At 44.6% G+C, this 71589-nt stretch overlaps 3 protein-coding genes and 5 pseudogenes across 9 annotated transcripts; 7 read left to right on the forward strand and 1 right to left on the reverse strand.

Moving 5' to 3' along the window:
• The first annotated feature begins 19934 nt into the window (after positions 1-19934).
• LOC125529874 (uncharacterized) lies at positions 19935-23991 on the forward strand. 4 transcript variants are annotated; one of them, XM_087526880.1, is made up of 4 exons: positions 19935-20600; positions 20802-21705; positions 21783-21941; positions 22072-23991. In XM_087526880.1, the coding sequence occupies exons 2-4, from the start codon at positions 20830-20832 to the stop codon at positions 22465-22467; spliced, it is 1431 nt and encodes a 476-aa protein (XP_087383006.1). In that variant the 5' UTR covers positions 19935-20600; positions 20802-20829; the 3' UTR covers positions 22468-23991. The 4 variants fall into 4 exon arrangements, 3 of the variants coding, with proteins under 3 accessions (XP_087383006.1, XP_087383005.1, XP_087383004.1); XR_015607533.1 differs by lacking the exon at positions 19935-20600 and having other exon boundaries at positions 20796-21705; positions 21786-21941; positions 22072-22987; positions 23106-23991; XM_087526879.1 differs by lacking the exon at positions 19935-20600 and having other exon boundaries at positions 20796-21705; positions 21786-21941; positions 22072-22476; positions 22541-23991.
• On the forward strand, positions 22848-31919 carry LOC125529871 (uncharacterized). The gene is made up of 2 exons (XM_048694296.2): positions 22848-22987; positions 28990-31919. Exon 2 carries the CDS (start codon positions 29031-29033, stop codon positions 31647-31649), a length of 2619 nt encoding a protein of 872 aa, XP_048550253.2. The 5' UTR covers positions 22848-22987; positions 28990-29030; the 3' UTR covers positions 31650-31919.
• Positions 22869-28084, forward strand: LOC125529873 (uncharacterized; annotated as a pseudogene). The gene is made up of 2 exons (XR_015607532.1): positions 22869-22987; positions 25060-28084. The product of XR_015607532.1 is annotated as an uncharacterized LOC125529873 (transcript).
• Positions 31920-32621: 702 nt separating the features above from the next.
• LOC125516635 (uncharacterized) lies at positions 32622-36598 on the reverse strand (annotated as a pseudogene). Its single transcript, XR_015607531.1, has 3 exons — positions 36278-36598; positions 33033-35588; positions 32622-32881 (listed from the first exon to the last, which is right to left on the reverse strand). The product of XR_015607531.1 is annotated as an uncharacterized LOC125516635 (transcript).
• Positions 36599-48657: 12059 nt separating this feature from the next.
• LOC147964362 (uncharacterized) lies at positions 48658-52291 on the forward strand. Its single transcript, XM_087529942.1, has 9 exons — positions 48658-49136; positions 49557-49700; positions 49782-49936; positions 50032-50307; positions 51316-51445; positions 51720-51835; positions 51912-52004; positions 52106-52183; positions 52271-52291. The coding sequence occupies exons 1-9, from the start codon at positions 48758-48760 to the stop codon at positions 52289-52291; spliced, it is 1392 nt and encodes a 463-aa protein (XP_087386068.1). The 5' UTR covers positions 48658-48757.
• Positions 52292-57988: 5697 nt separating this feature from the next.
• On the forward strand, positions 57989-67950 carry LOC147964363 (uncharacterized; annotated as a pseudogene). The gene is made up of 2 exons (XR_015607534.1): positions 57989-58613; positions 63465-67950. The product of XR_015607534.1 is annotated as an uncharacterized LOC147964363 (transcript).
• Positions 59130-63471, forward strand: LOC125515980 (uncharacterized; annotated as a pseudogene).
• A 2143-nt stretch (positions 67951-70093) lies between the features above and the next one.
• On the forward strand, positions 70094-70232 carry LOC125517763 (small nucleolar RNA Z247; annotated as a pseudogene).
• Positions 70233-71589: the final 1357 nt, after the last annotated feature.

Here is a 71589-nt window from a genome sequence, read left to right on the forward strand (position 1 = left end):
TAATAATGTGATCCCGTTAATCAAATGACAACACATGTCTATGGTTAGGAAACATAACCATCTTTGATTAACGAGCTAGTCAAGTAGAGGCATACTAGTGACATTTAGTTTGTCTATGTATTCACACAAGTATTATGTTTCCGGATAATACAATTCTAGCATGAATAATAAACATTTATCATGATGTAAGGAAATAAAATAATAACATTATTATTGCCTCTAGGGCATATTTCCTTCAGTCTCCCACTCGCACTAGAGTCAATAATCTAGATTACACTGTAATGATTCTAACACCCATGGAGCTTTGGTGCTTATCATGTTTTGCTCGTGGAAGAGGCTTAGTCAACGGGTCTGCAACATTCAGATCCGTATGTATCTTGCAAATCTCTATGTCTCCCACCTGGACTAGATCCCGGATGGAATTGAAGTGTCTCTTGATGTGCTTGGTTCTCTTGTGAAATCTGGATTCCTTTGCCAAGGCAATTGCACCAGTATTGTCACAAAAGATTTTCATTGGACCCGATGCACTAGGTATGACACCTAGATCGGATATGAACTCCTTCATCCAGACTCCTTCTTTTGCTGCTTCCGAAGCAGCTATGTACTCCGCTTCACATGTAGATCCCGCCACAACGCTTTGTTTAGAACTGCACCAACTAACAGCTCCACCGTTTAATGTAAACACGTATCCGGTTTGCGATTTAGAATCGTCCGGATCAGTGTCAAAGCTTGCATCAACGTAACCATTTACGATGAGCTTTTTGTCACCTCCATATATGAGAAACATATCCTTAGTCCTTTTTAGGCATTTCAGGATGTTCTTGATCGCTGTCCAGTGATCCACTCCTGGATTACTTTGGTACCTCCCTGCTAGACTTATAGCAAGACACACATCAGGTCTGGTACACAGCATTGCATACATGATAGAGCCTATGGCTGAAGCATAGGGAACACCTTTCATTTTCTCTCTATCTTCTGCATTGGTCGGGCATTGAGTCTTACTCAATTTCACACCTTGTAACACAGACAAGAATCCTTTCTTTGCTTGATCCATTTTGAACTTTTTCAAAACTTTGTCAAGGTATGTGCTTTGTGAAAGTCCAATTAAGCGTCTTGATCTGTCTCTATAGATCTTAATGCCCAATATGTAAGCAGCTTCACCGAGGTCTTTCATTGAAAAACTCTTATTCAAGTATACCTTTATGCTATCCAGAAATTCTATATCATTTCCGATTAGTAATATGTCATCTACATATAATATCAGAAATGCTACAGAGCTCCCACTCACTTTCTTGTAAATACAGGCTTCTCCAAAAGTCTGTACAAAACCAAATGCTTTGATCACACTATCAAAGCGTTTATTCCAACTCTGAGAGGCTTGCACCAGTCCATAAATGGATTGCTGGAGCTTGCACACTTTGTTAGCTCCCTTTGGATCGACAAAACCTTCTGGTTGCATCATATACAACTCTTCTTCCAGAAATCCATTCAGGAATGCAGTTTTGACAGCCATCTGCCAAATTTCATAATCATAAAATGCGGCAATTGCTAACATGATTCGGACAGACTTAAGCATCGCTACGGGTGAGAAGGTCTCATCGTAGTCAATCCCTTGAACTTGTCGAAAACCTTTTGCGACAAGTTAAGCTTTGTAGACAGTAATATTATCGTCAGCGTCAGTCTTCTTCTTGAAGATCCATTTATTCTCAATTGCTTGCCGATCATTGGGCAAGTCAACCAAAGTCCATACTTTGTTCTCATACATTGATCCCATCTCAGATTTCATGGCTTCAAGCCATTTTGCGGAATCTGGGCTCACCATCGCTTCCTCATAGTTCATAGGTTCATCATGATCTAGTAGCATGACTTCCAGAACAGGATTACCGTACCACTCTGGTGCGGATCTTACTCTGGTTGATCTATGAGGTTCAGTAGTATCTTGTTCTAAAGTTTCATGATCATCATCATTAGCTTCCTCACTAATTGGTGTAGGTGTCACAGAAACTGGTTTCTGTGATGTACTACTTTCCAATAAGGGAGCAGGTACAGTTACCTTGTCAAGTTCTACTTTCCTCCCACTCACTTCTTTCGAGAGAAACTCCTTCTCTAGAAAGTTTCCGAATTTAGCAACAAAAGTCTTGCCTTCGGATCTGTGATAGAAGGTGTATCCAATAGTTTCCTTTGGATATCCTATGAAGACACATTTCTCCGATTTGGGTTCGAGCTTATCAGGTTGAAGCTTTTTCACATAAGCATCGCAACCCCAAACTTTCAGAAACGACAACTTTGGTTTCTTGCCAAACCACAGTTCATAAGGCGTCATCTCAACGGATTTTGATGGTGCCCTATTTAACGTAAATGCGGCCGTCTCTAGAGCATAACCCCAAAACGATAGCGGTAAATCAGTAAGAGACATCATAGATCGCACTATATCTAGTAAAGTACGATTACGACGTTCGGACACACCATTACGCTGTGGTGTTCCGGGTGGCGTGAGTTGCGAAACTATTTCGCATTGTTTCAAATGTACACCAAACTCGTAACTCAAATATTCTCCTTCACGATCAGATCGTAGGAATTTTATTTTCTTGTTACGATGATTTTCAACTTCACTCTCAAATTCTTTGAACTTTTCAAACATTTCAGACTTATGTTTCATTAAGTAGATATACCCATATCTGCTTAAGTCATCTGTGAAGGTGAGAAAATAACGATATCCGCCACGAGCCTCAACATTCATTGGACCACATACATCTGTATGTATGATTTCCAACAAATCTGTTGCTCTCTCCATAGTACCGGAGAACGGTGTTTTTGTCATCTTACCCATAAGGCACGGTTCGCAAGTACCAAGCGATTCATAATCAAGTGGTTCCAAAAGTCCATCAGTATGGAGTTTCTTCATGCGCTTTACACTGATATGACCCAAACGGCAGTGCCACAAATAAGTTGCACTATCATTATCAACTCTGCATCTTTTGGCTTCAACATTATGAATATGTGTGTCACTACTATCGAGATTTAATAAGAATAGACCACTCTTTAAGGGTGCATGACCATAAAAGATATTACTCATATAAATATAACAACCATTGTTGTCTGATCTAAATAAATAACCGTCTTGCATCAAACAAGATCCAGATATAATGTTCATGCTTAACGCTGGCACCAAATAACAATTATTTTGGTCTAATACTAATCCCGAAGGTAGATTTAGAGGTAGCGTGATGACCGCGATCACATCGACTTTGGAGCCATTTCCCACGCGCATCGTCACCTCGTCCTTAGCCAATCTTCGCTTAATCCGTAGTCCCTGTTTCGAGTTGCAAATGTTAGCAACAGAACCAGTATCAAATACCCAGGTGCTACTGCGAGGATTAGTAAGGTACACATCAATAACATGTATATCACATATACCTTTGTTCACCTTGCCATCCTTCTTATCCGGCAAATACTTGGGGCAGTTCCGCTTCCAGTGACCAGTCTGCTTGCAGTAGAAGCACTCAGTTTCAGGCTTAGGTCCAGGTTTGGGTTTTTCTCTTGAGTAGCAACTTGCTTGTTGTTCTTTTTGAAGTTCCCCTTCTTCTTCCCTTTGCCCTTTTTCTTGAAACTAGTGGTCTTGTTGACCATCAACACTTGATACTCCTTCTTGATTTCTACCTCCGCAGCTTTCAGCATTGCGAAGAGCTCGGGAATAGTCTTATTCATCCCTTGCATATTATAGTTCATCACGAAGCTCTTGTAGCTTGGTGGCAGTGATTGGAGAATTCTGTCAATGACGCAATCATCTGGAAGATTAACTCCCAATTGAATCAAGTGATTATTATACTCAGACATTTTGAGTATATGCTCACTGACAGAACTGTTCTCCTCCATCTTGCAGCTATAGAACTTATTGGAGACTTCATATCTCTCAATCCGGGCATTTGCTTGAAATATTAACTTCAACTCCTGGAACATCTCATATGCTCCATGATGTTCAAAACGTCGTTGAAGTCCCGATTCTAAGCCGTAAAGCATGGCCCACTGAACTATCGAGTAGTCATCAGCTTTGCTCTGCCAGACGTTCATAACATCTGGTGTTGCTCCAGCAGCAGACTTGGCACCCAGCGGTGCTTCCAGGACGTAATTATTCTATGTAGCAATGAGGATAATCCTCAATTTACGGACCCAGTCCGTGTAATTGCTACCATCATCTTTCAACTTTGCTTTCTCAAGGAACGCATTAAAATTCAACGGAACAACAACACGGGCATCTATCTACAATCAAACATAAGCAAGCAAGATACTATCAGGTACTAAGTTCATGATAAATTTAGGTTCAATTAATCATATTACTAAAGAACTCCCACTTAGATAGACATCCTTCTAATCCTCTAAGTGATTACGTGATCCAAATCAACTAAACCATGTCCGATCATCACGTGAGATGGAGTAGTTTCATTGGTGAACATCACTATGTTGATCATATCTACTATATGATTCACGCTCGACCTTTCGGTCTTCGTGTTCCGAGGCCATATCTGTATATGCTTGGCTCGTCAAGTATAACCTGAGTATTTCGCGTGTGCAACTGTTTTGCACCCGTTGTATTTGAACGTAGAGCCTATCACACCCGATCATCACGTGGTGTCTCAGCACGAAGAACTTTCGCAACGGTGCATACTCAGGGAGAACACTTCTTGATAATTAGTGAGAGATCATCTTAAAATGCTACCGTCAATCAAAGCAAGATAAGATGCATAAAAGATAAACATCACATGCAATCAATATAAGTGATATGATATGGCCATCATCATCTTGTGCTTGTGATCTTCATCTTCGAAGCACCGTCGTGATCACCATCGTCATCGGCGCGACACCTTGATCACCATCGTAGCATCGTTGTCGTCTCGCCAATCTTATGCTTCCACGACTATCGCTACCGCTTAGTGATAAAGTAAAGCATTACAGCGCAATTGCATTGCATACAATAAAGCGACAACCATATGGCTCCTGCCAGTTGCCGATAACTTGGTTACAAAACATGATCATCTCATACAATAAAATTTAGCATCATGTCTTGACCATATCACATCACAACATGCCCTGCAAAAACAAGTTAGACGTCCTCTACTTTGTTGTTGCAAGTTTTATGTGGCTGCTACGGGCTTAAACAAGAACCAATCTTACCTACGCATCAAAACCACAACGATAGTTTGTCAAGTTGGTGCTATTTTAACCTTCGCAAGGACCGGGCGTAGCCACACTCGGTTCAACTAAAGTTGGAGAAACTGACACCCGCTAGCCACCTTTGTGCAAAGCACGCCGGGAGAACCGGTCTCGCGTAAGCGTACGCGTAATGTCGGTCCGGGCCGCTTCGTCCAACAATACCGCCGAACCAAAGTATGACATGCTGGTAAGCAGTATGACTTATATCGCCCACAACTCACTTGTGTTCTACTCGTGCATATAACATCAACACATAAAACCTAGGTTCTGATGCCACTGTTGGGGAACGTAGTAATTTCAAAAAAATTCCTACGCACACGCAAGATCATGGTGATGCATAGCAACGAGAGGGGAGAGTGTGATCTACGTACCCTCGTAGACCGACAGCGGAAGCGTTAGCACAACACGGTTGATGTAGTCGTACGTCTTCACGGCCCGACCGATCAAGCACCGAAACTACGGCACCTCCGAGTTTTAGCACACGTTCAGCTCGATGACGATCCCCGGACTCCGATCCAGCAAAGTGTCGGGGAAGAGTTCTGTCAGCACGACGGCGTGGTGACGATCTTGATGTTCTACCGTCGCAGGGCTTCGCCTAAGCACCGCTACAATATTATCAAGGATTATGGTGGAAGGGAGCACCGCACATGGCTAAGAAAACGATCACGTGGATCAACTTGTGTGTCTAGGGGTGCCCCCTGCCCCCATATATAAAGGAGCAAGGGGAGGAGGCCTGCCGGCCCTATAGGCGCGCCAAGGAGGAGTCCTCCTCCTAGTAGGAGTAGTACTCCTACTAGGAGGGGGAAAGGAAGTGGGGAGGGAGAAGGAAAAGGGGGCGCCGCCCCCCCTCTCCTAGTCCAATTCGGACCAAGGGGGGAGGAGGCGCGCGGCCCACCCTGGCTGCCCTTCTCTCTCTCTCCACGAAGGCCCATATGGCCCATTACTTCTCCCGGGGGGGGGGGGGTTCGGTAACCCTCCGGTACTCCGGTTTTCTCCGAAATCACCCGGAACACTTCCGGTGTTCGAATATAGCCGTCCAATATATCAATCTTTATGTCTCGACCATTTCAAGACTCCTAGTTATGTCCGTGATCACATCCGGGACTCCGAACTAACTTCGGTACATCAAAACTCATAAACTCATAATATAACTGTCATCGAAACCTTAAGCGTGTGGACCCTACGGGTTCGAGAACAATGTAGACATGACCGAGACATGTCTCCGGTCAATAACCAATAGCGGAACCTGGATGCTCATATTGGCTCCCACATATTCTACGAAGATCTTTATCGGTCAGACCGCATAACAACATACGTTGTTCCCTTTGTCATCGGTATGTTACTTGCCCGAGATTCGATCGTCGGTATCTCAATACCTAGTTCAATCTCGCTACCGGCAAGTCCCTTTACTCGTTTATGTAATACACCATCTCGCAACTAACTCATTACTTGCAATGCTTGCAAGGCTTGTGTGATGTGCATTATCGAGAGGGCCCAGAGATACCTCTCCGACAATCGGAGTGACAAATCCTAATCTCGAAATACGCCAACCCAACATTTACCTTTGGAGACACCTGTAGAGCTCCTTTATAATCACCCAGTTACGTTGTGACGTTTGGTAGCACACAAAGTGCTCCTCCAGCAAACGGGAGTTGCACAATCTCATAGTCATAGGAACATGTATAAGTCATGAAGAAAGCAATAGCAACATACTAAACGATCGGGTGCTAAGCTAATGGAATGGGTCATGTCAATCACATCATTCTCCTAATAATGTGATCCCATTAATCAAATGACAACACATGTCTATGGTTAGGAAACATAACCATCTTTGATTAACGAGCTAGTCAAGTAGAGGCATACTAGTGACATTTAGTTTGTCTATGTATTCACACAAGTATTATGTTTCCGGATAATACAATTCTGGCATGAATAATAAACATTTATCATGATGTAAGGAAATAAAATAATAACATTATTATTGCCTCTAGGGCATATTTCCTTCAGCCTGAGCCCCACATCGCCGTTCCGCACCCGCCGCGGCTCGCGGGGCCCGTCACCGGCCCTCCCGGCCCGCCGCCCGCGCCCGCCGCCAGGGAGGCCGCGCCGCCCGCGCCTCTCGTCTCCTCCGCCGGCCACCACCCCCGACGCCGACCGCATATGCATCACATATCACATCCCGCATATCATACCACATCCCATATGCATCACATATCACATCCCGCATATCATACCATGTTTGCATCATATTGCTTGAGCATTGCACGTGGTTGATTGTGTTCCGTTTGCTTGTTGTTCTTGTTTGGGTAGAGCCGGGAGACGAGTTCATGAGCGAGGAGCCCGTTGAGTTCGCTTACGAGGATCAAGTCAACTCTGACAACTTTGCAGGCAAGACGACCATACCCTCGAAATCACTTCTATCTTTGCTTGCTAGATGCTCACTCTTTTGCTATGCCTATGCTACGATACCTACCACTTGCTTATCATGCCTCCCAAATTGCCATGTCAAACCTCTAACCCACCATGTCCTAGCTAACCGTCTAGTTGCAGGTGAAGATTGGAGAGCGTTCCTTGTTGGAACATTGTTTATTGTTGGGATATCACTATATTATCTTGTTATCTTAATGCACCTATATACTTGGTAAAGGGTGGAAGGCTCGGCCTTATGCCTAGTGTTTTGTTCCACTCTTGCCGCCCTAGATTCCGTCATATCGGTGTTATGTTCTCGGATTTTGCGTTCCTTACGCGGTTGGGTTATAATGGGAACCCCTTGACAGTTCGCCTTGAATAAAACTCTTCTAGCAATGCCCAACATTGGTTTTACCATTCGCCACCTAGCCTTTTTCCCTTGGGTTTCGCGGACTCAAGGGTCATCTTTATTTTAACCCCCCCGGGCCAGTGCTTCTCTAAGTGTTGGTCCAACTGAGCGATGTCCGGGGCTACCAGGGGCAACTCTGGGCTGGCCTACCCGACGTCTTGCTCATCCGGTGTGCCCTGAGAACGAGATATGTGCAGCTCCTATCGAGATTTGTCGGCACATCTGGGTGGTGTTGCTGGTTTAGTTTTACCATTGTCGAGGATGTCTTGTAACCGGGATGCCGAGTCTGATCGGAATGTCTCGGGAGAAGGAATATCCTTCGTTGACCGTGAGAGCTTGTGATGGGCTAAGTTGGGACTCCCCTGCAGGGATTTGAACTTTCGAAAGCCGTGCCCGCGGTTATGGGCAGATGGGAATTTGTTAATGTCCGGTTGTAGATAACTTGAAACTTAACTTAATTAAAATGAATCAACCGCGTGTGTAACCGTGATGGTCTCTTCTCGGCGGAGTCCGGGAAGTGAACACGGTGTTGGAGTAATGTTTGGCGTAGGTTGTTCTAGGATCACTTCTTGATCATAGTTGTTCGTCCGTGCTTTTGCCTTCTCTTCTCGCTCTCTTTTGCGGATGTTAGCCACCATATATGCTAGTCGCTTGCTGCAGCTCCACATCATACCTTTGCCTTATCTATAAGCTGAAATAGTCTTGATCGCGAGGGTGCGAGATTGCTGAGTCCCCGTGACTCACAGATTACTTCCAAACCAGATGCAGGGACCGATGATACCGTTCCAGATGACATGACCGAGCTCAAGTGGGAATTCGATGAAGACTCTCGCCGTTACTATGTGTCTTTCCCAGATGATCAGTAGTGGTGCCCAGTTGGGGCGATTGGGGACTTTGTCGCATGTGGGGGTTGATCTTTATTTTGGTACCGTAGTCGGACCATGAGTGTATTGGATGATTGTAATGTTATTCATGTATTTGTGTGACGTGGCGAGTGTAAGCCAACTATGTATCTTTTTCCCTTTTATCTATTTACATGGGTTGTTGTGAAGATTACCTTACTTGCGACACTGCTTTCAATGCGGCTATGCCTCTAAGTCGTGCTTCGACACGTAGGAGATATAGCCGCATTGAGGGCGTTACAAGTTGGTATCAGAGCCTTCCCCGACCTTCGGAACCCCCTGCTTGATCGAATCGTTGGCGTTGTTGAGTCTAGAAAAATGTTGAGTCATTTAGTATATATATATCAGAGAGTTTAGGAATTCTTTTTACTCCCCAGTCCCTTCATCGCTCTGGTAAGGCATCCTGACATAGAGTTTTGACTCTTCTCTTCTCAAATTTCACTAAATTTTTTTAGGATCACGCGGGTATCTTGGAATCGTTCCGATCGATTTGTGACGAGAACATTGTTCTTGGTGCCTCCTGACATTTAGGGGTTGTGGCAGTGTCCCGGGGAGTTGAGCTCCGAGGTGTTGTCGTCACAATTTTATCGTTGAGATTCTGGAATACCTGAGTTTCGCCGACATCGAAAATCTCTTTTATGCAGTTATTGGTGAGATAACCTCGACGCCACCCAGTACTGGGGCAGGAGTTCAGGAGTATTGCCATAACTTGTATAATGGATGCTTTTCGAAGGTTGAGGTAAATGATTTCCGAAGGTTTCTCGGTTATGTGTTGAAGGATGGATACATCTGGATGTAGGATTTGCTAGATTTGGGTGAGATATTATGCTTCCCCTGTATCCCCAACACCTGATTGCATAACCGGAAAGGTTCGGGAGTTTCATAGGTGGGAATTCTTGTAGCTCTAGTTCTTCTTCTGTGGATATTTGGTTTGGGATTGGGTAATCCTCACCAAGTATTTGCTCTTGTCCGTACCTTGTTGTTTTTCTTCTACCTCATTTCTAAGTGGCTTCTCAATTTATGGATATGTGACCATTTCAATTGGAATGCATTCGTTCATTTTGTTCGGATGTGAAGACTTTATGTTGCAATTTCAACCCGTTTGATTCAGCTTCAATATATGTCTGTCATGATGCTAACGGATGTCAACCTCTTCAGGATGGCTCCTCCAACGCGCACGACTCAGAATCCTGATCCGCCACCACCACCTCCACCTCCGGAGGCATGGCAAGCTGTGATGGCCGCTACCAATGCAAACACGCATCTGATCATGCAACTTCTTCAAGAGCACAACCAAGGGAACCAGGGCCATGGCAACAATCCGAATCAGTTTGCTACACTCAACCAGTTCCTTGCTAATCAGCCAAAGACCTTCAGCAATTGTGTTGAGGCAACAGACGCTGATGATTGGCTCGTGGACATATGCAAGCATTTCGAGTGCAGTAACGTGAGGCCTGAGGACTTTGTCAAGTTTGCCTCCTTCCAACTCAAAGACCAAGCTGCAGAATGGTTTCAGCAGTACAAAGATTCCATAGGAGGCCGTGTGATTACCTGGGATGAATTCCGTCAAGACTTCAAAGCTCATCATATTCCTCAGAGTGTGGCTGAGAGCAAGCGTGAGGAATTCCGCAACCTGAAGCAAGGCACTATGTCTGTTTACCAGTACAACATCATGTTTCAGAAGCTCGCCCGTTTTGCTAAGCAGGACGTCCCTGACGAGAAGAGCATGATATACCAGTTCAGGGGTGGTCTCAGAGAAGAAATCCAGCTAGCTCTCGTCCTCTTTGAGCCTAAGAAGTACGATGAGTTTTACAACATGGCAATGAAGCAAGAGACTGCTCAACTGAAGTGCGATGCTTCCAAGAAGCGAGTCAGAGATGCAACTCCTTCTTCCTCAACTCAAGTGGCTAGGCAGCAAAAGTATTGGCTTCCTCCTCCTTCGTTCCGTCAGCCTTATCAGCAAAAGAGCAAAGGTGGCAGTGGATCTTCCCACCCACCCAACCCTGGCTTTCAGAACAAGACTTCGTCTCAAGCTCCAAGATCGAGTGCTTCGTATCACCGTCTGCTCTCGGAGGTCACATGCAACAAGTGCCAACAGAAGGGTCACTATGCCAACAAATGCTTCAACAGAGGCGTCTCCCTCCTCCTCCTCCTGTGAGATCGGCAAGTACAGCTGTGGTCAAGCATAACCCCAAGTCTGCTAAGGTTAACTTGTTGAACACAACTCAGGCAGAGGACTCGCCAGATGTGATTATGGGTAACCTTCCTGTTAATGACATTCCCGCAAGAGTTCTTTTTGATACTGGTGCATCTTTGTCATTTTTATCGAAGCCTTTTGCATCCATGCATGATGTGCATACTGTTGATTTGCCTAAGCCGATAGCGGTTTCTTCTCCGGGTTTGTTCATGAACACCAAAATGATGGCTCCGGATTTTACTATCACGTTGGGTGACTACAAGTTTCTTTCTTCTCCAATGGTCCTTGGTAACTCGGATATTGATCTTATTCTTGGTATGGATTGGCTTTCTAAGCACAAGGCTCAGCTTGATTGTGCTGCCAGGCAGATTCAATTAACTCATTCATCTGAGGATGTAATTGTCTTTGCCGCTAATGACGATACCATCCGTCTGTTTTCTCTCAATGAGAAGGGTGAACTGGATGCCATCTCACAAATTCCAGTCGTTTGCGAATATCAAGAAGTCTTTCCAGAAGAGCTTCCAAGAATGCCTCCGCACCGGCCAATTGAATTCATCATCGATCTTGAGCCGGCACGGAACCTATTTGCAAACGTCCTACAAGCTGGGACCTAAAGAGTTGAAGGAGCTGAAGAAACAACTCGATGAACAAGAGAATATGGGTCTCATCCGACCTAGTTCTTCTCCGTGGGGTTGTGGAGTTATTTTTGTGAAGAAGAAGGATGGAATGGACCGACTTTGTGTTGACTACCGTCCATTGAACAAGAAGACTATAAAGAACAAGTACCCACTTCCCAACATCAACGAGCTGTTTGAACAACTCAAAGGTGCTCAAGTATTCTCCAAGCTTGATCTCCGTATGGGCTATCACCAGATTCGAAATCGTGAGCAAGATATCCCCAAGACGGCATTCAGAACAAGCTATGGTTCATATGAATACACTGTCATGTCTTTTGGCCTCGTCAACGCTCCGCCAACTTTCTCTCGCATGATGAACTTCATCTTCAACCCGTACACAAATGACTTCGTCTTGGTCTACCTCGATGACATTTTGGTCTTTTCCAAGAACAAGGAAGATCATGCCAAGCACTTGCGTTTGGTGCTGGATAAGCTCAGAGAACATCAGTTCTATGCCAAGTTTTCAAAGTGCGAGTTTTGGCTCAATGAGGTTCTTTATCTTGGGCATATCATCTCTGCCAAGGGCATAGCGGTGAATCCTGAGAAGGTGTCTGCAATTGTGAATTGGGAACCACCTCAGAACGTGAAGCAACTCGGCAGCTTCCTTGGTCTCGCAAGCTACTCTCGAAGGTTCGTTGAGAACTTTTCAAAGATCGCGAAGCCTCTTTCCAACCTTCTCCAGAAGCACGTCAAGTACGTTTGGTCTCCAGAATGTGACATCGCTTTCAACACCCTGAAAGAGAAATTAGTCACTGCTCCAGTTCTGACTCCTCCTGATGAATCCAAACCGTTCGAGGTCTTCTGTGATGCCTCTCTTCAAGGTCTTGGTGCAGTGTTGATGCAAGAGAAGAAAGTTGTGGCCTATACTTCTCGCTAGTTGAAGCCCAATGAAAAGAACTACCCCACTCATGACCTCGAGTTGGCGGCAGTTGTGCATGCTCTTTTGACTTGGAGACATCTCTTACTGGGAAGAAAAGTGGACATCTTCACTGACCACAAGAGTCTCAAGTACATCTTCACTCAGCCTAATCTCAACCTCAGGCAGACTCGTTGGGTCGAAATGATTCAAGAGTATAATCCGAGTATCGAATATACTTCAGGCAAGGACAATGTAATCGCTGACGCATTGAGCAGGAAGGCTTACTACAACAGTTTGATTCTCAAGCCTTACCAACTCGAGCTTTGTGAAGCTTTCCGCAAACTCAATCTGCAAGTTGTTCCTCAAGGTTTCCTCGCCAACCTCCAAGTCTCTCCTACTTTGGAAGATCAGATTCACGAGGCTCAACTTCTTGATGCTATGGTGAAGAAGGTGAAGATTGGGATTGCCAAGAGTCAATCCAAGTACAAGTGCTATCGCCTTGATGACAAGGATACTCTATTCTTCGAGGATCGCATTATTGTGCCTAAAGGTGACCTTCGTAAAGTCATTATGAATGAGGCTCACAATTCACTCCTCTCCATCCACCCTGGGAGTACGAAGATGTACCATGACCTCAAGCAGGCGTATTGGTGGACTCGAATGAAGCGTGAGATTACTCAGTTCGTGAATGAATGTGATGTCTGCAGAAGAGTGAAGGCAGAACACCAACGACCAGCTGGTCTCCTCCAACCTCTTGCCATTCCAGAATGGAAGTTTGACCACATTGAGATGGACTTCATGACGGGGTTTCCAAAGTCCAAGCGTGGCAATGATGCTATATTCGTTGTCATCGACAAACTCACTAAAGTGGCTCACTTTCTACCTATCGAAGAGTCTATCACAGCAGCTCAATTGGAGGAGCTTTATACCTCTCAGATTGTCTCTCTGCATGGCATTCCACAGTTGATTTCTTCAGATCGTGGCAGCATCTTTACCTCCAAGTTTTGGGATTCTTTTCAGAAGGCCATGGGCACCAACATCCGTTTCAGCATAACTTTTCATCCCCAAACTAGCGGCCAAGTCAAGCGTGTCAATCAGATTCTTGAAGATATGCTCAGGGCTTGCGTTATCTCTTTCGGTATGAAGTGGGAAGATTGTCTTCCATATGCCGAGTTCTCCTATAACAATAGCTTCCAAGCGAGTTCGGGCAAGGCCCCATTTGAAATTCTCTATGGCAGGAAGTGCCGTACTCCTCTTAACTGGTCAGAGACCGGTGAACGTCAACTTCTTGGAAATGACTTGATCACAGAGGCAGAGGAAATGTGCAAAGTCATTCGTGATAACCTCAAAGCAGCACAATCGCGCCAGAAGAGCTACTATGATAGTAAGCATCGTGATTTGGCTTTCGAGATCGGAGACCATGTTTACCTCCGCGTCTCTCCAATGAAAGGTACTCGTCGCTTCGGTATCAAAGGGAAGCTTTCCCCTAGATACGTGGGTCCTTTCAAGATCGTCAGCAAGAGAGGCGATCTCGCCTATCAACTCGAGCTTCCCTCCAACTTTGCAAACGTGCACGACGTGTTCCATGTCTCTCAGCTTCGCAAGTGCTTCAAGACCCCTGACCGCACCGTCAACTTCAAAGACATTGATCTCCAACAAGACCTTTCTTATCGTGAGCACCCAGTTGCTATTCTTGAAGAAACTGGGCGCAAGACTCGCAACAAGTCAATAAAATTCCTCAAAGTCAAGTGGTCACACTATTCCGACCGTGAAGCCACCTGGGAACGCGAGGATCACGTCCGTTCTGAGTACCCGGCATTTTTCCAGTCCTAGATCTCGGGACGAGATCCTTTCGTAGTGGTGGAGTGTTGTAACACCCCGAATGTAATTTACCTTATCTGTACTCCAATCTTGCCGTTTCCGGCCTAAGTTATTTTATTTTCCTCGGTGTCGGGGTTTTGTCTCTGTGTGCTGTTGTCTTTGTCCTGCATCTCATATCATGTCATCATGTGCATTGCATTTGCATACGTGTTCGTCTCATGCATCCGAGCATTCTCCCCGTTGTCCGTTTTGCATTCCGGCGATCCTATGTCACCCGGTGTCCCTTTCTACCTCTTTTCGTGTGTGGGGGTTAAACGTTTCCGGATTGGACCGAGACTTGCCATGCGGTCTTGGTTTACTACCGGTAGACCGCCTGTCAAGTTTTGTGTCATTTGGGCTTCGTCTGATACTCCAATGGTTAACCGAGGGACCGAGAAGGCCTCGTTTGTGTTGCAGCCCAACACCCTTCCAATTTGGCCTCAAACCCACCTAAACCCTCTCCATCATCTAGAGCGTTCGATCATGATCGCGTGGCCGAAAACCGCACTCTATTTGGAGCTTCCTAGCCTCCTCTACCCCTATATAAAGGCCTTCCCCGAAAAATTCGCGGATCATTCTACCCCTAACCTAGCTCCTCTTCCACCGCACCGCGCCGGACACGTCCGGTCCGGCCGGACAAAGTCGCCGCCGCCAACCAGGGCGCGCCACATGGCGGCCGAGCCCCACATCGCCGTTCCGCACCCGCCGCGACCCGCGGGGCCCGTCACCGGCCCGTCGCCCGCGCCCGCCGCCAGGGAGGCCGCGCCGCCCGCGCCTCTCGTCTCCTCCGTCGGCCACCGCCCCCGACGCCGACCGCCGTCGCGGCCTACCTCGCCGGCGCCCGCGCCAGGGAGCGGAGCCCCTTGCTCCGGCGACCTCCGCCGCGGCCGCCCTTCGCCGCCTCATCGCCGGTGGCCGCCGCCACCGCGGCTTCCTCTTCTCCGGTGCCCCCTCCGAGATCCGGCCGCGTCGACCACAACTCCGGCCGGCGAGCTTCGGGAAGCGCGCCGCTATAGTGCCGGTCGATCTGAGATCCAGATCCAGTCTTCCCCTCGGTTGACTTTTTCATCCCCGAACCCTAAATATTTGCAAACTTTGGCATGTCATAACTCTCTCATCGTAGATCCGATTTGTGCGTGTAGCATATCAAAATGTTCGTCTCGACGAGTACATCATTTTATCTCATCGCATCATTTTCATTTGAGCTCATCTTGATGTCCGAAATGCTGTTGGAAGAGGGCTATGTGATGAATTTGTCAGATCTGTTTCATCAAATGACAATTTGTCATTTTTGCCATGATTAATGTGTGCATGATATGATCCTGAGCTCTACATGTGTTTTGTTATATGCCATGCCATATTTACAGGGGTGCTTGCCGTGTATTTTTGTGATATTTGTGGTGACTAGCACAAGCTTGCAAAGTATCGTAATCGGTAATGCTGATTTCAGGGACTTAGAATTTCACTAAGTCCTTGTCCTGATTTTGTTGTTATGCCATATGTTCATGTTGTTTCCTAGTGATCCGTGCCTCTTTTGAGGATGATCAGTAAGGATGTTTTGTTAACATTGTGGTGTTCTATCCATCCATGTCTTTGTTTGCATTTATGGAGCACCCTAGCTTGAGTCAATCGAGCTCTACTTTTGCTATAAAATGATCCTGGCAGATTGTTGACATGTTTAGCGATTTTGCCGAGGATGTTGCTATTGATCCGTGCATGCTATGTTGTTGTTCTTGCCATGTCTAGCTCCTATGCCATGTCTTCTTGATGGGTGCATGTTTAGTTTGTCATGCCATGCTCTGTAGTGAGTGCATCGAGCTCGTAAACATGCCTACTCGTTAACTGTTTTGCATGCTCCAGTTTTACACTAAGTCTGAATCTGTTTATGTTTTTACCATGTTCACATGCTTGCAATTGTATTTTCTGATCCCTTTTGGCTCAAGGTCACTAAGGGACTTTTGTTAAGTGCTTTGAGTAGTTTCATGCCATGCCTTGCTTTGCCATGTTAAGTTCATGTAGCATGTAGTTTTCATACTCTAAAGTGTGCTTCCTGATGATAAATTCCAGACTTGTGTTAATTTCACCAAGTCTGAAACCTGTTTTCATTTGCACTTTTGCCATGCTTGTTTGAACCTGTTAATGGATGAATTAGCCGTAGCTCAGTGTTCATCTTTTGTCAAGCATCATGAGTGGATCCCTGCCATGTATTTTGTTGCCATGTTTGGGTGCTGTAGCATATTTATCTTGATGCATTTAGTTGGTCACTTGCTGATTATCGCAGACCGGTGCCATATTTGTTTTGCTTGCCATTTCCAAACCGTGCATCCGATTCCGGTGATCTTTATATCGATTTCAACCGAAATCACCTCACCTTTCCAGTGGCACTATTGGATTTCCAAGTTGAGGCCAGGTTCAATCATTCATTGTCAAATCTTGCATATGCATCACATATCACATCCCGCATATCATACCATGTTTGCATCATATTGCTTGAGCATTGCACGTGGTTGATTGTGTTCCGTTTGCTTGTTGTTCTTGTTTGGGTAGAGCCGGGAGACGAGTTCGTGAGCGAGGAGCCCGTTGAGTTCGCTTACGAGGATCAAGTCAACTCTGACAACTTTGCAGGCAAGATGACCATACCCTCGAAATCACTTCTATCTTTGCTTGATAGATGCTCGCTCTTTTGCTATGCCTATGCTACGATACCTACCACTTGCTTATCATGCCTCCCAAATTGCCATGTCAAACCTCTAACCCACCATGTCCTAGCTAACCGTCTAGTTGCAGGTGAAGATTGGAGAGCGTTCCTTGTTGGAACATTGTTTATTGTTGGGATATCACTATATTATCTTGTTATCTTAATGCACCTATATACTTGGTAAAGGGTGGAAGGCTCGGCCTTATGCCTAGTGTTTTGTTCCACTCTTGCCGCCCTAGATTCCGTCATATCGGTGTTATGTTCTCGGATTTTGCGTTCCTTACGCGGTTGGGTTATAATGGGAACCCCTTGACAGTTCGCCTTGAATAAAACTCTTCTAGCAATGCCCAACATTGGTTTTACCATTCGCCACCTAGCCTTTTTCCCTTGGGTTTCGCGGACTCAAGGGTCATCTTTATTTTAACCCCCCCGGGCCAGTGCTTCTCTAAGTGTTGGTCCAACTGAGCGATGTCCGGGGCTACCAGGGGCAACTCTGGGCTGGCCTACCCGACGTCTTGCTCATCCGGTGTGCCCTGAGAACGAGATATGTGCAGCTCCTATCGAGATTTGTCGGCACATCTGGGTGGTGTTGCTGGTTTAGTTTTACCATTGTCGAGGATGTCTTGTAACCGGGATGTCGAGTCTGATCGGAATGTCTCGGGAGAAGGAATATCCTTCGTTGACCGTGAGAGCTTGTGATGGGCTAAGTTGGGACTCCCCTGCAGGGATTTGAACTTTCGAAAGCCGTGCCCGCGGTTATGGGCAGATGGGAATTTGTTAATGTCCGGTTGTAGATAACTTGAAACTTAACTTAATTAAAATGAATCAACCGCGTGTGTAACCGTGATGGTCTCTTCTCGGCGGAGTCCGGGAAGTGAACACGGTGTTGGAGTAATGTTTGGCGTAGGTTGTTCTAGGATCACTTCTTGATCATAGTTGTTCGTCCGTGCTTTTGCCTTCTCTTCTCGCTCTCTTTTGCGGATGTTAGCCACCATATATGCTAGTCGCTTGCTGCAGCTCCACATCATACCTTTGCCTTATCTATAAGCTGAAATAGTCTTGATCGCGAGGGTGCGAGATTGCTGAGTCCCCGTGACTCACAGATTACTTCCAAACCAGATGCAGGGACCGATGATACCGTTCCAGATGACATGACTGAGCTCAAGTGGGAGTTCGATGAAGACTCTCGCCGTTACTATGTGTCTTTCCCAGATGATCAGTAGTGGTGCCCAGTTGGGGCGATCGGAGACTTTGTCGCATATGGGGGTTGATCTTTATTTTGGTACCGTAGTCGGACCATGAGTGTATTGGATGATTGTAATGTTATTCATGTATTTGTGTGACGTGGCGAGTGTAAGCCAACTATGTATCTTTTCCCCTTTTATCTATTTACATGGGTTGTTGTGAAGATTACCTTACTTGCGACACTGCTTTCAATGCGGTTATGCCTCGACATCGTGCTTCGACACGTAGGAGATATAGCCGCATCGAGGGCGTTACAGCCAGCGTGCGCACCGCGACGTCAGCCTCGTCGGCCCCCGCGTGGAGCGCCCCGAGCTACTACTTGATAGTGATGCGGGCATGGGCAGCAGAGAGCAGTGGTGGTGGAGTAGCTCCATGGGCGAACAGAGCACTGGGCGCAGGGGATGGGAAGCCAACCTTTGGGTGCATGGGATGGCCGCGACGACAAGCGAGGGTAGGAGGTGGGGCGAATCAGAGCGGGGCCACGACGGCGAGCGCTAGCAGCAGCCACAAGAAGACGGGGAGGGCGGGCCACGACGGCACGAATTTGACCTAGCCGGTCATAGCTATCTCCCGTGGCCAGCAGCCACACCTCGCCGGTGGCCTCCGCACTAGTCCCACCGCCTCCATGCACTGAAAGTGTTTGTTGAAATGTCAAAAGAAGAGAGGAAGAGGAAGAAGAAGATTGATGTGGGTCCCACTTGTCATAACAGTCAACTTAACGGTAAAAAATAAACGGCGTTGACTTTCCCGCCACGTCATCCCTGACAGACGGGCCCTGCATGTCATAAACACGTTTAAATCTTCTAAACGGGCCATTTTTCGAAAATGGTAGTTTTTAGTCACGAGATTTCAATTTTGGGGTAGTTATCAGTCATTTTTTTTAAAAGTGGTAGTTCTGTGGGACGCGAACCCCAAATGTGGTAGTTTTTTGTCAAACACTCCCTAGGATGTCACCTGCACGCTGCCGCGCGTACCACGACAACACAACACTTTAAGGTTCGTGCAAACTTCTAAGTGAGGTGTATCAAAGTAAAACTCTCATAGAATAGGAATCATAGGAAGTGAGATGACATGTATCTCAATTTTTATAAAAAAAGATACCTTTTGATGCATAGGTTAAGAATTTTTTTATCTGTTTTCTTTCATTTGAAATGTGTAGGCTTGGTTTCTATCCTAATTAGGAATAGTAACCCATTCTTATAAATTAAAGGGCTAAAAAAAGTTTCTTTCCAAAATCTTATCCCATAAAATTCCTACAACTTCCCGTTTCAGAAAAGGCGCGGAGAAAGGATCAATTTCCCGCGGGAGTGGGACGCCCTACGGTTTGGGTACCTGTTTCCGGATCCGGCTTGCCTGCTCCTTTTCCATGCTCCTATCCGTGCTTTCATTTTGTCCTACGGCTGTCTTTTTTTTCTTTTTCTTTCTAATCTAATCATCTCGCATCTGATTTTAAGAGAATGAGGCCGGGCTTTATTTTGTTTTAATCAAATCAAGCCACGTATGCGAAAGTACGGATGGACGCACACGCGAGGAGCAGGCAAGTCTCGTCCACTGTACCCCGACCCAAAGGCCGAAGTCGTGACCATCTTGCCCCCACATCCAGCGCCCGCCCGGTGCAGTTCTTCGCCGATAAACGGATCTAGGCGTGTGAGGGAGGGGGAGGGATACTCGGAGGTTAATCGGAGGCGACGGATGGGCAGCCGCCGGTCGGGCGCCGACGCAGCCGAGACCCCTCGCCGCGCCTTGGCCATGCTCTCATCCAAAGCCGTCGCGTGGCGCCGCATCATCGTCGTATGCAACGGAGAGCCGCCGCGCTGATTCGTCCCCGGCGGCTCGTCGTTCTGCATCATCGCTACCTGTGATGTTTCCGAAGAGGCGGGGAAACAAAAAGCAGTTCTTCCTCGAGCTGCAAACGGAAATCGTTCCGTCCCCTCGAGGCTTGTCCGAGTCTCTCTCGTTTTCGTTCTCCGGGTTGCAGCCGGAGGCGGAAATCGATCAGTTGTATATATACGCCCGAGCGGTCACCACTCACCACCGAACCCGTAAGATTCAGTGGAGAGCAGCCACGACGCCGACCGCCCCACTCCCGGCTATTTTTCTCTGCCCTCTTCTTGGCTAATCCGCACAATGGTGGTGAGTTCCTTCTTGTCCCATATCTCTAGATCCGTTTCCTTTCGTCAGTGATGCCGCAGGAAAAGTTGCATTTTTCAGACTAAGAAGCTATTACTAGCATCTCTGAGAACGTTTCGAATTTGCGTCTTTGAGACTGTTGAAATTGCAGCTTTCATACTTCAATACAGAATCAACTCTGATTTGTTTCTACTCTAAATGCAGAGTGACAGTTGTCCGAAGCAGGAAGACAATGGAGATGACAGGCTCAGCAACTTGCCTGAACACATTTTGCTTACCATCATTGATCGACTTGATATCCGCGAAGGCCGCAAGAACCAGTGTCCTCTCTGGGCGGTGGCGGCACCTCCCTGCTATGCTCTCTCGACTTGTGATAAATGTTTGGGACTTCTTAGACGCGTTCAATTGCAACAATGCTGAAATTGTTCGGGGCAACGAAGCTGTGGTTAAAGTGACAAAGAGCATCCTGGCACGCAGAGATTTAAGCCGAAATACCATCCAGTTTCTGTGCATGACGTTCTTCTTGAGAGAAGATGATCCAATATCCATTGGGCATGCTGTTGCTTACGCCATGGCAACCCAGAAGGTTCAGATAGCTGAGTTCACAATTTTGACGGAGAGAGATAATATATTTTGCGACGATGATGATCTGGTCATCTACGGGCGACAATTCATGCTGTTCTTTGATGCATGTCCAAATGCATTTGGTGGTCTCACACGCCTTAACCTAGAGAATCTGAGATTTGGTGAATCAGACATCCCTAACGTCCTCAACACTTGCAAACGTTTGAATCATCTACGACTGTTCCATTGTGACTCAGGAAGTTGGACCGTGCTGCAAGTTGAGCACACGCAACTCAGTGAGCTCGCTATTGTTAATTGTTCGTTTGAAAGAGTTGAGCTCAACTCACTTCCGAAACTCACACGCATCGTCTTTGAGGGTTGGATCTCTTTTGAAGATCCACTATCTTTTGGTTATGTCCCGTTGCTTGATACTGTAAGCCTCACAAATGTCAGTCTTAGTTGGCACAAGATGATCAAGTTAAGCAAGTTTCTTAGGCGTACTCCATCTGTGAGACGCTTGAAGCTGGGATTTAATTCTGAAAAGGTATGTCAAAAATGCTTTTTTTCCCTAGCTCTGGTCACACTTCTTATTTGCTCAGCTCATCATGTTTTCGTTTGTAGCAGATTTGGGTTCAACCAGAATGTCTGACGGAAAGGCTGGCATATGTGTTCCACCAATTAAGGTTTGTGAATCTAAGTAATATGCCTGAGGGGTATGATCTCACCTGGACATTGTTCATACTTAAAGCCACGCCGAACCTGAAGGAGCTGTACATGAGTGTATGTTCTTACCTAAATCTTGCTCTCTTCTATCTACCGAATTTTGAAGTTTGCCATTATTCACATTGAATACGAATGGCTGTGAGTCACTTAAAATGTTTCTGTTTACCTATCTTCCTATGGTATACAGGTATGGGATCATCTGTGTGAAATGAAAACAGATGCAAAGGAGAGGAAGTCACTCTCGTACAGTGAGAATAAGGGTGCAGAATGGGAACCATCTGCAACTGCTTTCCATCATCAGAGTCTGGTCACGCTCGCCATCTTCGGGTTCCGAGCTCGAGACTACATGATGAACTATGTCAGGCGTGTCGTGGAAACAGCCGTCAATCTAAAGGACGTGTTCTTGTATGATCGGTTGACGTGTGACAAGTGCCGCAGCATCCCGTCGCGGTTTCCGCCTAAGTGGAAGCAGGACCGTGTGGAGAAGTTTATCACAAATGGGATCAAGTCGTCTGCCATAATGCAATTCCAGACCATCGGCTATTTAAGGCCTGATCATGTTGATAAGCTGTGGTTCCTGTAGTGTTTTCAGGTTAGTTTGTGCTGCAGTTCCATTTTTTGCCTGAAAAGATAGCTGAACACTTTTGTGTTGTCAGTACTTGTCAAGGTTTTGCATGAAAAGAGCTTCTTACGGGCATGGGATCATTTGGGGTAAAATGGAAACAGATACAAAGGAGAGGAATTCACTCTCGTATAGTGAGGATAAAGGTGCACAGTGGAAATCATCTGCAACTGTTTCCAGCATCACAGTCTGGCCACGCTCGTCATCTTCGGGTTTCAAGCTCGAGACTACATGATGAACTACATCAAGCGTGCCATGCAAATATCGGTCAATCTAGAGGATGTGTTCTTGTATGATCGGTTGACATGTGACAAGTGCCATGGCAAGCTTCCGTCGCAGTTTCCGCCTAAGTGGCAGCAGGGCTGTGTGAAGAAGCTAAATCACCAAGAGGATCAACTCGTCGGACATAATTCACTTCCATACAGCCGCTAATTCAAGGGATGATCATCTTGACAAAATGTGGTTCCTATAGTGTTTTCAGGTTAGTTTGTGTTGCAATTCCTTTCTTCGCCTGAAACGTTAGCTGAATTGTGTTGTCAGTACTTTTTTCCAACCGGGCTCACACACCTTTCCATTAATTGCTCAACGAAAATATTCAGTACGCAAATCTTAGCTACAACTGAACCAACAGAAAAGGGGGCGGGAAAGTGGAGAAGCGAGCTGGGGCATTAACAGGAAACCCGCTGCAGGTGCTCGCTGTCGAAACACTTACCACAGGGCAAAGACCTATTAACACCACCAACTACGAGCAGTAGCACAGGGCTGGGATCTCAGATCACAAAAATCTTGCAAAGACTATCTCAGCAGGCATATAGAACCAGAGCATAGCAATCATCTTTCATCCACGCTGAACACCAGCAGCATCTTCAATCATGAGCCTGCCCCGAGAAGCAGAATGATCGGCCAGAGACGAGGCCACCTGAATCACCCTCTGCACTCCAGCTTGAAATGTGGCTCTATCCTCCATCTTCAGAAGCCCTGCCCGATACATCATCAAGGAAGAAGCAGTGAAAACAGCTTTCAAGGGAGTAGGCACAACATAGGACACAATCATAGGAGCTTGTTGAACGGGCAGCTGCAACGTTTCATCTTGAGCAAGCCATTTTGGCGTAGATGCCTTGTTAGACTATTTATCTCTTCAGATTAAGAGACTTGAATCTGAGGGTTTGCAATCCGAGTTTAAGCATCAATAGTGCACCTTGTTGCTTCCCACAAAACATTTCCTCCCCTATTCATTTTTCTGTGAGGAAACAACAATATCACTGTCTTTCTGTGGATCCTAAGTCCTAACGCTTAAGTCCATTTGGATGGTAATTTGTTTATTTAATTATTATTTTGAGGGTGCTGGATGCTAATTTGTGAGCACAGTAATAGTAAAACATGTCCTTTCACTGCAGATCTTCTGCGTGTTCTCAGAAAAGCTATATGTATCTTACTAAATGATATTTGTGTTGCATGAATAGAGAAAAAGTAACTTTCTTTTAATGCCACTTAGCAAGTCAAGTAAATAAGGAGTGCCAAAGTAAGGGACTGCAGATTATTGGCCAATGGAGCCCAATTTTTTTAAGAAAATTATAACGAAAATCAAAATTTAAAGTTTCAAACAATTCTAAAAAAACACAAGTACACCCAGATATGTATACTCATGGTTGTAAATTTTCATGATGAAATATATTATGATGTGAGCCATACATAGAAAATCATAGACTTTTATAGTGAATAATACATGTGCTAAACAAATTCATGATTTTGTTTTTTTGCAGCTCACATTTGGACGTATATATTCATCATGAAGTGCATGCTAGAATTTAAAAAGTGAATAATACATTTGCTACTTTTCCAGATTTTCCTGAAACATTAAGATTTAATTACAGTATTAAAATTTAAAAAGTGGGGATCCATAGGGCCTGATCTTCAATAGTAATATCCGATAAGAAAAGTACGTATGTGCACATTTCATATTCAGTACTGTAGCAAATTAACCCACATCAACCTGGTGCAAAAGGTTGGGAGAATTTCCCGGAAGAAGGTGTTGGACCGTTGGTAACGAGCTACTCCATCCGCCCCACAATATAAAAACGTTTTTCAAACTAAACATAGCTAAAAAATAATCTTATATTGTGGGACGGAGGGAGTATGTAGTCTCCGAAATTTTTTTTGCTAGTATGTAGTACAGCTAGCTCGCTCTCAGTAAGCGCATTACCTGCACATGCAGCATGCAGGAGAGAACACGGCAGCGTTGTCGGAACGGCACGGGAGTATTAACCTGCTTACCAGGCCAACGCTGTTCGCATGCATGTGTAGCTCCAGTCTACCTTCCCATCGCATCCATACAATGTACTACGTGGAAACACCAGATTTGAACTAAATGCTCAGAAAGAACATGTCCTCTCACAGACTCCTGTTTTGCAACTAAAATTCAGCCACATAAATCACCTGCGACACCAAATAAAAACTTGAACTACGTAGGAACCAGTGCCTCTGCCACAAATGTACATTACGCATTGATAAATGCCACAAATATGCTAATTTGTAGTGAGTTCTGAACTGTAGGATGAGAAAGATATAGGATGGTTGACTTGACGACGACTGAAGATGTCTGTTCTTTGGACCGGAAATCTGTGCACTTATTCTTCTTGAGCCAAGTCACAGCCCTTTCTAACACGGCATATGGTTTATTCAAAAGGTTGGTGCTAGCTTTTCGCCTTTTCCTTGAGTGCTATTGGATCATTGATGATAGGGGAGCGAGTGGACCTGCGTTCATCTGCTTCCTGGAATGCAGTCTCCGGGCCTAAATACCTAGTTCGTGGAGGCAAAACAAGCGTGCAGTTCATCTAGTTTGGCGATGGCATCCCAACTCAAAAATCTTCTGTTTGTCTCGGCTACTAATCCTCTCCTGCTGTTGCTGCTATGCATGGCCAGTGCAATCAGCCCCGAAGGAGAAGCGCTCCTCCGATGGAAATCCACTTTGCTCAACTCCACCTCTCTGTCCTCATGGTCGCATGCCAATCCGACCTGCTATTGGCACGGCGTCACCTGTGATGCAGCCGGTCATGTTACTCTGCTCCGTCTTCCTGCATGCGACCTCAAAGGTACACTAGATGCCTTATACTCTCCTGCATTCCAGAACCTCACAGGGATTGATCTCTACTACAATAACATTTTCGGTGTCATCCCGGTAAATATCTCTTTGTTTCTCACCCTCACAAGTCTGGATTTGAGCTGGAATAATCTTGTTGGTGACATCCCCTACCAGCTCAGCAATCTCCCAAAGATTGCTGAGTTAGATTTGGGAAATAACCACTTGACCAACCCAGACCATACCAAGTTCTCGCCTATGCCCACTTTGTCGCTATTATCTCTAAATAGCAACAACCTACATGGCACCTTTCCACAGTTCATCCTCAACCGTACCAACGTTTGGTTGGTACAACTTGACCTATCAAGTAACTCCTTCACGGGTTCGATACCGACGACCCTGCCAGATATAGCACCAAATTTAAGGCTCATTGATCTATCCTCCAACATGTTCTTTGGGTGCATACCACAGTCGCTCTCCAAACTTGCAAGGATTGAAAGCCTCTATCTCCGGAGAACAATCTTACTGGAGGAATCCCAAAGGGGCTCAGTAACCTAACTAATCTGGGAAACATGGACCTGTCAAGGAACATACTCTCTGGAGAGTTGCCACCGTCTTTTTCTAGGATGAATAAAATGCAAACGTTTCAAGTGGGGAACAACCACCATCTCAGCGGCAGCATCCCATTGGAGTGGTTCTCAAACTGGACCTTGCTCCGTACTTTTGATGTGGCAAACAACGACTTGGTCGGGAGCATCCCACCGGAGATCACTAGGTGGGAGGTAATAGACACACTGGTCCTCCGAGGCAACTGCCTCATCGGAAAGGTCCGTGCAGAGCTAGGATATCTCCCCAGCCTTTATGCACTGGACTTATCCAGTAATAACCTTACTGGTACAATACCATTGGAGTTTGGTAATTTGTCTTATTTACAAATCCTTGACCTCAGCAACAACCTCTTGGAGGGAGAGATTCCAGGAATCTTGTCCCTCCTTCCTCTCACTGATATACTCCTGTCTGGAAACAAGTTCACGGGCATCGCCGACAATAATTTTTGTGAGCTACCTAATCTAAAACTATTGGACTTGTCGAAGAATCTCATATCTGGAGCGGTCCCTGGTTGTTTTTGGAACATACCTTCTGTTACATACATGGATTTGTCAAGCAATGCCTTTGCTGAAGAAGTTACAGCCTCGACGGTTGACTTTTCTCAACTAGATTCAGTAGATCTATCAAACAACAACTTGACAGGCTGCTTTCCATCTGTTCTGAAGAACTTAGAACTCCTGGAATTTTTGGATCTTGGAGGCAATATGTTTTCAGGCAAAATTCCTTCATGGATAGGAGCTAGCCTCTCTATGCTAAGAATTCTCCGGCTGCGGTCAAATATGTTTCATGGAAGTATTCCTTGCGAGGTATCACAACTCTCTGATCTCCAGTTGCTTGACCTTGCTGACAACAATCTTACAGGTCACATACCTGTAAGTTTTGCTAACTTTAATTACACAATCATGACAAAGCCAGAACTGGAACATAACAGCGGGCCCATGGTGATGGTTGACAGCTTTCTGCCTCACTACAGTGACCAGGTTGACATAATCTGGAAGGGGCGTGATTATAATTACAGTAGAAAAATTATGCTTATGACTGGTATTGATCTATCAAGCAACTACCTTTCTGGCGAGATCCCTGCAGAATTGTTGAATCTTGGAGCCATTCGGTTCCTGAACCTGTCAAGAAATAATTTATCTGGTGCTATCCCAAGTAACATTGGTAATTTAAAAGATGTGGAGTCTCTTGACCTCTCATGGAACAAGCTCTCAGGTCCTATTCCTCCAAGCATATCACACCTGATGTTCCTCAGCTCTCTTAATCTCTCCAACAACCTTCTTCAAGGAGAGATACCTTCAGGAAATCAGCTACAAACACTGGATGACCCCTCCATCTATAGCAACAACCTGGGACTATGTGGTGTCCCCCTGAGCATTCCATGTAAAAATGGTTCGAGTTCTACAACAGCACTGGATGGGGCAAAGGAAGGCCACCATCAACTTGAAACCCTGTGGCTGTACTACTCAGTGATTGCTGGAACTGTCTTTGGTTTCTGGATATGGTTTGGAACATTGTTTTTCTGGAGCATCTGGAGGTTTACGTTCTTCAGTTGCATCGATGCCATGCAGCAGAAGTTTATGCTGAAGATGAAGCGTACCTGACAGCATGGCACTTTGTGTCCCACTATGTTGCTTTCTTGAAGTTTTCTGTTGTTTACTTTATGCAGTGGAAGTGGATGCAGATGTACTCCCTCCGTAAAGAAATATAAGAGCGTTTAGATCATTACCAACAGACAGTATTTCTTCATGCGAGCATGGGACAGAATTGAATTATAATTTGTTACAGTATATGTGAGAGATCAATTTTCTACATATTTGTATTAGGCTTTTTTTTCGAAACGTAATTTGTATCAGGCTTTGATTCTCTGAAATATGTGAGTTACAGTTATGTATGTTTCATGGTTGCGGTTAGTATTTTTTTTCGAGTTTTGCTTAGGCGTATTTGTATAGTCGGTCATGAGCTCAACACCATCCTCCTCTCCGGCAGCCAGACCATCGTTCTCTCCTATGAGGCTGTGACCACATGTGCCGGAGGCCTGCCGGAGACGACCTCCTCATCGCCCTCAAGCTGCGATCAAGTCGGAGGATCCTAAGGAGGGGGAGTAGATGTGTTTGTTTTTCATCCCTTTCTGCAGATTTTGTGTTTGGTTTTCAAAAATAAATTTATAAGTTAATGGTCAGTTGACAATCTGAAGGTTGCTACAAGATGCCGTCAGTAGGGAAGCGAGCAAGCCTGTTGTTGCATCTGGCACGACGCACGAGTTCGTGTATTTGTCATCCCCCTCTAGATACAGTTGGCTACCCGTGCTAGTGAAATAAGCGTCTGAATTATATGCATATAATTGGATGATTTAGGTACAGAAGCTCACAGCCACATAATTGCTTGAACTGAACCAAAGATGGGTTATGCTATTTATTTTTATCTCATTGTAGACTTTTGAAGGTTCCATGTGGGCAAGAATTGGCATTCAATCCTAGACATGGACTGGCTGATTGGAGCGTTGGACTTTAGCAATGCAGCTGGTTGGCTTTGTGTTAGCAGACGGTTACAACCACATACATACTCTGAGCAGTCTCAGTCATCAGCCATGACTTTACCTGCAATCACACCCCTGTGGGGCTAGGAATTGGGATAGCCAAGAGTGTTGCCTCTCATTACTGATAGGTTTGATATTTTCCTCACATGGTAACCCCAAGTCTGATTTCTTTATGAACATATACCCCGCCCAGTGACTGCGACAACGCTGAAATATATTCACCTTTTCCCATATAATAACTTTGGTCCATGTGCAGCTACTTCTAAAGGCAATGCATACAACATTCTGTCCGCTGCAATGGCGCTGCTGAAATTCTTCCATATATACGTTTTCCTGCTCGTATGCACGGCCAAGGCGACCAACCCGGAAGCAGAAGCACTACTTCGATGGAAGTCCACTTTGATTGGTGCCAACTTGCTGTCCTCTTGGTCGATTACCAACTCTACATGCTCTTGGTTCGGCGTCACCTGTGATGCCGCCGGACATGTTACCGAGCTCCAACTTCATAACGCGGGGCTCCATGGTACGCTTCATGCCTTCTACTCTGCAGCGTTCCAGAACCTCACTCTGCTAGATCTTTACAACAACAACCTTGTTGGCGTCGTCCCAGCCAATATCTCCATGTTGATGTCCCTTGATGTTCTGGACTTGAGCTATAATAATCTTGCTGGTGCCATTCCCTACCAACTTAGTAAGCTTCCAGTGATTGTTGAGTTAGATTTGGGAAATAACCACTTGACCAACCCGGAATATGCCAAGTTTTCACCTATGTCCACTTTGAAGTTGCTATCTCTAGCTAATAATGACCTCAATGGTACCTTCCCACAATTCATCCTCAACTGCTCTAGTCCTAGTATGAGGTCTCTAGATTTATCGGGTAACGCCTTCTCAGGGCCGTTACCAGATTCACTGCCTGAGATGGTTCCAAGATTGTGGTATCTGAATTTATCCTCTAATGGATTCTCTGGTTCCATCCCTCGCTCACTCTCAAGGCTCCAAAAGCTCAAGTGGCTATATCTCAACTCAAATAATCTCACAGGAGGAATCCCTAAGGAGCTTGGGATGATAACAGGATTGAGAATACTTTCGCTGTACAACAACTCACTTGGTGGGTCGATCCCAACCTCACTTGGGGAGCTTCAGTTGCTACAGCGGCTTAACATTGGAAACACTGATTTGATTTCTAGTCTTCCGCCCGAGCTGGGGAATCTTACCAGTCTTGAACACATGGTACTGGAAGGGAATCATTTGTTTGGAAGCGTGCCACCATCTTATGGCAGACTGCGGAATTTGCACTATTTTGACATAGGGAACAACAGAATCAATGGTACCATTCCACAAGAGATTTCTACAAACTGGACCAAGATGAAGGTTTTTGATGTATCCAACAACTGGTTGACCGGAAGCATCCTCCCACAGATCAGCAAGTGGAAGGACCTTGTTTTTCTCGCCGTGTACAACAACAATTTTATTGGCTCGATCCCAGTGGAGATGGGAAGCATGCGGAACTTGCAGCTATTGTCCTTGTACAAGAATCACATAACTGGAACAATACCGCCAGATATCGGTAATGCGACATCTTTGAAATTCCTTGACATCAGCTACAACCATCTTGAGGGCGAGCTTACTGCAGCCATCGCGTTGTTGGTAAATCTTGTTGTCCTTGACTTGTCTAGCAACAAGTTTACAGGTATCATTCCTAATCTTGATAGCAGGAAGTTGGCAGTTCTTAAGGTGGCTGGGAATAGCAGCTTCTTGTCAGAACCATTGTCTGCCTTTTGTCAACTAAAACATTTGCGACTCTTGGGTCTATCAAATAATAAGTTAATTGGACAGTTTCCTGGTTGCTTGTGGAACTTGAAAGATTTACAATCCTTGGATTTGTCAAGCAATGCTTTTTCTGGAGAAGTTCCAACCTCAACTTACTACAATACTTCACTAAGATTGCTGCAGTTGTCGAACAACAAGTTCACAGGTTGCTTTCCAGCAGTGATGAAGAACTTCAAAAGCCTTGTTATTTTAGATCTCGGGAACAATGAGATTTCTGGTGCAATTCCTCCGTGGATAGGGGAAAGCAATCATCTGCTGAGGATCCTTAGACTGCGATCAAATATGTTCTATGGAAGTATTCCTTGGCAGCTATCACAGCTCTCCCATCTGCAATTACTTGATCTGGCTGAAAATAAATTCGTAGGGACCATACCAGGAAGTTTTGCATATTTTCCTTCAATGAGACAGTCAGACATGTTGCAGCCGGTTCTAACAATCAACATACGATCTACCACCTTTGGATATTTTTACAATGGCAGCACGGACATAGTTTGGAAGGGACGGGAGCATACATTTAAGGGAAGAGATGCATTTGTGACTGGTATTGATCTCTCCAGCAATTCTCTATCTGGTGAAATCCCTTTAGAGTTGACAAATCTTAGAGGCATCCAGTTTCTAAATATGTCAAGAAATCATCTATCTGGTGGTATCCCGAAGGATATTGGCAATCTGAAGTTGTTAGAATCCCTTGACATCTCGTGGAACAAACTATCAGGCCCTATTCCTCCTAGCATATCGAACTTGATATTCCTCAGCTCTCTTAATCTCTCGAACAACCTTCTATCCGGGGAGATACCTACAGGCAATCAACTCCAAACATTGGATGATCCGTCAATTTATAGCAACAACATGGGACTTTGTGGCTCTCTGTTGAACATTTCATGTAAAAATGACTCGGATAGGGGAATGGAACAACATGAAGAACTTGAAACCATTTGGATGTACTACTCAGTGATTGCTGGAACGGTTTTTGGTTTGTGGTTATGGTTTGGTACGTTATTTCTTTGGAAGCTGTGGCGATGTGCTTTCTTGAGTTGCATTGATGCCATGCAACAAAAGGTTATGAAGAAGATGATGCATATCTGAAAGTACAGAAAGCTGTCCAAGTATTGAATGTCTTAGTTGACTTGACATATTTTGTTTCAACGTTCAAGGCAAGTATGCCATGTATTGGCATGGGATTTCTGTTATGCAGATTTTTTTTTGAATAAGTTTGTTATACAGCTTTAGTCAGGGGTAACGGTGCATGTCCCACTCATGTTTTTGTAAGCGTCTGTTGTAATAAATCTCATAATATTTGTAAAGCCTATTCTGCTTTGGTCAGTGGTAATGGTGCATGTCTCACTTATGTTTTCATATGCGTCTGTTGTAGATCTTATAATATTTGTTACCAGTAAGTTCTAGTGGACAGACTTGGCTGTAAGTTGCTAAAAATGTGCATCATTTTTGTTAGCATCGTGTTATGGTTATTTGTGGATTCGGAAAGTGTCATTTTTTAGGGAAGGCAACAGTGTTGTTTTCATTCACTATGAGGAGTCAAAAGAATGCAAGGCTAAGGTGAGTACTATGAACTTCGCACCAAAAGATTGGGTCATTGTGCTCCCCGTTGAGCACGTGCACCGCAGGTCGCCTCACTGACTGGAGATGTGTGAGGGCAGGTGCTCGCCTCGTCGCCGCTGTTGTCATCACCCGCAAGCGTTTGAGCGGTAGACACCATGAGGCCATTAAGGGGCAACAAACATGTGCACAATCCCATGCTTATAGATGAAAAGTCCAGAAGGCAGATTACTTTCATACAGAAAGGCTAAGCAAAATACATGGTAATATTTTTTTGAGTGACTACATAAATAACATCGGCCTTAAATCTCCACCCATGGTCTGTTGTTCATGCAAGTGATAATTACATGACGCATATCATGCCCATATTATGTGACGCAATATGCAAATTCATGGTTCCTAATTACATCCAAAATGCCATGGGATACTCAAGCATCGAGTCATTAACTTCTTGGGGCAAACTATAGTACCGAACCCGCCGGCTATTGCCAGTTCTCAGGTCTCCATTCCTATCATACCTAAGTGAAAAGGTCGTCAATCGCAAAAACCGTTTATGATCTTGCTCCTCGTCCACCTCATCAGCAGAGTACTCATTCATCTCATCAGAATCAGCCGCCTCGCCAACAGTCGTCTCATTGGAGTAAGTGTTATTCAACCCATCGTCGAAGTCCTCATTCTTCTCATCAGATTCAGTTGGCTTGTCAGCCGAGTCAGCTTGCATGTAGATGACCTCCAGCAGTGGCGGCGCCAGGAAATGAAGGCTGGGTATTCATCCAAATTTTTTTTGGCTCTAAATGTAGTATATGAACCAAACAATACAACACTAGCAATATATGAACAAAACAACACTAGCATAACTGTAATAGCAATATTTCAATGTATCAGACCATAACAACATGAATACATAAGTACCTTTTGATTGATAAAGTGATGATATCCTTCTTACAATATAACTTTGCGGTCGCCTTTTTGGAAGAGATTGATGACATCTTCATCCTTCACTTGATCGAAAAATTCTCTCTCAACAAATGTAACCAAGCAATTGTTCAAATATTCATCACCCATTTTGTTCCTTAACTTATTCTTCACATAGCTCATTGAAGAGAATACCCTTTCAACACTAGCAGTAGCTACTGGCAAAATCAATACCAACTTAAGAAGCTTGTAAACAATATGATATTATTCATTCTTGTTTGTCTCAACAAGTATAACTGAAAGCTGACACAGATTTTTCAGATTTTGAAACCTTTCATCTCTACGCACATTAGTAACATACATGTTTAGTTGCCATGGAAGTCTTGCCAGTTCATCACTTGTAAAATCAGAAGCATAAAACTTTATAGCAAGCCTAACCAACTTCTCTTGGCCATAAGCAGCAAATAGATGAAGTGGACAGAAAGCTGCCATGCAAGAAAGTAGTTCCGTGTTTACCTCATCGAATCTGCCATTCAGCTCACTGATTTGCCTATCAATGACACCCACAAACATATCAACCTTGAAGCGGTGGTAATTGTTGACACCATTACATAAACCTCTTCTAGGCCGACCAACGGGAAAGTAAGGACCCTCCATATCAACAACTTTGATCTTATGCTTTGTACAAAAAGATGTGACCTTTGTGAGAAAATCATCCCATCCAGCATCGGTCCTCAAAGCCTCCAAGTAATACTTTGTGTCACCAACAAGCTCAATAGCATGAACAATATCTTTGTCTTGATTTTGCAAAGTTCTACACAACTCATCTGTGTATCCAAATATTTCTTGCATCAAGTGTGCCATGAAAACAAACTCAAATGATCGAAATATTTTCTCTATGGATAGAGCTGCTTGTGCCTCCACACCATGGTACTCATCTCCAATCTTGCGAAGGACTCGTCGTAGTGTACCATACATAGAGATGACACGGTTCACAATTTTGAAGTGAGAGGTCCAACGTGTATCACATGGCCTTCCCAAACCCATTTCCTGATTCAGCCCACTTCCTGTTTCTACTTCTTCCAATTCCAATGCATCAATGAGTTCTTCAGCCGGAGCTATTCGAAGCATTCTCATCTTTTTACAAGACATGCCAAGAGCATTTAACAAGTGTGCAAGCTGCTGAAAGAACCAAGTACAATCACCACTCTCCTTAGCAACAGCAACAAGAGTTAACTGTAGTTGATGGGCAAAACAATGAAGATAGTAGGCAGAAGGGGACTCATCCATAATCAGTTTTTTCAGGCCATTAGCATTACCTCTCATGTTACTAGCTCCATCATATCCTTGCCCATGAACCATTGCAAAGGTCAAATTGTAGTCCATAAGCATTTTATGAATTGCAGCTTTTAGTGTCAAAGAGGTAGTATCTTCAACATGAGCAAGACCAAGAAATCTTACAACCGCCCTTCCTTTCTTATCAACATAACGCAAGCAAACAGCCAACTGTTCATTCTGATAAACATCACTAGATTCATCTGCAAGTATTGCAAAATGATCACCATCAAGTTCCTCAATGACTAGTTTAGTAGTCTCTTGTGCACAACATTTCATCACCTCTTGCTGTATATCATGGTGAGTCATCCTGCAGTTCTGTGGAGCATTCTTGAGAACAACCCTGTCAACCTCTTCAAAATTTCATGCTAGCCAATTTAGAAGCTCAAGGAAATTTCCTTTATTTAGTGAGTCTTCACTTTCATCATGTCCTCTAAATGCCAAGCCTTGGCGCAACAGAAATCTCACACACTTGAGTGTCCATGTCAAACGCTGTTTATACAAAGCCTTGTATTGTGAGGTGTTTGAAGCAATAGACTCCCGAATTGATGTTTGTGGTGTACTGAACCTATCATACTTCTCTTGAGCTTCAGCATGAGCACTACAAACCTCACCTTCATGTTTCTTCAATCTCGACTTCATGTTCCAGTTATTAAATCCCTTCTTCACAAAAGCATCTTCACCGGGACATCTTGTTTTATCCTTGAACAAATAGCAAACGAAGCAGAAAGCGGCTTGTTTGTCCACACTATACTCAAGCCACTTGTAATCCTTAAACCAAGAAGGAGAAAAGCGACGCTGTAATCCACTTATATCTCTATACTCAAAATTATGTTTCTTTGGTTGACATGCCCCCAACTCAATGTATCTCCTTCTAACTTTATCCTGGTCATTGACATTGTACCTAGAGATGGGGATCCGTTTCCCAGGATCAGACTCAAGTGCTTCCAAATCTACTTCAAACTGAACTTCATCATTTGCTTCATCATCTTCTACAATTGGGGTTGGGGAGCCAGCTGCACTCTCAGGTTCTGTGTGTCCATCATCAGGTTCATGTGCTTGCACAAGTGCCAGTTGCAGATTGCTCTCAATAGTAGGAGGAACGATACTGCTCTCAACTTCAACATCAGGAGGATTTGGTGTAGATGTCGAAATTCTTTTATTTGCCTTGGAAGCTCTTTCCCACAATGCAACAATGCTAACACCCTTCTTCTTCATCTGTGATACAAGATCAGAAAAAATAGATCAGCAATCTAGTAATCTACTAAGTTGGTCGTTCTAGCAAATTGGTTCAGGTGCATACATGTACTAGCGAATAGCAACCTGGTCGTTCTAGTGCATACATGTACTAGCAAATAGCAACCTGGTTGTTCCACCAAACTACAAATATGCAAGTAAGAATTATGTATTGTGTATTTCTGTTGTCAGTCTTATTTTTCGTATAGGAATAACTGCTCGATTTACCTGTATATTTGTTTTTTCTGTAACTCGAGTGTTAAATGATAGCTGCTAAAGAATAGTTGTAGGCTATAAAAACATTAAATTCATGCTATGGAAATATAACAAAGCCACTTTAGACAAAATTTATCCCAGAGCCAGCTTAGTAGCTTAGTAAAGTTATTTGCATTTTAAACCGGCAGCCACGCTGACTGTGTTAATGATACACCATGTGAAATATGATTCAGAATAGTTGTGTAGCAACGAAACAGTAACTGGGAACATGTATGCACTAGAAAACATCTCCCATCTAGCTGCTCCCATCCTCGACTCATTAGTTCAGTTCAAGAGCAGAAACTACTCGATTCGAGGAAAAAAAAAAGCAGAACCTACTCATGAGCTGACTGAATCTGAATTCTGAAACACTAGAATTAGGAGCAACATTGACTAGGAGAAGAGGAGAATATAACCTGGTCCGCAGGTCGCCCGTTCAGCGGCTCCGCTTGCCGCGCTGCTGCCTGCGGTTGGTACTGGCCGCCGCCGCTGGCCGCTACTCGCCACCGCCGCCGCCGCTGGCCGCTACTCGCCGCCGCCGCCGCTGCAGCAGCAGGCGCTAGGTTAGGTTGGGTGCTTGGGGAACGGACGAGTGGGGGCTTGGGGAACGGCCGAGTCGGGTTGAACGTGTCGGGGGCTGGGGAACGACTGCACACGCGCGGTAGCTTCCGCCCGATGGGCTGTGCCGCTGTGGGCTTGTGGCTTGCGAGCTGCTAAATAAGACATATATTATTTTTTTTAGGTCAAATCTTGGGTATTCACATGAATACACATGAATACACCTGGCGCCGCCGATGCCTCCAGGAGGCAGAGTTTGCTCTCACCACCCGTATAGACTAGGGTGGCACCTATGTGCCTCTCGTCTGGGAACTCGCTGAACAAGTTCTCCTTGCCGACCTTCATGGCTGGGCACTGCTGATGGCTTGTGCCGGAGTTGGTAGACACCACATCACATGAGCAGATGTGGCCAATAGTGTCCAGCTGTGCGGAAAGCCCAACCCAAGCGTCCAACTCAGGATCAAAGTAACCACGTCCGGTACCGGTGAAGGGCAACTGCCACATACCATGTTGCTTCCACTGAGGGTTCACATGCTCCTCTAAGCTGATGGTGGCGGGATCGGTTGTGTTAATGCTGAAGGTGGTAGACTAGGGACGTCGAACGACCCGCTAACGAAGATGGTGCTCTCATCTGGGTGCACGGCATAGGATGTGACAAGTTGACACCGAAAGATTAGCTTGGGGAGCTCCGATCACGCCCACACGAAGTTGTAGAAGTAGGCATCATCACATGCCTGGTAGAGCATCCGGGAGGAGCTATCACCAAGGAAAAAGAGCCTGCCACCAACAGGAATGCAGATTGGGTTGACTATATCCAGCGATGTGTCCTGCCATGGTCCATTAATGAAGGTCCGCGCATGAGTGTCAATTACGGCACCACAGTGTAGACCCAAACTGTTCACCCCATGTATGTGGTCCAAGGGTGGCATAGCCAAAATCATGTTGTCAAAAGCATCCATGATGGCTTTAGGCTCGCCACGACGTCCCTGCAAGCAAAACATGGCAGATGGTAATATATGCTCGCTGGTGCAGATGGCACCTTTCCGCTCGTCGCCAAATGTCAAATCGATCTTTCGAATATTGTATCCCCATGACCAGTCATTCAGGACAAAATAAAGGTGTTGTGGCTTCTCAATAGGCCGCCGTTTTAGCATGATTTTTTTCTTCCCCATTGGCTTCTTGCACTGAAACCGCCTGCTCAATGGTTTTTATGTAGTCATGCAATTCGAATTTCTCGAAGTGCCTATTGATGGTTTTTATGTAGCCCTGCAATTCAAATTCGAGTACGATATAAATCAAAATCAGTTTGTATTGATTGTATTCTATAATCCTACTCCTTGTGCAATTGGAATCGCTAATGAAATCGGATCAGGAATTCTTTTACTATAAAAGAAAAAGGTGCAGCCGAAATCGACAAATGGCCTAACTAAGATCCGACGAGTCCATGGCAAAATAATATTAAGACATTCAGAATAATAATCAATCCATCCCAATCGCTGCAACTTAAAACAACAGATCTCGTATCAGAATCTGAATCGAGCCAATAGAAGAAAAGGAAAATGGGAAGGAAGTCGCATGTACACGAGAACAGGGGCGGAGCCAGGATTTGGGCATGAGGGGGGCGAGCAAGATAATAATCGTTCTAGAGGCACAATATCTCGAAGCTGGGCCAAGATTCCTCTTATATCTTGTGCTTCCAATTCTACTTAGTCCTGAAATGTCTACTGATGCCATAGTATGCTGATCATTTGTTTGCATAGCAACTGCATTGGGATCAGAACTATCATCTACCATAGGTTGATCCTCAAGTGGATTTGCATGTTTAGTAATATTTGAGCCGCTTGAAAACTGAATCTATTTTTTAGTTTATTCTTCTTCCTCACCCTTCAATTATTGAAACATTAAGCAATAAGTGAAATTAGATTTCTAAATCACAATCTTACTGCATCTAATTAGCAACTTAACTTTAGTTCAAAGAATGTATAATCGTGATTCATAAAGATTCAATAGTGACGGACCTTAATTCCTTGAAGTTAACCTGCTGATGTATGATGGCGGCCGGTGAAGCAGACAAGCAGCTATGTCTCTCGTGGATTCAGTACTGCTGGAGTGGAGTACTGGACTGCCCTCTGCGGCTCATCCTCGATAACGGCGGATAGCGGCGAGAGGCGACGGGCGGCGGCGCAGGGACTTCCGTCCGGATCCACCAGACCTAGAAGCCACAAATGTAATTACGGGAAGGATAGGAAATTTTCCTCCTTGATCCAACGGCTGCACATAATCCATTTTTTCTGATGTGTGCGTACAACTCAGGGTGGACACGGTCTGGTCCCGGTCCGAGCCGTCGTTTGGACCGGCCGCCGGCGGGCCGGACCGGACCGGACCGGACCGAGGAGGCGAGCGGTCCTGTTTTGGGGGACCGGACCGATGCTGACGAAGCCCGAGTCAGACCGACTGGACCGGCCAACAACTACCGGCGTCGATGTGTGCGAGTGCAGCGGCGAGGTAGGGTACGTGCATAACTGATGAGACGAAGTGGACGACGTGCGCGAGAAATCTATACTACTTATAAAAGAGCAAACATTATCTTCTCTAAGTGCACCCCATAAAACGTACACGAATACATTACCATCGCATGATTAGTCTCACTAAACTCAATCTAACGGCTAGCCTTAACCTAATTTGTTCTTTGTGTGCACTTAGCAATTTATATTGACTGGCCGTACTCCACCGCGGAGGAAAATATGAAAGTCCACGTCCAGTCAATTAAGAAACTATAATCACGGACACGTATTAAAAAACTAATCACGGGCACATCTAATTATTAGAAAATTAATCACAGGTGCAACCTATTATTAGGAAAATAATCACGCGCGCATTCTATTAAGAAATTAATCATGGACGCATCTAATTATTAGGAAACTAATCACGGACACTTCATATTAGATAACTAATCATGAACACATCTAATTATTAGGAAACTAATCGCGAGCGCATCCTATCGTCTCGGGAATCGCGATCGCGAGTCGCCTGCCGTCACCAGCCCACCACCCACGCAAAGCCACAGTGGGAGACACGCGAGGAGGAGCTGCGGCTTCCTCCGAACACACACACGTGCCGTCGCCACTTTCGTCTTCTGTTTGGAGGCCAGGTCACTTTTCTACTGACTGCAACGACTTCGTTCACGTCCTGGCATGTTCTCCGGGAACCATCGGCATCCGCGTCGACTTCAGCTCCGTCCACAATACCCACGCTGACAACCACCCACCGCCGACGCCCTTCAAGTGGGGGCAACGCTGAGTATCCTGGACCAGTATAAGCGGGCCAAAAAATCGAGTGGGGGGCGCCCCGGTGCATGGAGGGCGCCGCCTCAAAGTTGGACGACTGATTCACCTGCGTCGACAACACCACCCAGCCGGTGAGAGAACACGGTCGCCGCGGCCGCTCGCAGGCCTGAACGACGGAGATGCTCGCCTTCACGCGAACGCGCCACACGCACACACTAATCAGATAAGCACCGAGTGTTGTTTTTTTACTGTCATCGCTACCTCGCTGGTGGTGACACATCTAGAAGTACACGTACTAGAGATGAGGCAATGGGAAACAGAGGCGCGCTGGAGCACACACAGTTGGGTTTCAGGCAACCAATGCCTTCTTTTTTTCTTTATTTTTTCACTGATTTTCGCGTACTTGCAACAGACATCCCTGTTTTTTTAAATACTGACTACCGGTTATTACATGGCCAACTCACGACTACATAGTGAACTCACAGACAAATTCGTTGAACCAAGACCTTACTTGCAGTCATGAAATTACGTGAAAAAACCCAGAAGTTTGCATAAGTTTTAGTGAAAAAAAATAAAGTTCGCATAAGTTTTACTAAAAAAAAACTGAAGTTTGCATAAGTGTATTTGTTTGTCCAGCAGATACATGGCAATTGTAATTTTACATGAGCATTTTCATACCGTCCTTATCTACAATTGAGTTAACATGTTTTTCTGATAGAAAACTTGGACCACATACAAGAGAAGCAAAAAATGCATGTTGATTATGATGATGACAAATGTAGGATATTTTGTGGTCATGGTAAATTCTCATATCATTTATTTTATTTCATTATTGCACTCTACATTACATACTACGCACGACCACTTTGGTAGAGGTGACGAATTCGCATCATACAAAGAGACCAACCATGTTTCTCCGAATATCTTGAATCATGATCCTTATGACCTCATCTCTACTACTTATAAGAAGTACATTTTTTCGTTTGACTATTTCCTGACTTGAGAGCTAAGGTATGTTTTATCCACTAGAGTTGCTAAAATTGGAAGCATGTCTGCAGTTTTTTTCTTTCTAAACCGGCATTTGTTGGCCTTTTTATGCCACTGTTATTCTTACAAGTGGTAGCCTACGCATGTTGAAGACCATTTCCAAATTATTTATCTTTGTATCATTATTACTACAAACTGAGAGGATATTTGTTATATTGTCAAAATTTTAGAATGTTGAGCCCTTAAAAAATGTGTAATACTCAAGTAACTGTTCCAAGTTGTCGTATTAATGCTTTTGTCTTGTAATAATAATTCCTGACTGAAGTTTGTTGGCACTGAAACGGTTTCTTAGCTTGTGCTAAGTGACATTTTTAAGTGTGATTATACTTGCATAAATGTGTGCATATGGAGAATCATGATGAATCTTCTAAATAATTTTGAGTTTTATACATTGGGAACATTGGGTGGTCTTTTAATACAGTAGACATGTTGATTAAGGAGAAACGATATTTCAAATTGTTTGTACGAGTAGGGAATAAGAGATTGTGTATTTTATAGGTAAAATTCAAATTTATGAATAAATTGTCTTGTATTAAGTTTAGTATAGTGTGTTAATCCAAATAGACGCGTGTTGGACGTGCACACTTATTAGTTCAAATAGACGTGCGTTGCACGTGCACACTTACTAGTTAGCTAACAACTGAAACTGTTGGAAAATTAGGCAAGTTCATGATTAATTCCAGTAAATAATTCATGACTAGAAGAGATACTAACATGCAAAAATCTAGCAAACTAGAAGAACAGCAAGACATGCATAACAGCAGCAAACACGTAACAGTAGCTGTAGAAACAGACATGAACAGAGGATGTTAGACGTACTGATCGTTAGCTATTATGGGTGCGACAGTGTTGATGACGATGTTGTCGACGATCTGCTGCTGACGGCGATGAATACGACGATGAGTAGCACCGCCCGACTTGGACGGAAGACGACCCGTGATGACGAATTTGAGCAGTCGCGCACAGCGCTTCCCAAAAACCTAATTCGTCCTCTCCCGGTGCAGGATCGCAAAGACGAACGGTTCCGGAGACCTGCTCTCCCACGCGCCGATGCACGCCGGCGTTTGGGATGGAGTAGACTACGATGGCGGCGCAAGTTGTGAGATGAGGCAAAACCCTAGATGTTTTTCGGTGTATCTCTGGCCGCAGCCGGTAGCTGTATATATATTAGGACCAAAGGCGGTATTGTGTCGCGACCACAATCCCAAACCGACTCGGTTTCTAATTCGTATACTTACCGAACAAGAAATCAAAAAACTTGTCTGCCAAGACATAAAAATAAAACGGCAAAAGGAAGCTGCGCTCCTGCAAGGAGATGGACCGGATTTCGGCGGACCATTCATGTCGCATGTCGCATGTCGCATGTACGCCTCGCCTCGCCTCGCCTCGCCTCGCCACGGCCCGGCCAGGCCAGGCGAGGCGAGGCGAGCGAGCGCGCGCGTGTGGTTTTCCCTTTCTCTTCTCATACATCACTTAGAGTGGTAGAGAGAACCCACTATATAAAGAGGTCCAACTCTTCTTCAACTTCCAAGGTGGGACTAAACTTAGCACCACCACTTGCCATTTTACACATGGGCTTTGAGATTTCAGAAATTGCTATGGGCCTAGCCCATTAATTCTAACAATCCCCCACCAGATCTCAAATACCCATTTAGAGATTTGCCTTCTCTCACCACTTGTTTAATATACCAGTGTTTCAGCAGAGACTGTTAAGTTGAACTTCTGCCTAGAACTTTAAGCTACATCCATTCACAACTTGACAATGGACTATGCCTTGAATTGCTAGTTTTGTGTGAACAGGTTTCACTCAAAGTCTTAACCAGTACCTGACCGCCAGTAGGCTACCCCGCGGTTTGGAGCTTATACGTCATACTCCCTGGTCTCTTCGTGAGTTTACTAGAGATCACCCAAATCTCATAGACTGCGACGTTTACAGTCAGAACTCATATAGGTGTGTTCTTTCAAGACTGCTCTGTAGGATAGCATCTTTGCTAATTATAGCCAATAGAACCACATTAAGGCATGTTGCCAACCTGCCTTACAGATATGAGCCTTACAGCTCTGAGAGTTTTGCATCTTCACTTGGAGACGATCATAAGTTATTACTCTCCTCAGTTAACCAATAGCTTGTTCTTCCCAGATCCTAATTCACGGGATCTCCGATCACAAAGGTTGGGTTACTACTATGGTGTAACATCTATGGGTCTCATACCCATCTCCCTCGATGCAATATCTATCACATTTCGTGATAGTCCCTTTGTAAAGGGATCTGCCAGGTTTTTGTCTGTTTGTATATACGTAACAGTTATTACTCCGGAGTTTCTCAACTTCCTGACAGACTTCAAACGTCTTTTCACGTGTCTTGATGACTTTGCATTATCTTTAGAACTGTTCACTTTAGCGATAACCGTTTGATTATCACAATTCATAAGAATAGCCGGTACAGGTTTTTCAACAACCGGCAAGTCCATCAAGAGCTCACGCAGCCATTCTGCCTCAACAGTAGCTGTGTCCAAAGCAGTTAATTCTGCTTCCATAGTTGACCTCGTCAATATGGTTTGCTTGCAAGACCTCCATGACACTGCGCCACCACCATGAGTAAATACATACCCACTTGTTGCGTAAAGTACATCAACATCGGAGATCCAATTTGAATCACTATATCCTTCTAGCACAGCAGGATGCCCTGAATAAGTAATTCCGTAACTCATAGTACCTCTCAGATAGCGCAAGACCCTTTCTAGTGCATGCCAATGATCATCACCCGGGTTGGACATGAACCTACTCAGTTTGCTCACAGCAAAAGAGATATCTGGTCTTGTAGCGCTAGCTAAGTACATGAGTGAACCGACAATTTGAGAGTATCTTGATTGATCTCTCGTTTCTTTCTTGTTCTTTCTGAGTGTCACGCTGGGATCATAAGGTGTTGGAGAAGACTTGCTATCCATAAAACCGAATCGGTTCAAGACCTTCTCAACATAGTGAGATTGCGTTAATGTAATCCCACTCTCATCCTTAATAAGTTTGATGTTTAGAATTACATCGGCTTCTCCCAGATCTTTCATGTCAAAACTTTTTGATAGAAAAAAACTTGACGTCATTAATTGCATTAATGTTTGTACCAAAGATCAGTATGTCGTCCACATACAAACATAATATGACACTATTGCCCGCACCATGGCGATAGTAAACACACCTATCAGCCTCGTTAATGACAAATCCTGCAGAAGTCAAAGTTCTTTCAAACTTCTCATGCCATTGCTTAGGTGCCTGTTTCAGACCATACAAAGATTTTAACAACTTGCACACCTTTCTCTCTTCACCCTTTACCACAAACCCGTCAGGCTGATCCATATAGATCTCCTCTTCCAACTCTCCATTGAGAAAAGCTGTCTTTACATCCATTTGATGAATGATAAGACCATAAGAGGCAGCCAAGGAAAGTAACACTCGAATGGTGGTCATTCTAGCAACTGGTGAATAGGTGTCAAAGTAATCTTCGCCTTCTTTCTGAGTGTAGCCCTTGGCCACTAGCCGCGCCTTGTATTTATCAATAGTACCATCAGGCTTTAGCTTCTTTTTGAACACCCACTTACAGCCCACATGTTTACAACCATATGGTCTATCAGTTAGTTCCCAAGTTCCATTAGAAATAATTGAGTCCATCTCATTATGAACAGCTTCTTTCCAATCATCTACATCCGGAGATGCATATGCTTCTACAATCGTCTTGGGTGTGTCGTCCACAAGGTATACAATGAAATCATCACCAAAGGATTTTGCAATCCTTTGTCTCTTGTTCCTTCTAGGAACTTCATTGTTATCCTTATCAAGGACTTCCTCATGTGATTGTTCGAAATATTCATCAGTTGTACTAGATTCAGGAATTATCTCAGAAGAAAATCTAGCAATGCTATGCATATCTTTCATAGGAAATATGTTCTCAAAAAATGTTGCATCACGAGATTCCATTATAGTATCAACATGCATATCAGGTACTTCAGATTTTACCACTAAAAACCTATAAGCAATGCTCCGTTGAGCATACCCTAGAAAGACACAATCCACTGTCTTTGGTCCAAGTTTGCGTTTCTTAGGAATATGAATATTGACCTTTGCCAAACATCCCCAAGTGCGCAAATAAGAAAGTGATGGTTTTCTCCCAACCCACTCCTCATAAGGGGTTTTCTCTTTATTATTATTGGGAACTCTATTCAGGACATGACATGAAGTCAATAGAGCCTCCCCCCACCATGCCTTAGATAAACCAGCAGTGTCTAACATGGCATTCACCAAGTCAGTCAATGTGCGGTTTTTCCTCTCGGCCACTCCATTTGATTGAGGTGAATAGGGAGGCGTCCTCTCATGAATAATACCATGTTCCTCACAAAATTCATCAAAAACTTTTGGAAAATACTCTCCACCACGATCGGACCTAAGACGCTTGATCTTTCTCTCTAGTTGATTTTCAACTTCAGCTTTATAGATTTTAAAGTAGTCTAATGCTTCATCTTTAGTTTGCAACAAATAAACATAGCAAAATCTAGTCGCATCATCAATCAAAGTCATGAAATATCTCTTTCCACCTTTTGTCAACACACCATTCATCTCACAAAGATCAGAATGTATGAGTTCTAGAGGTGCCAAGTTTCTCTCCTCGGCAGCCTTATGAGGCTTTCGAGGTTGCTTAGATTGCACACAACTATGGCACTTAGAACCTTTGGCAACTGTGAAGTTCGGAATTAAACTCATGCTGGATAGCCGAGACATTAAACCAAAATTAATATGACATAAACGAGAGTGCCAAATACTTGCATCATCTTTAACACTAGCACAAATTTGGTTTATTGACTTATTGCAAAAATCTGAAAGAGAAAAACGGAACAAGCCTCCGCACTCATAGCCTTTTCCTATAAATTGTCCAAATCTTGACACGATTACTTTATTGGACTCTAAAACTACCTTAAATCCATCTCGACATAGAAGGGAGCCGCTAACTAGATTCTTGTTTATAGTAGGGACATGCTGCACGTTCCTTAGTTGCACGATCTTTCCCGAAGTAAACTTCAGATCCACCGTGCCAATGCCACGAACAGAAGCATGTGACCCATTCCCCATTAGGACGGAAGAATCCCTTGCGACCTGATAAGAAGTAAACAGGGAGATGTCAGCACACACATGAACGTTAGCACCCGAATCAATCCATCACGAAGATGATTGAAATACTGAAAGCACAATAGGTAAATTACCATACCCATCAGTATTGCTAGCGGTCACCATGTTGACAGTCTTGGAGCTTGTTTTCCCTCTGCGGTCTGCACGTTCAGGGCATTCCTTGGAAAAGTGTCCAGGCTTCCCACAGGCGTAGCACTCTAGCTCAGCCTTGTTGAACTTCTTCTTCTTGAAGGTAGTAGTCTTGGTAGGCTTGTTGGAAACAGGTTTGTTCTTCCCTTTGTTCTTGTTCTGTGGGTACCTCTGCACCATGTTAGCAGTAGGCTGAACCTCACCTCCTTTTTCAGTGGTATCTTTAGCTCGAGCTTTTTCTTCAACATCAAGAGATGCAATCAGATTTTCAACTGATATCTCCTGTCTCTTATGCTTCAGAGTTGTGGCGAAATTCCTCCATGAAGGAGGCAACTTTGCAATCATGCACCCAGCCACGAATTTGTCGGGTAGAACACATTTAAGGAGTTCAAGTTCCTTCACAATGCACTGTATCTCATGAGCTTGTTCAACCACAGAACGGTTATTGTCCATCTTGTAGTCATGAAAACTCTCCATGATGTACAGTTCACTGCTTGCATCTGTTGCACCGAATTTTGCATTCAGTGCATCCCACAGAATTTTTCCGTCGTTTATGTGCATGTACACATCACACAGACGGTCAGCAAGAACACACAGAATGCATCCCACAAACATAGTATTGGCTTCCTGGAATTTTCTCCGATCTTCGTCGGTCATTCCCTCTGGAGCACCAACACTAGCGTGGAAAACTTTCAGAGCAGTAAGCCAGAGCGTGGTCTTCACCTGCCACCTCTTAAAGTGCACACCGGTAAACTTATCCGGCCTCAGTGCATCAGCGAATCCAGCCATAGTTAACTCAGGAAATTGCCTATAATTAGGTTTTTGGATTGTTGGAAAATTAGGCAAGTTCATGATTAATTCCAGTAAATAATTCATGACTAGAAGAGATACTAACATGCAAAAATCTAGCAAACTAGAAGAACAGCAAGACATGCATAACAGCAGCAAACACGTAACAGTAGCTGTAGAAACAGACATGAACAGAGGATGTTAGACGTACTGATCGTTAGCTATTATGGGTGCGACAGTGTTGATGACGATGTTGGCGACGATCTGCTGCTGACGGCGATGAATACGACGATGAGTAGCACCGCCCGACTTGGACGGAAGACGACCCGTGATGATGAATTTGAGCAGTCGCGCACAGCGCTTCCCAAAAACCTAATTCGTCCTCTCCCGGTGCAGGATCGCAAAGACGAACGGTTCCGGAGACCTGCTCTCCCACGCGCCGATGCACGCCGGCGTTTGGGATGGAGTAGACTACGATGGCGGCGCAAGTTGTGAGATGAGGCAAAACCCTAGATGTTTTTCGGTGTATCTCTGGCCGCAGCCGGTAGCTGTATATATATTAGGACCAGAGGCGGTATTGTGTCGCGACCACAATTCCAAACCGACTCGGTTTCTAATTCGTATACTTACCGAACAAGAAATCAAAAAACTTGTCTGCCAAGACATAAAAATAAAACGGCAAAAGGAAGCTGCGCTCCTGCAAGGAGACGGACCATTCACGCGCATGTACGCGGCGAGGCGAGGCGAGCGAGCGCGCGCGTGTGGTTTTCCCTTTCTCTTCTCATACATCACTTAGAGTGGTAGAGAGAACCCACTATATAAAGAGGTCCAACTCTTCTTCAACTTCCAAGGTGGGACTAAACTTAGCACCACCACTTGCCATTTTATACATGGGCTTTGAGATTTCAGAAATTGCTATGGGCCTAGCCCATTAATTCTAACAGAAACTTGGGCGAAACCAACAAACTGAATTTTCTGAACCCGTTGAAACTGAACCAACGTAGCTCTCTCTCGCCGTAACTACCAGTCCTAGTCTCTAATGCATGATCGCACGAGCTTATCTAGATGAGTTTGTTACGGAGTTTGTTAGCGTAGTAGCCGCACCTGCATCCTCCTCTTCTCTGTACATTTGTAACACTCGACAGATACATGAACATACGACCTGCTTCTCTCCTATTGCTTCTTCTTACACTGACAAAACTGAAGTGCGTGAGAAATCCCCACGAGCACAGAGGAATTCCTCGAACAGCAGCGGCGAGGCGATGGGGGTGTCTGACCCCTGCTCGCACCCCCTGTCTCCGCCCCTGCGCGAGAAGAGACATATGTGGCGGTGACTTTGCTTCTCACCTGACTTCTTGGCTTGCTCTTGTCCCTGTTAGCACAGCCGGCCCGCACGCCGACGCCTGAGCACTTTCCGGCAAGACGGCTATGATGATGAAGACGACGAAGCTACGCTGGATGTCTTGGTTCCTGCCACAAGCTGGCTCGAGCAGGAGCAGTACGCGAGCAAAGGCTCTTTACAAGGGTGCAGGGTGCGAGGGCGATTGCTTTGAAACCGACACGAACACATACACATGTTTGGAATCGGATATGGACACGCAAAGTCGTGTTTAATAACTCTAATAACAGCCAAAAATCACCACCGACCTCCTGCGTCGGATGGAGGTTTCCTATGCTGTTGAGTATTGACCTCCCCTCGAGTATTTTTCTATTCATCTCAAGTACTGAACCGTGACATGTCATTCCCTGGGACATCAAAGGTGCGCTATTTCCCTTAAAAAAAAAGAGTGCACGAACCGACCCCGCTGCTGCCGCGCCGCTCTCCTTCCCACGATCAAAACACCAAGTTTCTGCCCGACGGCGGCGGCGCCCGAGCGTCGCCGGTCATCTCGTCCTAATTTGCTGCCCACCATGTCGAGCGGGGCTAGAAGAAAGAAGTACGTTATCCCTAAACAAGAGGGAGGGGCGTCTGGGTCCATGTCGAGCGCAAGAAAGCGACGGCGGCCGCCGCCGCGGACTCGTCAGGAACCCGGGCCAACATCTCCCGCGCTCGGGGCCGGTACCACACAATCGAGGATCCCCGATGAGGAGGATGAGGACGCTAAGAAGAGAAATCTGGTCAGATTGGAGGAGGAGGAGGAGGAAGAGGTGGTCTCCTCTGCACCGAGCTCCCCGATCTGCGAGCCGTATATCCCCAGAGACAAAGACGGAGCGATGTACAACAGATTTCGCAACCCGGAAATATACAAGGCCTTGAGGGCTGAAGAAGAGAAGTTAAGAGAAAAACTAGGTTTCCTCTCTAAGCCCCTTAATTATTACGTAGTTCCGGTCCTCTTCTCATTCGCATGGTAATCACATGCATCTTTGTTAGGTCCGGCAAGATAGGCTGCACAAATCAAGTCTGTTTTCCTTTTTTAAGAAAAGTAACACCAGTGAAAATGAACATGTCAAATAGCACTCAATTCAGTTTTTCCATGCAAAAATAGTACTAGTGACTAGTAACAGACTAGTGTATTCAAAGAAAGACATCTATGCCCTCATTTCTTCACATGCCATATTTCCAGTTCAGCAGCAAATGGATGTAGGCAAGTGCACTAGTGGGAGATGATCAATATGAAGTGTTTAACTAAAAGACTACTGGCTGCTTATAATCACGACTCCTATCCAAAGCACTGTGACAATTTTTACTATCTGTTGCATAATCTTGTAGCTGCCCAGAGGAAACTGCCAACACTTGACTTCGAATCTTCCGCTTGCCTATCTGATGATGAACACGTTCTACATGTCCGTGAATCTGGAACAGAGGCCATACTTCGTGCTGCCAATTTTATTCTCGCGCTTTCATCATTTGCTGGTATGTAGTATCATCTCATAGTCCTTCGTCTACCATTGCCATGGAAGTTGCAAATGTGTGTTTGTATGTATTAATTTGTAGATGGCAAGCCTCTCCAGAGGTGTTCTGGCATTTTATTTGAATGGAATGATCATCTTAAAACTGGCATTGTGTTGACGACGGCACATCTAATCCGCTCAAATTGCCTGTCCATTGATCATTGGTTAGGAAAGGACGAGTATCGTCCTGATGCTAAGGTGCATTTCTAACTTCTATTGTGTAGACGATCATGGTCTTGGCTTTTTTCTTCTTCTCAGATTATCTGAAATACTTTCTAAAATGATTGTTTCAGGTGGTTGTCCATTTCTTAGACGATACCAATGCAGAGGGTGACCTCTTGTACCATCAAGAACACTATGATATTGCTTTTTTCAAAGTTGAAGTTGGTCAATGTCCCCAGTTGCCTTTGTTTGTTGATAATGTGAAATCCGGTCAAGAGATTTTCCAGCTTGGAAGAGATGAGAAGTTGAACCTGAGAATAACCTATGGCAAGGCGCGATCTATGAATCCAAACACGTATCAAAGACAACACTTCATGTACATGATTCGTGAAGATGATGACAATGAGGTATATACATTCAAAGACAACACAATTTTCCATTGCTATGCCATGTTTCTTGTTATAGATCACCAAAGAAGGAATTCTTCAATGAAAACTTCTGGTGCAAATAAATCACAGGCTAACATTATTCATTTTAAACAACTTCTATTGTTTGCCTATTGGTTCATGGGCTACCGGAGAAGTTGAAAAGATATATTAGCTAGGTTTTTAAGTGGTTGACAAAATGGGAAGGAACAACTGCAGTGTAGGATCTAGTAGACTAGACCACAAAGCTGACCTTGAATAAGATGGCTAGTAAAGAAACCAAAACATGCAAATAAGTTTGCTACCTGAACCAATTGAGCTTCGGTGAGATGAGTGAAATCAAATGGCATTGGCAACCTCCCAATAAATTCTAGTGTCAGGCAGATCATCATTCTCAGTATAAGTAGGAGATCATCCAAAGTTATCTCTAGTATCAATATGAGCATAATACAAAAATCTAATAAGTGTCACAAGACCATCAACTAAACTTACATCGTAAGCAAGCTTGATTCCCCGAGGGCTTTCATCAAATCATAATCACGCAATTAATGAAATATTATATTCTTCTAAAGCCACAAGGGCAGTGGTGATGTCTTCCACAACGCACATACTTCCCGACATGCTCTGGAAGTCTATAGATAAAAACAGGATCGTTCAAAAAAGTTGAGACTTTATTATTTCTAATCATATAAACTTACTGAGACAAATCTTCCCCATGTCTGAGAAGCAGATCCACAAATGAAGACTAAACAATAATATGCATCTCACAGTAGACTGCTTGCGTATGAGCAACTCATCATTTTAATGGAAGGTGCTGATTACAAATTTGAAGTACACACACCCAACTGAATTGCTGCCTGGCGGAGCAGTGTCGCGTAGAAGCCCTCACACTGACGTTTTTTTTATGTTGAATTTTATTTACTGTTGTCCGATTAATCAATTTTTTGTATCATTTTCAATTCTACAACATTGTGGATGACATTTTAATAGTCTGATGATGGAGGGCCAGCAATTGACTTCAGTGCAAATATTGTTGGCATGATCAACAACTCTACGAGCGGATCTTTCATACCTACTTCTATCTTGCACCAATGCTTCTACTTCTGGAAGAATCATGGGTATGGTTCTACTCAGTTCAACCGCTGGACAGATGCATTTTTCAAGTTGCACCATTTAGTCTGTTTGATCAAAAGATATAAATAGTTGCCCCATTTATGTTTTTTTCAATTTAATTTAGCATAAAAGTTGCGATGTTAATTTTAAATCAAGTTGCAAAATATTTGGTATACTATCAGCAGCTTTCCAGCATGTTATATAGTTTAGAATTCAATAAAAAATGACTCATTTAAAAAGGGTTACATGCTTATGTCTAAATTCTATAAATATGTATAGACGCATCCCTCGGCTCCACCTCGGATTGAAGCTTTTCGCTATCAAGCTTCTAGACCCTTCTCATATTGAGAGGATAAGGCGAAAATGCAAAATTGATAGTGGTCTTATTGTTCAAGAGGTATGCATGCTCATTATATTGTTTATTTCTGGACTGGTGGCATATTATGTAGTCATTGTTGCCAATTAAACCTTAGGTGTCAAGTGGGTCCCATGCTGAGATGCTTGGAATCTGTAGAGGTGATATTATCGGCTGTTTTGAGGGAGAGGAAGTTTCTACTACAGTCCAGGTTACTGTATTACACATTTTGTAGGATTTAGTTACATTCAGAAGAAATTATATTACTATTACTTTACGTTCAGTTCAATTCTTTCTTGTTGCTATTACCAGTTGGAGAAAATGATGCTGGATGTTTGCAAGAATCGTTTTATGGGAGGAATAAACTGGAATAGCAAAGTGGATGTTTCGGTAAATTTAGTTGAGATTTGCTTGACCGTTTATTTTTCATACGGGAATATGATTAGCTGTAAGAAATATGTCATACTGACTTTGTAGGTTTTGGTTTTCGACATCTGAAGGAGTCGCTGGAGGACCAAGGTGTTGACTCTAGATGTTTCTGACAAGGGAGAAGTTATCGTGAGAGCATCTCGTCTCATGACAGTTTAAAATGTCATAATATTAATAGTTTATGTATTTTGAAGTTATTATTTTGGTGGTGAATGGCTAGTGTGTAGCGACCAAATTTGGATTGTTTTCATACGAGATTCTTTTGTTGGGCTCGCATGTCACTGGAGATGCATCATTACTCATCTGCTGACAGAGATCGGTGAGTCTGCACACAGGATAGGATTTGTAGTAGGTATGAAACAGTTTCTAGCTAATAGCCTGAGTTGTACATATGACTTTTTGGACAACTCAAAAGAGCCTTGATAAGAAAAGAAAACTTCACTACACATATTTTGGCATTTGGATGCACCCCATGGTGACTCCCAAGTTCTTTTCCAATCAGGGGAGAAATAGAAGCAGGGGCTTCATCCATGCAGACACGGCTATATAATTTGCCCCTCAGGCAAAATTCAAAAGGTACACGAAAAAGTATACAAGGGAATTGGCATAACATATGATAACAATCATAATAAATAGCTACTGAGGCTCCCGTGAATTTTGCTCTCTCCATTGTGTTAATGACCACCATGTTGTGTGAGTTTACCACTAGCTTGTTACACCCAGTAAATTGTGCAAGGAAAATATCATACTCCCTCCATTCCAAAATAGATGACTCAACTTTATACTAGCTTTAGTATAAAGCTGGGTCATCTATTTTGGAACGGAGGGAGTACTAGCCAAGCCCGCGCGAGGCACGCCATGTCCAGTGATACATTATGATGAATTAGATGATACACCGCGTGTTGCTGTGGGAATTGTCTGTCGCTGAATAGGATGGTCGATAGAGTGGGGAGTAGAGAAATGATGATGGCATTTTATGCCTGCAATTAGTGTAACAAACCTAGGTATAAAAGGGATTACCACTCGGCACATAAAAGTATTTGAAGTTCTCGACAAGGTATGGAAGCAAAAAGAATCAAATGATAGTTTTTTTGGGTTGAAGTTGCAGATTCTGCCATTACTGCAATGAATATAGATCAAAGTGGTCGCAATATCAATATAGTAAGTAGTTTGTCAGTAGTGATGTTGCATGGTAAAGAGGCAAATATACTATCCAAAATAGATGAGTTTTTATTCATGCTGATACATACACACATGGTAAGTGTGAGAATGCTTTTCTGGAAAACAATTAAAGTTCCACTAAGAAAGATCACAATCAAAGTTGCTCAACCTAATGAGCACTAATTATTCATTTAAGCAATACTGCACCAAATTTTAGGAAGAAGGTAGAGTAGTTCATTAGAAGCTTGCATGTGTGGTTGACGATGTCCTGCATGTGAGAGAAAAACATCATTGCAAAGGTTAAATTTGTATAGTCAAAGCTAGCTGTGAGAAACCAAACATGAGGCTGAAATAAATGGAAACAGCAAACCAATAGGATGGCTCCAAGAATTGTTAGTGCTATCCATCTTTCCAAATCAGACCGAAATTGCTTAAAGGAAGCATGCATTGTTATTTTAGTTTGTAGGTAACCTGTTTAAACAAATACTCTCTCCATTTTTTTAATCTAAGATGTATTATTTTCAGCACGGTGACCAAGACACATGATTATAGACAATTTATATCGAAATTACCCTTGTCTAGTTGGTGGATTAGCGGCAAGTAAATCATTTAGGCCAGAAAAGGAAGAGATACACGCAATCGGAAGATACTTAGTTTCCTTCTTTTTTTCTCTACAAGGAGAGAAATATGCAATCAGGGTAGCGATACTTTCCTTTTTTCTAGAGGGTCAAGATGGAAATTATGAGGAATTAAAACAAATGCATCTTACATTGTGGATTTTTATTAAAAAAATACACCTTATATAAAGGAATGGAGGAAGTACATCACATGAGGGAATCCATGGGATGAAATTCTTATTTCTATCTATACATAGAAACAAATAGAAGGAGCATGCTCATCCAATAGTAACTAATTAAATTCAGAGATGGGAGCTTCTTAAGAACAATATAAGTAACAAAATAGAATATTAACATAAGCATGTGCTCAGCTCATCCATTCTAAATAAGAAACCAAGAGACGAGAGTTTGTTTCTAGTGTAGCAAGAGTCCTAAGAATCAACAAAGCAACAGCGACCCTTGCAGGCAAAACTTTGAGCACTTTTCGAGTTGAAGTGCGATTTGACAAATCCAAAGCCATGAACTCAGGGATAATAGAATGCAGGGATAGATGAAAATTGAGAGTTGCCTTATATACCAAAGTGCATGGCAGTCACCGCCGCGGACAACGTCGAAGCTGTTTTGAGTGAAAAATGATCAACTGTATTGATAGGCAGATAAATTACACTTATATATGTTCTGAAGAGATACGACGCACAAGTCACAACGATTGGAACCGATGCAACAGTTAGAAGAGAGGGAAAAAAGAGACGCGTCGGTTGCTAGAAGGCAATTGCACGCCGCAAGACGAGGGGAGATTTTCCCTCTAACTACTACAAGCGAATTAATCATAACACTCCTCCTAATCTACTCGTGTCCATGTAGAATCTTCACACGCTTGTCCAGGTATGATCATCATCTCCAAGATTTTCCATTGTAGTATCATCACCTCGAAAAGATCCTTCTTAAAAAATTCTTCAATAGGTGTAGCGACTAGACCTCAAACAGTCTGATCTCTGTGCTCCGGTGTCATCCCTGGATCAGTAATGCTGACACCACACAGTATTCGGAGGATTTATAGCAGAGTAGCAATCACACACTTATTACATCGAGTGTCTCAATAGTGAATTTAATACAATAAATATGGCTTAAGGCCATCTAATAACGAAAACAACGAAAGGCTTGAATGATAAGTGAGTCCATCAACTCCAACGGCATCACTGAGTATAGAACCACGACCTAAAACTCCTTAATCGTCGTCTAAAAAGTTTGCAACATTAACGCTGCAGCTCGAAACGGGTCAGCACATGGAATATGCTGGCAATGTAACACATAGAGAGTAATGGAATGAAACAACTATACTATATGCATATTTGGCTGGTGGAAAGCTCTATGGTTACAGTTTTGCGTAAAGCCAAAATTTTCCTACTTCAAAGGAATAAATTTATTTAACTATCATGGTAGTTGTTAAACATTGAGAATGGTTGACAGCATTCTCAATCCCAATTAAGCATCATCATTAAACATAACCCAACAAAATTAATTTAGAGTAACATGTTGAGATTCACATGATAATCCAAATACTAGATACTCAAGATGTCCATAACCGGGGACACGGCTAATCATGATTAGTTTATTACACTCTGCAGAGATTTGCGCACTTTTCCCCACAAAACTCGATCGCCTCCGTTTGGTTTCTCGCACTACATGGTGTTTGAGAAGACGGATGACCGAGACATAGTCTTTCAGAAGCGCTAGCACCTTACGATCGGGTAGACCATACCACCTACATCCCCTACATCTGCTAGTCTACCACTGTAAGAGTTCGCACAACTTAGTCAACTATGCTAGAGCCCATAATAGCTTGTGGCTGCACACGGAAGTTTCTAGTATGAATAGTCTCATGATCCCTTTGAGCCTGGGTGGCGGTCCGAAAAAAAACAGGCAAGTCTTGGAATACCCAGGTGACTTAATCCACCCAGATATGTGTTTAAGTTGCCACCTTAGATAAACCATTAATTAACAATCTCACATCTGTCATGGATATCATTCACCCAATCCACGTCTACTACCATAACATGGCATAATAAGCAAACGTAGAAGTAACTCCCAAAGGTTTGATAATAAACAGGTAATAGGTACTACCTCAACTACTTCCCATCCCACAATTTAATTAGATCCTAATCATGCAATGTGTGAGGATTGATCTAATGCAATAAAACTGGGTAGTAGGAAAGGTATGATCAAAGTGTTACTTGCCTTGCTGATGATCCGCGAAACCTAACGATTCGAAGTAACAGGCGGCGCACTCCGGGTATTCTATCGCAGACAAATAAACAAGCATACAATAAGTACTCATCTAATGCACAGGTAAAACTTAAATAAGAGATCTAACCAGAAGGTTCAACTTAAGAACTCCGGTTGGCAAAAAGAATCAAATCGAACGCAGCAACGAAAGTCAAACGGCGAAAGAAAACACTCCGTTCTAGTAATCTGGATCTAGAGCAAATTTTACAGTAGCAAAATCTTGTATAAGTTGGTTAAACGGATAGAGGGTTTCGAGATGAAACTCTAGGCGCTTGAATCGCCTGATTCCGATAAACGAGCGAAAAGTTATACTAAAACGAAAATCGGATCAGGAATCGCGATCAGAAAAATCGCGGATTTAATCCAAGAAAAAGAAAAACGATGAACGCTCGCTAGAACGAACGAACGAACGAACGCTCGCTATTTAAATAAGCCGGAAAAACCGATCTATTAAAAAAAACTGAATCTAAAAAAACCGACGAAAACCGATCTAATTTTTTTTAAAAAAAACCGATGGCACGGAAGTCGAGGCGCGGCGAACCTCGGCGGCGGCAGCGGGTGGCGGCGGCGGCTTTGGGGCTGGGCGGCTTGGGTTTCTCCCGGGGTCTGGGCCGGCTTTTAAAGGCCACCTCGGGCCGGAGTCCTATCCGGACACGGCCCGTAGGTCGGTTCGTTTTTTATACGCGCGGAAGGAAAATAAAAATAAATACTAAACGGACTTCAAAAATTCCGAAATAAATTTTCACGGGCTTGTAAAATCAAGATGCACAAGGTGAACATTTATTTGGGACCTAAATGCAATTTTGAAAAACGCACATTTTTCCTAAATTCAAATAAAACACCGAAAAACTCCGAAATAAAATCTTATTTGATTTTATTATTAAATCCTCAATATTTATTTATTTTGGAAAAGTAATTTTATTCCCTCTCTCATATTTTTGTAATAGAAATAATTGATGATAAAATAAATAAAATCAAATGATCCTATTCTTAAAATTTGAGAAAACTCAAATATGAAAATAACGAAATCCCCAACTCTCTCCGTGGGTCATTGAGTTGCATAGAATTTCTAGGATCAACCAAAATGCAAAATAAAATATGATATGCATTGATGATCTAATGTATAACATTTCAAATTGAAACCTTGATGAGAACTTGAAATATAAACTCACAAAGAGAAAGAGTGCAATATGATGTTTTAAACAGGAATAGTTCAGGGAGACACTCCCCCTGATAGCAAGTCCCGAAACTGTCCCATACCAATTCCATGAACTTACTTTTGGAATGTAGAATTTTGTAGAGACTTGGTAAATAAACCAGGAAGGCTTTCACATGATTTAACTTGCAAGATGTTTATTTTCCCACTTTTTTGAAGATCATGGGGAAAAATCGGCCGTCGCAGTCGTTGGCCGCCTCCGCCACCACCCACCCTCTCTCCTCCCCCTCTTCTCGATCGACGACGCCCCTTCTGCTGCTACCGGGTATGAAGAAGAAGACCTGCTTGACACCGATGATGCAGGGCGCCGTCCACTTCTGCAACATCACCGATGTTGCAAAAAAGACATCTCTTGCAAAAAAATCGACAACAAGATCTTCGTTGCAAAAAAAAATCGCAATAAGACTTCTGTTGTAAAAAATAATATCCGCAACAAGACATTTCTTGCAAAAAGAATCCGCAACACAATATCTGTTGCAAAAGTATTCCGCAACACAACCTCTGTTGTACAAAAATCCCACAACACAACCGCTATTACAAATGTTTCTGCAACAAGGTCTTTGTCGCAAAGTAGAGATAAGACGTTGACCCCACTAGATCTATGTCAGATCCCACGGCTCGCGAGGCGATGGCGGCCGACGCGTAGCAGCCCCCATTTTTTACACACTACACTTTTTGGCAAACGAATTAAACTTCTTTATTCAGAATTCGATCTGACTGAGAGAGTGAGTGGTCTCTTCACTGGGCCTGGCCGAAGGCCCAACGGTGTTTTGAGGGAGGCCGAAGGCGCAACGGTGTTTTGGGGGAGGCCGAAGGCCCAACTTAGTTTACTGACTTCTATCTTCATGCTTGTCAATGTCTCGAGAAAGATAAAAATCTTCATGCTTGTCTGCCGATTGTTGCACCTCGCCGCCCCGCTTCGGCGGCCGGCAGTGCCGCCGTCGCCCTCCCCGCCGCCGCGCGGCTTCGGAGCACCCCCTACCAAAACACGAGACCGTTCCGCCCGGCACCACCTCGCCGCCCACCACCACCCCGCACGAGCGCCCATTCCCCAACCCTGGTCGGGGCCGCCGGTCGACAGACCAGCCACGGCTAGGAGTCTCTGGGAAAGGTACGCATTTCTTAGGCCATCTGTCCAATCTTCAATCTGCTTGTTTTTTCAGTACAATGGAGAGGAAAGAGATACGTGACCTCGTTATGTCTTCATATGTAAAACGGGGCAGATTCATTGGCCGCCTTATTTATTTATTTAATTCGGCAATTGCTACTACGAAAGTGAAATTTGTTTGTCTGAGGCATGGTATCCTTATCTTACACATGTGGTCTGATCAAGCAAGCTGTTGAACTAGTACACCCCATTCCACGCGCTCTGTTGACCGGGAATTTGTGCACTCCTTTCGTCTTCTTTTCCAAAGTCACAATCGATTGCCCAGACAGATTTTAATTTGGTCGTTCTTCCCACCTGATTAGTATCTGTAATTCTAAAATCAGTCCAGCGGTGGCATGGCCATTTGCTACGATATCATTGTTTTATCAGGCACATTTGGATGGGCTTCTCCCTGAGTCACATTATTGTTAGATGCAGACATTCTGCCACCTCTCAATTTGTTTTTGCTAATGTGCACAGCCAAGACAGCAACCTGGAAGTGGAAGCACTACTCTGATGGAGGTTTACTTTGATTGGTGCCAGTTTGTTGTCCTCGTGGTCGATGGCCAACTCTATGTGCTCTTGGTTCAGCTTCACCTGTGAATGACGCTGTCGTGTGTGTTACCGAGATCCACTAACATCCGCTTCAATGGTACGCTCCATGGCTTTTACCTTGCAGCTTTCCAAAATCTCATCAACCCAAACAACAACAATCTTGTGGGTGCCGTCCTTGAAAACTTATTTCCATAATCTGATGATTTAGTACATAAGCTCACATCCACATGGGCAAACTAACATGAAGGGTTGTGCCCGTTTTTCTTTCTTTGTCACATTTTGGAGGTACAGTGAACTGACATACATAGTCAGTCATCGGTTATGACCACATAGTCAGTCATCGGTTATGACCTTACTGGAGACGACTAGTCACTTACCTATGAGGATGGGAATCAGGGCTCCCACGACCCCAGTTCTCAAGTCTTTGCACCCATATATACCTGTTCAGCGATAGCACTACAACATATTTGTACTTTTGTGCAATTATGTATTCGTTCTGTGTGTACTCTAGCTATTTCCAAATGCAATGCATAGAGCACCCTGCAGCTTGCCATTTTCTTACCAACACCATAACCTGCTGCAATGGCACTGCAGAAACTCTTCCACATCTCAATTTTCCTGTTACTATGCACAGCCAAGGCAATCAACCCCGAAACTGAAGCACTACTCCGATGGAAGTCCACTTTGATTGGTGCCAACCCGTTGCCCTCGTGGTCAATTGCCAACTCTACGTGCTCTTGGTCTGGCATCACCTGTGATGCTGCCGGACATGTTACCAAGCTCCACCTTTCCGGCTTTGGGATCCATGGTACGCTACACACCTTCTACTCTGCTGCATACCAGAATCTCATCAAGATCAAACTCAACAGCAACAATCTTGTTGGCACCATTCCAGCAAACATATCCCTGTTGCTCATGCTCACCATTTTGGACTTGAGCAGCAACAATCTTGTCGGTGCCATCCCCTACCAACTCGGCAAGCTACCAATACTAGTCGAGGTTAATCTGGGAAATAACCAATTGACTAACCCAGAATATGACAAGTTCTCGCCTATGTTCAGCTTGAAGTTATTATCTCTAGCTAACAATAATCTCAGTGGAACCTTCCCACAATTCATCCTCAACTACACCATTGTGAGGATGCAATTCCTTGATTTGTCAGGTAATGACTTCTCAGGGCTGTTACCAGATTCACTACCGGAAATGGTCCCAAGGTTGAGGTATCTAGATCTGTCAGCTAATGGATTCTCTAGTGTGATACCTCGCTCACTCTCGAGGCTCCAGAAGCTTGAGATACTGCTTCTCAACGAAAATAATCTTACAGGAGGGATCTCAGAGGAGCTTGGGTTAGTACCTGGATTGCGAGTTCTTTCACTGAGCGACAATTCACTTGGTGGGTTCATCCCAGCCTCACTTGGGCAGCTTCAGTTACTAGAGCAACTCAATATCAGAAATGCTGGTTTGGTTTCTACTCTTCCACCCGAGTTGGGGAACCTTACTAATCTCGGGCACTTGGATCTGGCGCATAACCAGCTATTTGGAAGTTTGCCACCATCTTTGGCCAGGATGCAAGGAATGTCCTGGTTCATTGTACATGACAACTATATCGATGGTACCATCCCACCAGAGATGTTTTCAAACTTGACTAATCTCGCGGTATTCGATGTTGCCAAAAACTTGTTAGCTGGAAGCATCCCATCGCAGATTGGTAACTGTAAAGAGATAATCACTCTCCTCCTCTCAAACAACAACTTTACTGGTTCCATCCCAGTAGAGATGGGCAGCTTGCCGAACTTGCAGTTTTTGGTCATGTCAAAGAATCACTTTACTGGAGTGATACCATCTCATATCGGCAATGCAACATCTTTGAAATTCCTTGCCATCAGATCCAACCACCTTGATGGAGAGCTTCCTGCAACCATGTCCGCGTTGATAAATCTTGTTGCTCTCATCTTGTCTGGCAACAAGTTTACGGGTATCATTCCTAATATTGACAACAGGCAGTTGCCGTCTGTCAAGGTGGTAAAAGATAAAAACACAAACAGCTTCATGGGAGAATTGCCATCGGCCTTTTGTCAGTTGGCACTTTTGCAACTCTTGGATCTATCAAACAATCAGTTGTCTGGTAAGCTTCCTGGTTGCTTTTGGTACTTGAAAGATTTGCAATCCTTAGATTTATCGAGCAATGCTTTTGCTGGTGAAATTCCAACCTCAAGTTACTGTAATTCTTCACTAAGGTCCCTGCACCTGTCAGACAACAACTTTACAGGTTGCTTTCCAGGTGTGTTGAAGAACTTCAGACGCCTTGTTATTTTGGATCTCGGGAACAATAATATTTCTGGTGTAATTCCTCCATGGATAGGGCAAAGCAATCCTTTGTTGAGGATTCTCGGACTGCGATCGAACATGTTCTATGGAAATATTCCCTGGCAGCTATCACAACTCTCCCATCTCCAACTGCTTGATCTAGCTGAGAATAATTTTATAGGTTCCATACCAGAAAGTTTCGTCAACTTATCCTTCATGAGGCAGGCACCCACGATGCAGCCAGGTATAAAAATCGTCCTACAATATGCCACCTTTGGATATATATACAGTGGCACTATGGTCGTAATTTGGAAAGGACAGGATTACATTTTCCGGGGAAGAGATGCATTTGTGACAGGTATTGATCTCTCTGCCAATTCTCTTTTTGGTGCTATACCTCCGGAGTTGACAAATCTTAGAGGCATCCAGTTACTAAATATGTCAAGAAATTGTCTATCTGGTAGTATCCCGAAGGATATCGGCAGCCTAAAGTTTTTAGAATCTCTTGACCTCTCTTGGAACAAGATATCAGGTCCTATTCCTCCTAGCATATCAAACCTGATATTCCTCAGCTCCCTTAATCTCTCGAGCAATCTTCTGTCAGGAGGGATACCTACAGGGAATCAACTCCAAACATTGGATGACCCGTCAATTTATAGCAATAACCTGGGACTTTGTGGCTCTCTATTGAACATTTCATGTAAACATGGTTCAAGTCCGACAACCACATCAGATGTGGGAAAGGAACATCATGATGAACTTGAAACCATGTGGATGTACTGCTCAGTGATCGCTGGAACAATATTTGGTTTCTGGATATGGTTTGGCACATTGTTTTTCTGGAAGCCCTGGAGATGTGCTTTCTTGAGTTGCATAGATGCCATGCAACAGAAAGTTATGAGGAAGATGAAGGATATCTGAGGTATAGAAAGCTGTCCAAGTATTGAATGATACCACACCAAATGAAGATGAAGCAAGATGTAAGCGTCGTGATAATTATATCTGTTTCTGTTCCCAGTACGCTCAAGAATTACCAACGTTCCAGTGGACATATTTTGTTTCAAGGTTCTAGACAAGTTTGTGGTGTAGCTTTAGTCAGGCTAATGGTTTGTGTCTCGCTCATGTTTTTGTAAGCGTGTGTTGTAAATCTTATAATATTTCTAAAGCCTATTGTGCTTGATTTTCCTGTTGTTCAGAGTAGAAGGGCAGTTTCAGGTAGCATACATTGGAACTGCCTTCGAGCCTACCTACCCATACATTGGAACTACATTGGAGCAGTTTCAGTGAAGTGTGCGACCAGATGACGATCGAGTGAATGTGTGTGTGTTGTGGTATGCACGCTTGTGCATCTTGGCTTCTTCCCTGTAGTCACAAAAGAAAAAGTAATCCTTACATTTGCTTTGAAATAAAAAATTCTGAACTTGGAAAAACAAATTATGTTTTTACAGTGCAAAAATAAATAAGTTGGCTCTTTCCCCTTTGAATGGCGAGTAGATTTTCTCCCCGAGAGGAGGTAAGCATTACGTGCTTGATTTGTCATATGGAGGGAGAGGGAAAAGTTACAGTTCTGTACTAGTCGCAGTAGGAAATAGACAACCAATTCAACTATTTTGTGGCTGCTCTTTTTTGTTTTGTTGATTTTGCAGTTGCTGCGATGTGTTTGTGTATGGTGTATGGTATCCTCATCTTACCAAATACTACTCTCTGTATTGCACATTTGGTCTTATCAAGCAAAGCTTTTTACTGGAGTAGTACACCCTGTCGCATGCCTTCTCTGACCGGGAGCTTGTGCACTCTTTCCAGTCATCTTCTTTTCTGAAGTCGGAATCGATTGCTCGAATAGTTCTTAGTTTGATTGTTCCTCCAGCCTGGTTAGTGTTCTGTAATTTTAAAACTGTAATCTTGTAGAGATTCGAGTTTTCATTTTTTTTGGTTTGCATTTCATGAATGCAGGCTCTGTTCTGTGCAGCCCTTGGATACTTGTGTCTTGTCGTCTCTCTTCAGAGTTAACCTGCAGACTCGGTTGTTTACCAGCATGTAAACCATCTCAGTATTTGCATCTATCGAAGTTGTTGTGCTCTTGCATTACGGCTATTGTTTGGGTAACCAACCTTTTCTGTCTTCTTTTTGTGATAACTAATTCCTATATGCTTCTTCATCTCATTCTAGAAGCACAGCAGGTTTGCCGGGATACTGAAATTAGCATTTGTACCATAAAAGAGCTCCTGGATAACTAGGTGATTTGTAGATACAGAAGCTCAAATACAACGCTGTTGCTTAATTAAGAGTTATCACTTTCCTTTGCGACTTTTTGGAAGTTCCTTTCCTGTGGCCTGTGATACTACTTACTTTGTCATTCTTTTCTAGATTATGTTACTTTGTATTTTCTGGCTTTTTTCCTGTTCTTTGATTTCACTGCTCCTTTTGGAAACCTTTTTCATGGCTGGTAATTTGTTCTAGCAACAGTGATGTTGAACCTTTGCGGTCACTCCCATTGACCGACTTCTCTTTCGTGACACAATGGCACTGTTGAACGGAGCTTGTGTGTCCTCGGGGGAAAAAGGAGCTTCAACAGTCAGCTCCCAGATATTGACTAGCTTGTGTTACTTGGGCAATGCAGTTGGGCAGGTGACTTGGCTTTCTGTTAACGGACAGTCTCATTCACCACAACCACATATATAATTGGCCGTCGGTTTCATTCACCACCATACTGGCTAGCTTCCATTGTTGGCTGGGTCCTGTACACTGACAGATTCGGTGCTTTCTTCACAGGATGACCCCAAGTCTTCAGTCTCTGTAGACATATACCCGTCCAGACAAGTTTGTATAATAGACTGCCAACCCACTGCTGACCCATTCTACTATTGCCAACCTATTCTGCTGACTAATGACCTCCATTTTCTTGCCAACGCAGCTGACATCTCAAGAGCAGTAAATCTTTTCTATAATAGACATGCTGGCTGTTCGACTGGAGGGGCAAACACAGAGTCTATCCAGCCACACCCTTGAGCGATGGCACCACAATACAAGCTCTCATGTTTGACAGCTTTGCATATGCTGCTATGCATGGCCAGTGCAATCAGCCCGGAAGGAGAAGCACTCCTCCGGGTGGAAGTCCACTTTGCTCAATTCCACCTACCTGTCATCATGGTCGCGTGCCGAATCGACCTGTGATTGGTTCGGCATCACCTGTGACAATACTGGCCATGTTACCACACTCGAGCTATCCTGGTTTAGCCTCAATGGCACGCTCGACGCCTTGTACTTCCCGGCATTCCGGAACATCACCACATTCGACCTCTGTGGCAACAACCTCGTCAGTACCATCCCAACAAACATATCGCTGCTGCTCACCCTGACCTACCTGGATTTGAGCGACAACTATTTTGTTGGTGCGATCCCCCATCAACTCGGCAAGCTCCCATGGATTCATTACATCGATCTGGGAAACAACTACTTGACCAACCCAGACCCTGCCAAGTTCTCGCCTTTGTCCACCGTGCAGACCTTACATCTAAATGATAACAATCTCAACGGCACTTTTCCACAGTTCATCCTGAACCGCACCAACGTTAGGTTGGAGGACCTCGACCTATCAGGTAACTTCTTCTCGGGCTCAATACCTGAGACTGCCAGATATGGTTCCAAATTTACTATTTCTTGATATGTCCTCCAACATGTTCTCTGGACTCATACCGAGTGAATTCGGTAATCTGACTAGTCTTGAGTCCTTGAACCTATCGTGGAACATGCTATCTGGAGGTTTGCCACCGTCCTTTCCAATGATGGGCCAAATGCTAAACTTTGATGTTGAGAACAACCACCTCAGTGGCAGCATCCCGCTAGAATTGGTTTCAAACTGGACTGAACTTGGCTTTTTCAGTATTGCAAACAACTCCTTCACCGGAAGCATTCCACTGGAGATCAGCAGATGGGAGTCCCTGCAGTACCTCCTCCTTTCTGGCAACTGCTTCAACAGCTCAATCCCCGCAGAGCTAGGATCTTCCCTACGGGTGCTCGACTTGTCCAATAACTATCTTACAGGCATGATACCATCGGGGTTTGGTAAATTATCATTCTTATTACAATTCCTTGACCTTAGCAGCAACCACTTGGAGGGAGAGATTCCAGCGAGCTTGTCGCTCCTATCTGTCAACTACATATTCTTGTCCAGTAACAGGTTGACAGGTGTCATCAACAAGGATTTCTGTAAGCAACGTCATCTACAGTTCTTGGACCTATCAAACAATCTCCTGTCTGGAATGCTCCCTGGTTGCTTATGGAACCTGCCTAATCTTACATACAAGGATTTGTCAAGCAATGCTTTTGTTGGAGAAGTCACAACCTTGACGAATGATGCTTCTCCATTAGAATCAGTACATTTGTCCAACAACAGCTTCTCTGGATATTTTCCGTCTCTTATAAAGAACTTGGAAAGCTTAGTAATTTTGGATCTTGGAGACAATATGTTTTCTGGCACAATTCCTTCATGGATAGGAGCTAGCCTCTCTATGCTAAGAATTCTCCGACTACGGTCAAATATGTTTCATGGAAGTATTCCTTGGGAGGTATCACAACTCTCTCATCTCCAGTTGCTTGACCTAGCTGAAAACAATCTTATAGGTTCTATTCCAGTAAGTTTCGCAAACTTTACTTACATGGTAGAGACAACACCAGAAATGGATGTAAGTGCTATCCTTGCAACTTGCAAGCTTTGAAACATTTGGGATATGCCTTATATGTACACTGGTACACATTATTCATATGATGGTCAGATGGACACAATCTGGAAGGGACGTGATTATACTTTCCATAAGACAATTATGCTTATGACTGGTATTGATCTGTCAAGCAACTCCCTTTCAGGTGAGATTCCTGCTCAGTTAGTAAATCATCAAGCCCTGTGGTTCCTGAACCTATCAAGAAATGATTTATCCGGTGGTATCCCAAAAAACATTGGCAGTTTGAAAAATGTGGAGTCTCTTGACCTCTACTGGAATAAACTCTTGGGCCGTATTCCTCCAAGCATATCAGATTTGTTGTGCCTAAGCTTGCTCAATATGTCCAACAATCTACTATCAGGAGAGATACCTACAGGCAATCAGCTCCAAACACTCAATGACCCGTCAATATACAGCAACAACCTGGGACTTTGTGGTCTCCCCCTGAGCACTCCATGTAAGCATGATTCGGTAGCACTTTGCAAAAAGGATCCTCAGATACACGCTCTTCTCTCCCGCGACTGCGTCGCCCCCGCGAGTGGCCGGCCGCGCCCAACCTCCTCCCCCGCGCGCCTCCCCCTCCCCCTTCCTCCCCGCCGCCGTCGCCGGGGCCCGCTGCGGGCCTGGCCCGGGCGACGTTGGTGGCGCGCCCCCCTGGCCTTTCCCCTCTTGGGTGTCCGCCGGCGCGGGACGGGGAGACCCCGGGCGGTGTCTCTAAGCGGTGGCGGTCCAGCGCGACGGCGGGGGTTCCTGGCGCGAGCAGGGGGCGGGCTTCTGGACGGCGGCGTCGCCGATGGCGACGGGGCGACGCGGCACCGCGGTCTGGCGGCGCCCACTCAGCCTAGATTTGGGCCCTTTGGGCCCCATCTGGGCCTGCGGCGGGCCTGCGGCGGGGTGGGTCTGCTTCGTGGCTTCCGGGAGGCGGGGGAGACGGCAGGGTGCTGGCGGCACCATCGCCGGCTTGCTGCAGCGTGGCGGCAGGGCTTAGTGGGCCCGTTTCGGGCCTGGCCGGGCCAGGGGTGGCCTGGCATGCCCTGCTGCCGCGTCCGGACGGCTACCGCGATGGTGTCGGAGGTTCTGGCCTCCTGCACGACGGTGGTGGAGGTGGTTCCCTCCCGTTCGGCTTCGGTGCTGGCGGGGCACTTCTCTCCGGTCCTCTTGGCCTCGTGTTGGTGTTCGCAGTGAAGCGGCGTGGGTGGCGGCGCAACCACGATGGCGCATGGTGGTGGGCGGCGGTCTGGCTGGTCGGCTCCGGTCCGTTGGGCGATGGGGTTGGAGTGCGGGAGAAATCCTTGCCGGTTCTTCGGCTCCGATGCGGTGACACCTGCGGGTGCCACCATTCCTTCCTAGAGGGTGTCGGCGATATCCATCCCCACCCCCCTCCTCGTGCTGGGGAAACCCTAGGACATGTCTGGGCAGCAGCGTCGCCGGCGTCGCATTCCTTCTTGGAGGTGCTGCTTGGTACGCGGCGGTTCGGAGCCTCGGGTTGTGGTGGTTTGTTTCTGGAGGGCGTAGCGGTGACGGGTCATCCGCGCTTTGTTGAGCTGCCGTTGTTGGCATTTGTTTCTTTTTTGGGCTTGATGTGCTGTTCGCCACAGCGATCCTTGTATCGGTGTTGGTTGCTTTGGAATACAAAGCGGGGGGAAACCCTTTTTCGGTAAGCATGATTCAAGTTCTGCAACAGTGCTGGATCAGCCAAATGAACATGACCATGAACTTGAAACTTTGTGGCTGTACTACTCAGTGATTGCTGGAACTGTCTTTGGTTTCTGGATATGGTTTGGAACATTGTTTTTCTGGAACATCTGGAGGATTACGTTCTTCAATTGCATCGATACCATGCAGCAGACTGTTATGCAAAAGATGGTGTCTACCTGGCAGTATGACACTCTGTTTCCCGCTTTTAGGCGTTCATGAAGGATTTATCACGACCTCGGTTGTGACTCCATAGACAAAAACAGAATTTCTTTTCCAACTTTTACTTTATATATGCAACGGATATAGATGTATTGTTCATGGCTGTTCTATTTGTTCTCTGTAACCAACAAACAATTCTCTGTTCTGGTGTGAACAAAATTGACCTTTTATAGTTTTGTAACAATATGGGAGAGACCAATTTGGTACATATTTGTATTAGGTTCTGATTCTCTCAATTATGTGAGTTGTAGTTATGTACGATAGTGTCAAAAAATGTCTTATCTTTTGATACAGAGGGGGTACGATTCATGGTTGCCGTTTGTAGTTTTTTTGAGCTTTGCTTTGGTCGGTTTTTTGATTCTGTGAAGAGAGAAGTGCATATTTCAACCCTGAACTTTTGGACTAGTCTAATTTACAACCCCGAACTTCAATACCGTCTAAACTACAACCCCCAACTCTCAAAACCGGTCAGTATTCAACCCTCCCCTCTTTGTTGACCGGTTTTGACCTGGTTGACCGGTTTTGACCAGTCAACAGGTCCAGTCAGCATGTCACATCAGCAAAAAATGCAAAATTTCCAAGGAAACAACCTGTAAAATCGAAGAAAATATAGGAAAAGAAATAAGAAATCCAATTTCCAAAAAACACGGAAAATAAAAAAACAAATTTCCAAAAAAAATCCAGAAAAAACCCAAAAATTCAAATTCCAGAAAAAAAATATTTCTAGAAAAAAATCATTTTTTTATTTTCCCTAGCTTTTTTCGCGAACAATTTTTTCGGAATTTTGCTTTTTTATATTTTTTCCTGATCTTACAGATTTTTATTTACTTTTTCTTGAAATTTTTTTAAAAAAATCTCACGTGGCATGCTGATTGGACCCGTTGACTAGTTAAAACTGGTCACCCCAGGTCAAAACCGGTCAACAGAGAGGGGAGGGTTGAATCCTGCCCGGTTTTGAGACTTGGGGGTTGTAATTTAGACGGTATTAAAGTTCGGGGTTGTAAATTAAACTAGGGCAAGAGTTCAGGATTGAAATATGCACTTCTCTCTTCTGTGAATTGTGTGAATTGAACTGTATGAATTATTTGTGTAACTGGATAACAGTGTGTGTGTTGCATATAAATAGTGCATTTTCATCCATCGCGGAGTTTTGGAGGTTCCTGTTAACCATGTCATGTACATGTGCACCGTGCCAATGTGCATCGCACCGCACCACCATATCATGTAGCGCATATCTTCTGTTGGAGTTGTTTTGATATAGATTAGATTGGTAGGTTGGTAGTAGTATTCTCTCTTATTTCCACCTTGTTGTAACCAACTCTATCTCTTGTTCTCCAAGTCTACTCTATCTCTTGTTCTCCAAGTCTAAATCTTTGTAACAACTTATGTATGCGCTGTATCAACGAGGTAAGACGTTTCCGCCATCGCACATGGTAATCAGAGCCCTTCCTCTCAATCTAGTGCATAGCCATGTCTTCATCCGGCGCCTCCCCTAGCCTCAACGGCCAGGTCACCGAGAAGCTCAACCGCACGAATTACGTGCTCTGGCGCACGCAGGTCACACCCCACCTGCGGGGCACCGGTGTCTTCGGCTACGTTGACGGCACCTCGCCGGAACCGGCCAGACTCCACGTCACCAAGGACAAAGACAACAAGGAGACTTCTGCGCCCAACCCTCTCCACCCACTTTGGGCCAGGGAGGACCAACAAGTGCTCGGCTATTTGCTGAGTACTCTCTTCAAGGAGGTCCTGGGCGCGGTCACCGCGATCACCACGGCGCGTGAACTTTGGGTGGCACTGGGGGGCATGTTCTCGTCCCACTCCCTCAGCCGCGTCAACAACATCCGAACTGCGCTCATCAATGCGCAGAAGGGCAACCGGTCGGTCGCCTCCTACTTCGCCTCCCTGCGCGGCCTCGCTGATGAACTCGCCACCGCCGGAAAACCCATCCAGGACGACGAGTTGATCTCGTACATCCTCCATGGGCTCGACATCGACTACCAGCCGCTTGTCTCCGCCCTCGACGCCCGCGTCACGCCCGTCACCCTTGATGAGCTCTATGCCATGCTGAGTAACTTCGATCAACGCATGGCCCAATTTCATGGCTCCTCCGGCGGCTTCAAGTCCTCGGCCAACGCTGCATCTCGCGGTCATGGTGGTGGCCCTCGCTCACGTGGCTCTCCCCGCAACAAAGGGCGGCCCGAAGGCACCAACAACGGTGGTTGTTGGGGATATTACTACTGCGCGTAAACCGGCCAGGACAAGCCGGGTTAACTTCATCAGTAGTTGAAGTGTGATAAAAGCCCATGAGGGCAGATGAGGGCTAAAGGCCCATAATCGGTTTAAGGCCTATAGCTATAAACCGGCGTCGGTATGTAACTTGTGTTATAAGTTAGGAATAGTGGAGACCGAACCGGACGCATCTATGAGCCAGTATCGGGACTCTGTAAACCGACGGGCGTCCCCATGTATATAAGGGGACGACCCGGCGGCGGTTCAAGGACAGACAACAACTCGAGACATAGGCGAAGCTTATTTGCTCCCTAGTCGTCGAAACACCCATCAATTCCATCACAACTAGACGTAGGCTTTTACCTTCATTGAAGGGGCCGAACTAGTATAAACTCTCTTGTGTCCTTGTGTCCGCTTTAACCCCTTCAAGCTAACCCGTAGCGATGGCCCCACGACTAAGTCCTTTCTCTAGGACATCTGCCGTGACAAAACCACGACAGTTGGCGCCCACCGTGGGGCTATCGCACGATGGTTTCCGGTTCTTGGAGGGCCGCTTTGAAGGACTCGAGGGCTATGCTGTAGGCCGGATGACTAAGAGTCGTCGCGGCAAACTCTACATCGACGACACAGGCTGGGGCCCTGAGGCCGGCTCAATTGAGTACGGGTATCGGGTCCCCTTTGGTAGCATTCACGTTTTCATTGGCAAGATCGGTGAACCGGGCCCTGAGCCGGACATCTGCACCGACCTCATCGAGACGGCTCAGCGTACGCGATCCGCCCGGGTTAAACCGGCCATGAAGCGTGCCTTTGTGGGAATGATCCATGGAGGGAGTTATGAGGATGGATCGGAGCTTCGCGGGGCGACTGCCGTTCGTTCCTGTAACACCCTCGATGCGACTATAGCTCCCACGTGTCGAGGCAAGACTTAGAGACATAATCGCATTGAAGGCATATGTCGCAAGTTAGGCAATCTTCACAACATCCCATGTAATATAAATCATAAAGGGGAGATAACATAGTTGGCTTACACTCGCCACGTCAATCAAGTACATAAATAAAATTACATCATCCAAACACTCATGGCCCGACTACGGCGCCAAAATAAAAGATAACCCAACATGCGACACGGTCCCAATCACCCCCAACTGGGCACCACTACTGATCATCGGGAAAGGAAACATAGTAACGTTGAGAGTCTTCGTCGAACT

This window comes from Triticum urartu, chromosome 6A (assembly GCF_056163025.1).
Source record: "Triticum urartu cultivar PI428250 chromosome 6A, HENAU_Tu73, whole genome shotgun sequence".
Classification (NCBI taxonomy): domain Eukaryota; kingdom Viridiplantae; phylum Streptophyta; class Magnoliopsida; order Poales; family Poaceae; genus Triticum; species Triticum urartu.

Coding starts and splice junctions, on each gene's coding strand:
- LOC125529874 (XM_087526880.1), top strand. CDS start 20,830: ATGGAGATGACAGGCTCAGCAACTTGCCTGAACACATTTTGCTTACCA. Junction 21,706..21,782: donor TGGGATTTAATTCTGAAAAG/GTATGTCAAAAA, acceptor TTTCGTTTGTAG/CAGATTTGGGTTCAACCAGA. Junction 21,942..22,071: donor TGAAGGAGCTGTACATGAGT/GTATGTTCTTAC, acceptor TATGGTATACAG/GTATGGGATCATCTGTGTGA.
- LOC125529871 (XM_048694296.2), top strand. CDS start 29,031: ATGGCGCTGCTGAAATTCTTCCATATATACGTTTTCCTGCTCGTATGC.
- LOC147964362 (XM_087529942.1), top strand. CDS start 48,758: ATGTCGAGCGGGGCTAGAAGAAAGAAGTACGTTATCCCTAAACAAGAG. Junction 49,937..50,031: donor AGTATCGTCCTGATGCTAAG/GTGCATTTCTAA, acceptor TGATTGTTTCAG/GTGGTTGTCCATTTCTTAGA. Junction 51,836..51,911: donor GTGGTCTTATTGTTCAAGAG/GTATGCATGCTC, acceptor ATTAAACCTTAG/GTGTCAAGTGGGTCCCATGC.